Source organism: Thermobia domestica, chromosome 3 (assembly GCF_964235325.1).
Source record: "Thermobia domestica chromosome 3, izTheDome1.hap1.1, whole genome shotgun sequence".
NCBI classification, from domain to species: domain Eukaryota; kingdom Metazoa; phylum Arthropoda; class Insecta; order Zygentoma; family Lepismatidae; genus Thermobia; species Thermobia domestica.
In genome coordinates this window covers 336,722,283-336,794,371 of record NC_137456.1, presented here as the reverse complement: position 1 = coordinate 336,794,371, position 72,089 = coordinate 336,722,283, and the positions used below count along the sequence as shown (strand labels likewise).

At 36.1% G+C, this 72,089-nt stretch overlaps 1 protein-coding gene across 1 annotated transcript; it reads right to left on the bottom strand.

Moving 5' to 3' along the window:
* Positions 1-19,503: 19,503 nt before the first annotated feature.
* On the bottom strand, positions 19,504-65,477 carry LOC145682333 (putative cytochrome P450 301a1, mitochondrial). The gene is made up of 11 exons (XM_081753908.1): positions 65,451-65,477; positions 61,865-62,096; positions 60,169-60,415; positions 56,296-56,505; positions 54,897-54,973; positions 52,393-52,594; positions 49,388-49,550; positions 45,790-45,959; positions 37,794-37,872; positions 24,426-24,650; positions 19,504-19,671 (listed from the first exon to the last, which is right to left on the bottom strand). Exons 1-11 carry the CDS (start codon positions 65,475-65,477, stop codon positions 19,504-19,506), a joined length of 1,800 nt encoding a protein of 599 aa, XP_081610034.1.
* Between the last annotated feature and the right edge of the window lie 6,612 nt (positions 65,478-72,089).

The following is a 72,089-nucleotide window of genomic DNA, read 5'->3' as shown; positions in this document are numbered from 1 at the left end:
AAGACAATTCATAGATTTACTAGTAGAGATATATATTTGCATTCGCTGATAATGCAAATAAATAATTTTCAGTTAATAGACATCGACGTTTTCTCACTGCAACTTTGAAAATATCATCCCATGTTATCTAGAAATCAACACCAATCTTGCATGAGATTTTTTCCGAACGATAGAAGAACCAAAATCGACAATAGAGTAACTAACTAGTACACAAATAACCCATAATTCCGGCATTTTAATTATTTGATCGGAGTATTATAGCACTAGGTTTATAGCTAGAAGTTAAGCCGAATCCCACAATTTGATGAAGAATTCCTGCTAAACGGTAACACCCCCGAACTCGAAATTAGAAAAATAATTAGGCCATAAATAGCCCATAATTCCGGCGTTTGAGTTTTATTGGACCGGAGCATCGGTACCGCATGGGGGGGTTCTAGCTTGATATCAAACTGGACTCGCCCACTTTGATTCCGATTTCCCGCTAAACAGTGGGAGCCCAAAAATTAGGAGTAGAGCAAATAATTAGCCCATAAAAAGCCCATAGTTCTGGCGTTTGAATTTTTTCGATCGGACCATTGTAACCATATGAGGGGATCTAGCTTGATATGAAGCTAGACTCGCCCATTTTGAATCCATTTCCCGCTAAACGGTAGGAGCCCAAAAATTGGGATTAAAACAACTAAGCCTATAAATAGCCCAGAATTCTGGCGTTTGAATTTCTTCGATCGGACCATTGTAACCATATGGGGGGTTCTAGCTTGATATCAAGCTAGACTCGCCCATTTTGAATCTGATTTCCCGCTAAACGGTAGGAGCCGAAAAATTGGGATTAGAGCAGCTAATTAGCCCATGAATAGCTAATAATTCTGGCGTTTGAATTTTTCGACCGGACTAAAGTAACCATATGGGGGTTCTAGCTTGATATAAGGCTAGACTTGCCCATTTTGAATCCGATTTCCCACTAAACGGTAGGAGAACAAAAATTGGGATTAGAGCAGCTAATTAGCCCATGAATAGCTCATAATTCTGGCGTTTGAATTTTTTCGACCGGACGAAAGTAACCATATGGGGGGTTCTAGCTTCATATGAGGCTAGACTCGCCCATTTTGAATCCGATTTCCCACTAAACAGTAGGAGCCCAAAAATTGGGATTAGAGCAACTAATTAGCCCATAAATAGCCCATAATTCTGGCGTTTGAATTTTTTTGATCGGACCATTGTACCCATATTCGCCCATTTTCATTTCCATTTCCCATTGGCTAGATTCGCCCATTTTAATTCCCATTTCCCAGTAAACAGTAGGAGCCCAAAAATTGGGATTAGAGCAAATAATTATCCTATAAATAGCCCATAATTCTTGCCTTTGAATTTTTTGTTGGGGGCCATTGTAACCGTAACCATATGGGGGGTTCTAGTTTGATATCAGGTTAGACTCGCCCATTTTGAATCCGATTTCCCGTCCATAATTCTGCCGTTTGAATGTTTTTCATCGGACCATTGTAACCGTAACCATATGGGGGGTTCTAGCTTGATATCAAGCTAGACTCGCCCATTTTGAACCTGATTTCCCGCTAAACAGTAGGAGCCCAAAAATTGGAATTAGAGCAACTAAATAGTCCGTAAGCAGCCCATAATTCTTGCGTTCGAATTTTTTGATTGGACCATTGTAATCTTAACTATATGGAGGGTTCTAGCTTGATATGAAGCTAGACACGCCCACTTTGAATCCGATTTCCCACTAAACAGTAGGAGCCCAAAAATTGGGATTAGATCAACTAATTAGGCCATGAATAGCTCATAATTCTGGCGTTTGAATTTTTTCGATCGGACCATTGTAACCATATGGGGGGTTGTAGCTTGATATCAAGTTAGACTCGCCCATTTTGAATCCGGTTTCCCACTAAATAGTAGGTGCCCAAAATTAGGGTTAGAGCAACTAATTAGCCGATAAATAGCCCATAATTCTGGCGTTTGAGTTTCTTCGATCGAACCATTGTAACCGTAACTATATGGGGGTTCTAGCTTGATATCAAGCTAGACTCGCCCACTTTGAACCCGATTTCCCGCCAAACGGTAGGAGCCCAAAAATTGGGATTAGAGCAAATAATTAGCCCATAATTCTTGCCTTTGAATTTTTTGTTGGGGCCATTGTAACCGTAACCATATGGGGGGTTCTAGTTTGATATCAGACTAGACTCGCCCATTTTGAATCCGATTTCCCGCTAAACGGTAGGAGCCCAAAAATTGGGATTAGAGCAACTAATTAGCCCATAAATAGCCTATATTCTGCCGTTTGAATGTTTTTCATCGGACCATTGTAACCGTAACCATATGGGGGGTTCTAGCTTGATATAAAGCTAGACTTGCCCATTTTGAATTTGATTTCCCGCTAAACAGTAGGAGCCCAAAAATTGGAATTAGAGCAACTAAATAGTCCGTAAGCAGCCCATAATTCTTGCGTTCGAATTTTTTGATTGGACCATTGTAATCTTAACTATATGGGGGGTTCTAGCTTGATATGAAGCTAGACACGCCCACTTTGAATCCGATTTCCCACTAAACAGTAGGAGCCCAAAAATTGGGATTAGATCAACTAATTAGGCCATGAATAGCTCATAATTCTGGCGTTTGAATTTTTTCGATCGGACCATTGTAACCATATGGGGGGTTCTAGCTTGATATCAAGCTAGAGTCGCCCATTTTGAATCCGATTTCCCACTAAATAGTAGGTGCCCAAAAATTAGGGTTAGAGCAACTAATTAGCCGATAAATAGCCCATAATTCTGGCGTTTGAGTTTTTTCGATCGAACCATTGTAACCGTAACTATATGGGGGTTCTAGCTTGATATCAAGCTAGACTCGCCCACTTTGAACCCGATTTCCCGCCAAACAGTAGGAGCCCAAAAATTGGGATTAGAGCAAATAATTAGCCCATAATTCTGGCGTTTGAATTTTTTCAACCGGACTATTGTAACCATATGAGGGTTCTAGCTTGACATCAAGCTAGACTCGGCCATTTTGAATCCGATTTCCCACTAAACAGTAGGAGCCCAAAAATTGATATTAGAGCAACTAATTAGCCCATAAATAGCCCATAATTCTGGCGTTTGAGTGTTTTCAATCTGACTATTGTAACCATATGGGGGGTTCCAGCTTGATATCAAGCTAGACTCGCCCATTTTGAATCGGATTTCCCGCTAAACAGTAGGAGCCCAAAAATTGGGGTTAGAGCAACTAATTAGCCCATAATTCTGAGATATGTTTCGGTCGTGTTAGTGTTGGTGGTTGGTCTAACTTGACACGCGTGTTTCCCGTTCCAAAGACGCGTACACGAGAGCCGTTACTATATATACACGAGAGAGCTCCTTCAGCCTTGTACCCCTGGAGATGCTTTTATATTGTGACCATAAACCAGTACATTGTAACCATTCTTAGTTGTTGTTCGTTTCGACATCCTAGGCCTTTACCCAATAATTCAGGCAAGTATACGTAATAATGTTCTGGATCATTTGTAATAGTTCCACAACCAGAAGCTATCTGTGAAGAATACAGATATTTGCGGAAAGGATCTCTGGAACAAGCAACAGATGCTAATCAAGCTGAATCATTCTTGATAGAACAAATTCCTAACAGTAAATAAATTTTACATGTTACAACTGTTTTACCAGTATTTTCCTTGCAAGCGAAGTGAAGCAACGACCAGTGGCGTAGGGAAGGGGAGCCCAGAGAGGCCGGGCCCCCCCAAAAGCGGTCCGATAATGTACTTTGATGTTTGTAATTTTTTATATATTTTTATGTTTATATTTTTTTGTTTGTAATTTTTCTATATGTACCTATAACAACACTTGCCCCCCCCCCCCAAACACAGATCCTGGCTACGCTACTGGCAACGACGTACATATTATGTATGTATGTGTGTGTTTGTGTGTGTAAAAGAGAGACCATACAGGGAATCAAATTTATCATGAGAGAAATTTGATTTCGATTCCTGAGAATGGATGCGTTAATTATCATACCGAGATGCATGTAGCTCATGGAGAGCTGAAGTTCACGCCACGGGGTTCTAACTCCAGGTTTCCAAATCTAAAATTTATTATTGTTTTCCGAAAAATAAAAGAGAAAGTAAGAGCGATAATGTTAACTAATATTTACTCTACTTTCTCCCAAAACGGTGTAACCAGGGCGCTAGGAAAAAGTAGGTGCGTAGTTATCATAAACTTTAGCTATAGAAATCGCAGGTTAATTTCGCAGAATATCCACATGCTGCAAAGCTGAAAGAGATATAACATACTAGTCTGGTATTCAAGAGACGGGCTGTGCTGACTATCTCACATGCAGCAAGTGAATTAAAAAAAAAAAAAAAAAAAACAATTGCTGAGTAAATTAAATGTCTTGTTTTTTTTAAAAAAAAAAGAAAAAAGAAATTAAATGAAGAAGAATAAATTAGATTGTTAAACCTGAAACGGTCAGCTCAGCTAGTCTCTCAATATGCTGGTGCTACAATAAAAAAATGATCTACCAAAGCTTGGAGAGGGTAGAATGTTAAAATGACAATGCAACAAATGACAACAGTTACATGAAATTTAGGTAACAGTGATAAAATTTATTTTTTAGAATTTAAAAATGAATTCAAGAAAATCATAAATTAATTAACAAAATAACAATGACATGGATCTCTGAAAAAGAAATAAAAGATTTTTTTTTAAAGAATTAAACAAATGTTTTCAATCCCTTCAAATAAGAATATTTCAGTAACCTGATCCTTCTATGCTGATTATAATTTTATTCTGATGTTAAATTAGGTACTATTCACGAAATCTGAAGGATTTCCGCTTCCAGTTTGTAGTTTTACTATTTTCGTCATTCTTTTCATAACGTACTACAGAATCAGAGCACTTCTAGAAACAGAGCACTATATATACAGATTCAGCATTAAAAAGAAAATTAAATCACATCAGGACAAGATTTAATGATTTCAATTATTTCTATAATAATAATATACGGTATTATTATACACCTTGATACATACACAGAATATATATATTTATACAAATATTCATGCTGATAATTAGGGAGATTAAACAAGTATTTGGCCAAGTACGCCCTGGAATGTCGACATTTGAAATTTTTAGATACATTTAAAAATAATTATTTATTTCGTAGAAACGATAATTAGGCTGAATAATATTTGTTTTGCTACATATTTCTTTCTCGGGGATATGCCTAAGCCTAATATTCCTAATCTAAACTAATCTGAGTCACATACTAATTAACAATTTGATGCCGTGATATATTTCATTTTCCTTATCTATTCGTTATCACTTGGTCTAATAAAATGCGTTTGGACGTAGCAACTTCAAACTACATGTTCTTGTCCTTATAATGTGTTAGTCATCCAACACTACTCTTATTCATGGCTTATATAACCTATATATATATATTGTTGACAGATTTACCATATTTTTAGGAACAGTAGTGCTTAATATATTGAGCCTACAATTACATACTTCCGAAAATGGTGAGAACTTTTCTCTTTACAAGTAATGCACATTCAATAATTTAAATTTGATATTTTTGCAACACTGAATCATTAAAACGAATACAAGTACAATTGATAAATTTATGTTATATTAAAAGTGTTGCAATGCTGACTTGAGATATAAAACCCTGGTTATTTGGTAATCTATTTGGTAACTTCTTTACACTAAGATATAATTACATTTCTAAATATATGTCATTACGTTAATTGATCATGGCAGAAACTCCAAACATACTTTGCATGGTCATGATAATTAAAAAATGTAGAAAACTCATCTTAGCTATTAGTGGCTATCATATGTATTTTATTTTTTTAAATTAAAGTTTATAAATCGTTCATTCCGTCCGACAGAAAATTTGAATGATGATCATTATTCCGACTTGATGCTAAACAGATTTATAAATGAGCGGATGGGATCGGCCAAAGTACTCCGGCTTTGAATTGTAACAAGGGAGGAAAACTGTTTAAAACTTCTCTTACCTTTTCACCGTTTCCTTGCATCTTTAGATCGTCCACTATAGATGTATTTAACTCCTCATTGATGCGAATCCACCGCAGTACACTGCACGCGATGTCGCTTCTGCTATTCACTCCACCGTGGATCATGGAAGTCCTTCCTTCATAACCCGACGGCTGCATCTCTGGCAGATGAGTCTCTTCTGATCGTCAAGCTACCTCCTCTCGAGACGAGGATTCTTGGAAAGTTTTGCACCCCAATACTTGAATCTCCTACTGGCCATCTAGTCTTTCTTTCTTTTTTTTTAATTAATCAATTGAATTGCATTGCCCACCTTCACTGAGTTTCTCTGTCAGGCATTAATATAAGGTGCTTGTCTTACTACATGTAGTGGGAATGTAACTTTGCCACTACACTGCGTTATTGCTTACTACGTCGTTTTAAAAAAAAAGTTTCAAATAAATGTTTAGAAAAAAAATTGGGAACGATATAAATTTTGTATACGTATATAAATGTAGATTATATATATATAAAGGTTCTGGAGCGTGTGCGTATAATTTAAGGTGTCAGGGGGGTTACCGTTGCAAAGCACCACTATTTATCCACTTAGCCACGAATTCTTATTTTGCACTTGACGCACAAAAAAATATAAGTGAACGAAATGTGTGTGTGTCTTTGAAGAACTACGGTCTTGCACCAACTGACTTCCCCGAGTGCTTTTCAACGAGCTCCAAACAAAATTCTTTTTTTTCTTTTCTTTGAAAATTTAAAAATCAGAACCTCTCTGTGTTAGTGGCTGGTTTATTTTAAAAGAAAATCCGTTGTGAAGGATGGCGTAGTTTAGAGTAGATGACCAATGTCCAGTTTTCTGCTTTCTTTTAAAAAATACGTTTTTCAAAGGGTGGTGTGCTTCTCTCATAGCCAGAGTAGGAGGGAACGTTTCTAATACTTCTTCGGTGAAAGTGGGTGGTCGATGCAAGGCAAACGGTTCTCGGAGGTTTGGAGAAGGGATGTTTAATTTTTTTTTTTAAAAAAAAGAAAGAAACTTTGACTGCCAAAAATAAATGTTCTAATATAAATTAATTTTCAATGTTATATATTAAAAATATATAAGAATAATTGCTCATGGGAGCGAATGTCACATGTGTGGGTGTGTGTGTGTGACCCTTCTAACTACGAGACTTACGGAAGTGTCACTCATCGATTTGAATAAAACTTTGCACACTTGTAGAACATCGAAAAATAATCGATACGTATTTTTTTTTTTATATATCGGCAATGTTGAAGATTTAAGGGCGGAAACCATCCTTTGAACGTTGGGGGTGGTCTCTAAGCATAGACAGAAAACAACCATTTAATTTAGAGGAAAACATACTGCCATGGGGGGGGGGGGGTTAGGACAGTTGATTCAGAATCAGACGTCAAAATTACACAATTCAAAATGGCGGATCCTATATAGTAATTACAATTGTAAACTGTATTCTGGTTTGAAATTCTCTGCACTTAGCCAGGAACAGTTATAGTTGTCAGAGATTACTGCGAGGAGGTTGCAAACCAATTTGAAACCCCTTTCTGTACTCATTTTAATGGGATGCTTGATTAAAGTGAGTATCTGCAATTCTCATTATAGAGTTTACAGAGACACAAACAGTGGAAAGTGCGGCACAGTCAATAAATCTATGACTCACAGCCACACCATACAGCCCTTAATGTCTGAAAACGGTGTTCTGTTATCACCGTTGTTAATTATTTTACAGGAAAAGAATGGAATGTGGTCCTATAGTCCAAAATAACCTATTTTAATCTGAAAATGTTCTTGTGAAGGCACCAAATTCGGGAAAATTAACATCAGGTCTTGTGAGATCATGATTCCAAGAGGTTTTTCTCCGAGCGTCTAATGCAAAGTCCATTTTGTTATTAGATTCGTGAAGTGACCACAATTAATAAACTTTTCAACCTATTTTACGCACAAAAGAGTACCTCAAAATAGAAACCATTCGGCACTAACAAATGGTACGATTCAGCCTCTTGATGTGTTCGGCTTTAGACTGTGGAAAAACTTTCTGGTACATTTTACTGATATTTTCCTCTACAACTATAACATAATTTTACATCTCCGTAATAATATGATTTAGATCCAAATCAGTGATCATAAGCAGTTTTCTTCTCCTAGATTTGCAAATCTTATTAGATATGCGTGATACAAAATGTTATTCGGAAAAAGATTGTGTTGCATTTTGCGATTTGTCACAGTTATTGCTGTAATAAGGTGAGCTTGGCGTAAACAATGTTTATGCAACCTTATGCCAACTTTTTGTTTTTGCGAAATATTACTGTGAAGCGTTTTTTCAATAAATTCATGCTTGCAATCCAATGTAGAACTGCTCGCATCAACAGGTCCAACGGTGTTAAAAGGTGGAACCACCGACCAGGCACGTAGCAAAGGGGAAGTGGGTCCGGGGGGTCCGGACCCCCCCCCTTCGAGACCATTAATGAAAAAAAAATAAGGAGGGATAAAACGAAATGAAATGCGAAAAAGAAGAATCGGCATTAAAAATTAAAAACAACTACAGAAAGCTTTTGGTTACTCTTTCGTTCTTGCAATACATGGTGGCGAGGTGAATGAGATATCCTGGAAGAGTCAGGAAATTTGAAATTTCCGGAAGTTACGCAATTCTTAGAATTTCTGCTACTAGTCAGGGAGATTTCAAGCTTCTGAAAGCATAATGCCGGTTGTGTAACAGCGTGGACATTTTTGATCATAATTTTTCGTCATCGCATCCTTGCAGTATCAAACATGTTATTCAAAAACAAAACTCCTTTAACCTGTCATTTGAAACAGACAGTAGTTGAAGGAATAATAAAAACAAAAACTTATATGAAAAGAAAGATCTGTTAACATTTGATTCAATAGAGAAAGGAACAAAGATATTGTAAAATATTTTACAAGACATTATTGAGTTTGTACATTCATGTCCAAAATTATTGTTCCATGTCTATAAATATGTTGTTTTAGGAGTATAATTTGATAACGAATTCGCCGATATTTCTTATAATGTTAGTATGTGTATAATCGGCAAAGACATGTAAGTGGCAAATTTTGTCAAAAGAGCAGTAAATAAGAACAATAAAACAAAAGTAAAACTTTCTTGTCCATTTAGCAACATTTCGTTTTACTCACTTTAATTTTCGTATTTATAATTCTTTTCCTATGAAATTTACCACAAATAGGGTCTATACAATTCCCGATTATACACGTGGTATCAGTATTAAAAGCACCCTGCAAAATCATTATCAAATTATATTCTTACAAGAAGACAGTCATAGACATGCGACAATCATTTTAGACATGAATGTACTTTTTATAATAGTGAATATGTACTTCTCATAATAGTTGAGGTCGTAATGAAAGGAAAATTGTTATATTTGAATGAACAGAGGAAGAACATAAATGTTGTAAAATTATTTTCAATATTTTCTTTTTTTAATTTTACTCGAGATTTCTTCGTAGTTTGTTATTAAAATACTTACCAACATATCATCATTTTATTGCCTTAACAAACCAATATATGTTGATAGTAAAGTAGTTTAGATTGATTGGGCCTTCAGTGTTTCATGTCACGTCTTCCTTCCCTCACGATATCCTTGCTAAACGAACCAATATATGTTCCAGTAAAATAGTTTAGAATGATCAAGCCCCTGGTGTGAAGACCACAGTATTTCATGTCACGGACCCCCCTCCCTTCGCGAAATCCTGGCTACGTGCCTGCACCGACTCACTTCATTAATTGGTGAGTCAAATCGTAATGTTTACTGTTTGATGAAGTGTCTAAAAGATGAAGTTGTATATAACGACAAACTTTAAAACTTGCCTGGAAATATACGTGACGCCAATACATAAGATTACACAAAAGAATGGAGAATGCATTAACTGAAAACCTCAAAGGATGTTATGAAATGTTCTTGAGGGGAAATCTCCTAATTCAAAGACTAGAGTAATTTCTGTTTGTTCTAGAATATTGTTTTGATAATTATACTTGTAAATAGTGTCCATTTGTCTACTGTATTTTATATTATTTTTTATTTCTAAAATATATTGCAAAGTCTATCGTTTTGTATTCATTACAACAGGTATTTCTATTACTGGAATATTTCATTTCCTTGTAAAGGACTGGCTGTATTATTACTTTTTAGCACTGGCGCAAATCCCGGGGAAATGAGAGGGACATGTCCCCTCCAATCTTGGAACTTGGGGGGGACTGTCCTCCCAATAATCCGATGTGAAATGTGTTTTTTTGGAGAGAAATGTGATTTGTTTCCGATTGTCACAAAGGAAAGTGAGATGAAATTGATGTTCCCCAGGATAAGCCTCAAATGTGTCGGCTTCCCAATGTTGAAGATAACTATGCTTCCCTGATCCTCTACACTGTTGTTTTTCAACTTCATAAATATTTTGAACATCCCTAAAAAAAATTTAAAAAAAAAAAACAAACGGAAACGGTCTTACCCGTCCCCTCCCCCCAATGTTAATATTAATGACAGATTTGCACCGCTGCTATTTAGTATGATTATTGTACTGTATTCATTATTAGCTATATAGAATATTTTGTTTAAATTTCATACATTGTATTTTGTGTGAAAATTTCACTTATTTTCTCTAATATAGTGACTGAACTCACTTTAAAAAGCATGTAAGTAAATTACAAATTTATTGGAGTAAAATTTGACTTTGTTTCTTATACTTGATAGGGCCTGATTTTTGTGTAACAGTTGAGACTGTGTATTATTATATCTTTCCTCTAACTGAGTGGTTACCAAACTTACGAAGCGTCTGAGCTATTGTACCATTTTTAAATCGTTCTGTGAGCTACCAACAAGAGAATAAAAAACTATCATTAAAAAAAATCTTGCATTTGTTTCTTGCTTATAAACTTACATTTCTAGTAAATATGAAATCAAACTATCCAAGTTAACAAATGTCTAACATACACAAGGCAAACGTAACGTGTACAACTAGGGATGGCCAGAACCGATTTCTGGTGGAACCGGTTTTCGGGTCTGAACGGGTTCGGTTCTAGAATATCCGGTTCTGGAACCGGTTTTTCGGATTCAGGTATGGAACCGGTTCTTTTGATCCAGTTCTGGAACCGGTTCTTCGGATCAGGTTAGGAACCGGTTCTTCGGATCAAGGTTTGGAACCGGTTCTCAAGATCCGGTTCTGGAACCGGGTTTTTGGATCCAGGTCTGGAACCGAAACTTTGTGACAAACCCTACTCTAAACCCGAACTGCTGGCAGGCTGTGAACAGTGTGCTAAATGAAAGGGTGGAAGCGACAGGCAGGCGCCCAGTCTGCGGCCGCTTGTCTCATTTGGCTAAATAAACTGGGTAACTGGCAAACTCAGTGGCTAAACAGGTAAACTGGCCAACTCATTTGGTTAAACACCCACTGGTGGACCAAAATTTATTTTCTGGGGGCACAAGCGGGTCTGGGCGGGCAGGGCACAAGCGCATGGTCCTCTTTGCAGTGTTTTGAAGGTGAACTTTGTGCCTCGTTTACGGGTCTTTGGGGGCTTTCGGATCCAGGTCTGGAACCGGTACCTAAGATCCAGTTCTGGAACCGGGTTTTCAGATCCAAATCTGGAACCGGTTCCTAAGATCCGGTTATGTAACCGGGTTTTCGGATCCAGGTCTGGAACCGGTTCTGAAAACCAGATCTCCGAGAACTGGAACTTTGTGGCCATCCCTATGTACAACCCCACGCATATACATTCAACTGTGAGATGAAGCTGCCAATGGCAGTTGCGCGGAAGAAACAAGCAGTTGTTGTCGTCACTGCCCCGTTTCGTTACTGTCAGTTCAGTGGAGTACTAGTAGATCGCGATCGACGGTTTGGCGGTCACTGCTCTAGCTGAATGCTCGAAAAATGTATACCTATCCTTTCAACTTTGCAAATGAGTTATTTCGAACAGTACCGCAAATGGCTCAGTACCGTAAATGACTATACTGCAGTTCCTTTTTAGCCAGAGTCTCAATCAATTTTTCTTTCTCATTTTCCTACCAATGTCTCAATGCGTATCTCTTTTTCTTTCTAATTCTCAGTCAGTATCTCAATCAGTTTCTCTTTACATTTTTTAATTCTCAGCAAACATCTCCATCATTTTTTTCTCTAATTGCATCTAACATTGTGCTTTTCGACATACTGTTTCTAATACATTCTCATTCGTTTTGCTTTCCACCAAAACATTATTCTCAATACTTTCTCGCAACTTCGGAAGTCTCTAATTCGTTTTCTCTCTCTTTTGCTAAGAACTGTAGTTTCTAGCCCGTTGATTACAAGGTTCTACACGAAATATTTGGTGAGTCTTTCTCAATTAAGAAACTCATATTTTTCATTTTAAATATGTTTTCCCTCCAATTCTCAATCATCACCTTATTTTACATTTGTATTTTATGTCTTCACTATTAATATTTAATACTTACGTAAGTACCGAAAATTATTAACCAGTTTAATTTTTACCCTCCTATTTCTAAAGTTGAATAATGAGCTTGATTCCAAATACCATTTCTTTTTACTATCTACGAGTAACTTTTATTTTTATTCCACATTCTTAACAGATTTCTTTTCAAGTTTTCTAACAAAATACTTACTTTTTTCCTTCCAATTCCGCAGCTGAACGCCTAAAATTATAAAGTAGGTCAAATATAATTTGACTCGCCAATCTTCATTAGCTTTTAGTAATCAAGTCTTTCCAATAAGCTCTACAAATATCAAACATCTATCTATTGAAAGAGAATTTGATAGTCATACTGTGTTCAAATTAACGGAGGAGAATTCCTCTCTCGTAAAAAGTTTTCCCCAGTTCGTATAAGAGAAATAACATATGACTCTTGCCTGGGATAAATATTTCTCTCTTGCATATATATACCAACATTATATGAACATTTCCCCTCTCGTCCGGAAGATTAATTCGAACACTGGTCATACTTATTATATATTATCATTGTGAAAAAACGTAACACCTAAAAAGAAAATTACGAAGACATATCATAAGAATTCTATGTACTATTTAAATATTCTTTACTATTGAACGTAGTATTACTGATCTTCCATAACAACGTCGAAAATGGACGTCTTCCAAGTCCTATATATCGTTCTCCTATTTCTGAAACTCTGTTGTTGGGGCTTTATTCGAGTTCCCTCGCGGTTAAACGGTTAACGTACGTATCTTTTCTGTGGGGGGCCCGGTTTCGTCTCCCGGTGGGATTTCACGTTAAATTCTAGGTCCACGTCTCATATAGCTTCGCAGCTGAAAGGGACGTTAAACCCAAAATCAAATCAAATTAAGCTTTCTTAACGGTTTCAATATGCTGACTGTTTCTTGAGGAGAACTTCCTCTAGGCTATATGGTTAACGCAAACGCATTCGGTATGGGAGACCCGGGTTCGTTTCCCGGGGCAAGCTCGTGTGGTTCGGATCTCACGTTCAGCTGCAGGACGTACTATACTGTATGTTTTCGATGCTCAACGGGATGCTATCCTAAGCTCCAAATCAACTAATTAGGAACTAACTATCATTTTCAAGGAAGCCTAATCACTTGTGTAGTGGTTAGAGCGTGCGATTTTGGTGCATGTGGTCTCCGTTTAGATTCTTGGTGGAAGAGCATTGAAATTTAAACGCATTACAGGTTGGTAGGGTTCCACCATAAACTGTTTGGCCACGCCACTCTTAGCCTCTGTGCTGAGAAGATACACTCAACTTCAATAAACAACAATATGTCCAGAAGCAAGAATCCTGTCTTTTTTAACATTATAACTACTGCTGTGTTATGTCCATGTCTGCTTCTCTGATTTTAAAAAAAAAAGCTACTGACACGGTTCGAAATCTAGCAGATTTTAACTAAACATTCGATCACTCTTAACTAGTGGCTCAATGTTGGACTTAGAAGAAGTTGGTCAAGTGCTATGTATGTATCATTGGACTGTATGGTTCAGAGACTTGGACATTACGGAAGTTAGAGAAGAAATATTTAGAGAGCTTGAAAATGTGGTGTTGGAGGAAAATGGAGAAGAAAAAATGGACAGAGAGAACAACAAACGAAGATGTTTTAAAACGAATAGGAGAAGAGGACACTTCTAGTCACCAATCTTCATAGAAAGGCCAATTGGATTGGACACATCTTGAGAAGAAATTGTCTTCTTCACACCGCCATAGAAGGAAAGCGAGGAATAGGAAGAAAAAGAACACAGCTGATCGATGATTTGAAAGATAGGAGAAAATATTGGATGTTAAAAGAGGAAGCTGAACATCGACAAAAGTGGAAGAAACTAAAATTAAAAAAAAAAAAATCCTCATTAGTCCCAGGACCCGCCAAAAGGCAGAATTACTACTACTACTACTACTACTACTACTACTACTACTAATAATAATAATAATAATAATAATAATAATAATAGTAATAATAATAATAATAATATAACATTCAGCGTACAAGTACAAAAAGTTTCAAAGTCAAAATTCCATCAGTAATATATTATCGTGGAAGAAAAGGATATGAAGTGAACAATTTTATTTGCAAGTGGTAATAATAATATTTGGAAATGAATTTAAATAAATGGAGTATTGTGACGTAGGAAAGGAAAGGGTTGAAGAAAAGATGGGACAGAAAACGACAAGGTTTTACCATATTCCGGTCTTATTCACTAATTTTTATGTGAAGCAGGACTATCGAAAATTATGTAATTGAGATAAAGTAATACGGTATTTATAGTCAATAGGGATATATAACACTAAATCTAGAGATAAGACAGTTTTGAAATCAATAAAACTGTATATATATCATCCATTTGAAAGTATAATTAGAACCTTCGATTTTTGATAGGATTTATTCTGCATTTTCTACTCAGTAAGGGTGCGAAATCCTGAAGAGGATAAGGGGAATTCTCCCTATTTAATATTTATGGAAGAAATGTCTCCCTTACTGAAAAACTTACTGCAGGTAAGAATAAAATGATATTATTATCAGTAGCTTGCAAATTAAGTACAGTAATTCATATATAAGGCTCATTAACATACATTTGACATGTAGGCATAATCAATTGTTAATTAGTGCTTATCAATGTCCATAATATAGCATAGTTTAATAATTATGTGAATTTTTCACGTCGAAACACTTCAGTATAAAGTTTTGTAACACCTCTGACTCCTCCTTGACTTTGACTGTTATAATTTCTCACCCTGTTCAGCCCTGATGGCCAAAGAGCCGAATTCAACCTTGCTTTCAATTCGATTTACAAGTTCTTATAATTGTTAAACATGGCGAGGCAAAATAGAATGGGTGTCAAACAATTAGGAATTTATAAAGTATCGGTGGTCAGACTGATGCTAGGTCCTTCCGTTGTCTCTCTTTTATTTGTCCTCTTTGGTGGCTCGTCTTCCTTCGGATACTGTCGTGTGGTCCGTCTCCTTTCGGTTTCCTTCCAGTCTGCTTTTGTAAATAATGACACATGTCGTTGTACATGTGCTTTTGTTGTGATCTGGGGATCCTTACAATATATATAGGGTGGTCCAAAAATGTGGAAACACCCAAATAAAACTCAAACCCTTCAAAACTGAAAAAAATTATAACAGACGAAAGGGGAGGATAGACCATTGGCCGCCATGTTGAAATGGCGGGATTTTTTAAATGGGAAATCTATCGTGTGATACATCAGATAAGACTTATTTTTTTCAGGAATCCAATTTTGCCAAGATCTTGAAAATATCCAAGCGGAAACTATTCAATCGGATGGGTACATTCAATTTTGAACGAAAATTTGGGCATGAGGAGAGTGTAAGTGAAATTTGACTCAGGCTTTCAGCGCCAAACAGAATATTCCTCTGTATCGTTAGGCTCCGTAGTCACCCAACATTGCTTCATGTGACTTTTGGTTATTCCTCAAGCTGAAAATGCCACTAAAAGGGACCCGATTTGAGTCAAAAGAAGACATCATGCGGAATGCGACGGCATGGTTGCTCACCATTCCAGAAATGTTTCCAACAATGGCAAGAGCGCTGGGAGAAATGTGTGCATTACCAAGGAGACTACTTTGAAGGGGATTAGTGTTTCGGATTCCCAAATCAATAAAGGCATTTTTGTCAACCAAAGATTCGATAGTTTTTGAACGCACCTCGAATGTATATCTTGCAATTCATCAGCATTCAAATGCTGCTATGTGTTATTAAACAATTCTTATTATTTCTATTATAAGTTAAAAAGAAAGATGCATCAGTCTGTGAGTAATGTCAATATGTAACCTTCCAAACATTGAAGAATTACGGGTTGCATAGACATCTAGGCGGAAATATTTAGAAATTCTTAATCCTTAAAATAAACAGATGACACAGATGCTATAGTTCAAAGTCAGGCTAATAGATGTCATTAGCTACTCTTCCTCTTACCTGACTCGAAGAGATGTCGCTAGTATGCAGGGAATAAAAGACTTGGGGAACAAAAGAACAACAACAAAAATATTAAATTTATAACAATGATTTATTTTAAAGTTCAATACTTATATTTTGTTCGATTTTCTGTCGAGGAATCGGAATTTCAACGGTTTGTCTGGAGTGTTCACAAAACTGGTTAGGAATTCGAGTTGTCCATAGTGGTATTCCACACGATAAGCCTTGAGTAACTGTAAACATGAGAAATAATATAATAACGATTTTGATCATTACGTAAATAATTTCATAATAAGAACAAAACTACGAGCTCGATTCAGAAAGTAATGCCTCCAAGATCACTACTTAACCAATAGTACTGCAAACATTCTGAACATCCCTATCTACCTTAATATTTAAACAATAAGGACTATAGGCAGGAGGAGGCAGAATATCAAGAACACTTTGCCAGCAGATGGGACAATTTTGAAATTTTTTGACGGAGGAGCGGACGTGTGGCAGTACTGCATCGAGTGACGCTTTGTTTCGGGGTCATAATAGTAGTGTATCCATAACTTGTCACCGGCGATGAATGTTCCCGGGCGCACAACCTTCCGCAGTCAGAAATTCAATGACAGCCCGCTGTTTCAACCGGACGTCACCACTCGATGTCATGGATTGCTCCATTATTTTGGAACAAGAAGAGATAGAAAGGTGAAACAAGTGACAATGTTCAAGCTAAAGAATGTCAATGTTTAAGCTATAGAATGTCACTTGTTTCACCTTTCTATCTCTTCTTGTTCCAAAATAATGGAGCAATCCATGACATCGAGTGGTGACGTCCGGTTGAAACAGCGGGCTGTCATTGAATTTCTGACTGCGGAAGGTTGTGCGCCCGGGAACATTCATCGCCGGTGACAAGTTATGGATACACTACTATTATGACCCCGAAACAAAGCGTCACTCGATGCAGTACTGCCACACGTCCGCTCCTCCGTCAAAAAATTTCAAAATTGTCCCATCTGCTGGCAAAGTGTTCTTGATATTCTGCCTCCTCCTGCCTATAGTCCTTATTGTTTAAATATTAAGGTACATAGGGATCTCTTGCCTGTCAGATGTCAATTAACAGATTAATAATTTTCTACTACAACAAGCAACACTTTATTTTACATGAATTAAAGACCAAAATACAAATCCAATTTGTGCTCTTTCTCAGGAGACCAATTCGACAAGCTTGGAGCCTTATATAAATGACAGCGTTTTTGGTACTAATGAAAAATACAACTTACGGTGTAAATGTTAATTTTCCACCCATGTTGTGCAGATGCTGGTTGGTTGCCGAGATGACACTTGGACTTCTCCCTTACCTTTTTATGTGGTATAAATTTCGTCAGTCAGACCCTGAGGTTCTCCATAACAGCCTTGTTTGTTCACTTAATTACTTTTTACGCTACGTGACTGCCGGAGAACCTCATTAGTCCACGATAAGTGTGACTGTTCATCCAAAATTCTTTTGTAACCTAATTTAAGTACACATACATTTTTTTACATATAATTACTAGAAAACAATGTTAGTCATTTGACAAAAAGCTTTTTGATATATTCCTTTCTGCAATATGTTGAGCTAACTCTTTTTTTTTCTCGACTCATGTCATAGTTTCATTACATTATCTTGCGACCTGCGTCTCTTGGCTCTTCTCCAAACTTAAGGATCACCAAGGACCAACGCTAGAGTTGTAATGCAGAGGTGGAAGCAACAATTCGGCAATAGTGTTGCGAGCAGCTACCACAATTCTTCGCCTACGGCATTAGAAACTTTGTTTCGTGTTGGCACAGGTGCGTTGCCCATAATGGGAACTATGTTGAAAAATAATGCCAATATTTCTAGCTTGATATTGCAAGCCTTCCACTGATACCTGTGTCAGTGCTATTTGTCAAACACAAATACCTAGGACGCATTACTTTCTGAATCACCATTGTACATACTAAATTATGACACATGAATACAAATTATTCGAACTTCCTGGTAATTAGGTAACACGAATAAACAAACATGTATCAGTCATGAGTTCAAGCGTTGCTTATTACATAAGTAGGCATATATTATAACTCATTTCGTACTAACAAATAAATGTCTTTAGCATAGATCACTACGGTGAACAGATGTACAGATGGAGAGAGATATACTGTTGATATCAGCGTTGAGTCTGCTTAGGGAAAATAATACAGATGCTGGCTCTTGCTGCCAGATTATCTTTTCGGTTCCACTAGCTAAGTGAAAATATTAAGCTAAGTGCATTCAACCTACAATGAAACTAGTATATTGTTGAAACACAAGTTTTACTCAATTACAGTGCTCATCTTTCACTATATAGTATATTTACAATTTCAGATTTCAACTTGTAAAGCGACGAATATTTAGAGCCAAGTAATTTTCTTTTAGATATCTGTATTATCTGTCCTCTTCTATTTTTATTATGCCTAATGTAGGGTTGCACTCATCCTCCATGTTGGGGACTTACTTCATTCCGATTTTCGTAAAATAAAATATAGTTTTCTATGCGTCTTTTCCTACTTGGTGCATTTATTTGAAAGGTTGAAAGCAGTTAGTTACCGACAGCTTTATTATTAAGTAATCTCAATCTTATGTAACTTGTAAGTTTTCTTATTTTCACATACTAATTAAACAAGCTGATATAAATTTATAATTAAATATCGATAGTCTGTCGCAATTTTAAGAATGATACAGAGTATTGGGTTGTGCGACTAAAGTCTCGTGATTTTACATTATAGTCCACGTCACCCGAATAATCATTCACAATTGTCCACAAATATGAATAAAATCAATTCTGAATGATTAAATTCCTCTCTGAAGCTTTAGTAACAGGACATTGCGAGCTTATGGGCTAATGCCACTTGCTAATTCGGGTGACGCGAACTGTAGTGTAACCAATAGATAAACCGAAGTTATGCGTATGCTACAACTTCAAAATTCCGTACATGTTCAGAAAACAGGATAGAGTGTCCAGTCAGTCAGAAAGCTGTGCGTCGCACAGTGGTCGGTAACTGAGAAAAAGCGGTCAAAAATCTTTATTCCGAAACAATGGAAGTTGACGGACGTCTGTCTACGGCTCTATACGTAATTATCCTTTCTGAATCGACTGCAACTACTATGAAAGTGATTAGATGAACCCCTACTGCAATACGTGCAGTTACATATACAGAATGGTCCAAAAGCCCTCGCATAAATGTCAAAAACTGCAAAATATAACCAAAGGAACAACGTAGAGGAGTAATAAAGATGAGGAGACATTGGGGAGGACATAGAACAATGAAAACCGCCATCTTGAAATCCACCATCGTGAATCATACATACAGTTTATAAATTGAAAACATAACATGTTGACGCCTTATGTGAATTGGACATCGCTAGCCAGTACGAAGTTATGACAGTTGTTAATATGCATTCGAGAAGCGGTTACAGGTTCAATGTACTCCCCCTCTAATTGTATGTGCAGCTAGTGTGTTTGGCCTTAGGATACAAAATTAAAGTTCGCGGTTTTGCATTTGCACCATCTTCGAAGAAACACTAATGCTTACTAGAATATAATTTAGTTCAGGATTACGTTGCTTCGGCAAGGTTAAAAGACTCAATATAAAATTTTCTTATATAGTATTGCATTGACGTGTAATATACAGCAGCTCCACATGATTGATAGTTTATCACTGCACTACGTATGAGACTTTCACTACAACATTGATTCAGGGACGAAGGACAATCCAAATTATGTACAAGACGCACGCCCTTTCTCTTTGTAAGGCTCAGGTAGCAGATCTCGATTGCGATCACTACAACATTACTCATCATGCATTTGCAGTTAGATGAGGCTGAATTTTCCAGGAGCACTTGGGTGTAGCTAGTTCCAATGCTCAACCTTTGTACTACTCATGAACAACTCAATAAACCCTATTTTACAGATAAGCAAGGATAATCTTAGCCTGTAGAGCTAGTAACATCAGCGTATATACTCCTTGTAGGTAACACTAACAAATCTATCAGATATGACAATACATAACAAATAAAACTCTTCACTAAACACAAGTATTTGAGTTCGATGTACTATCCAACCGCTTTCGTCGACCTCAGAAATGATAAAAATGATTAAAATATATCATACTGTTTGGTTAATATTTTACTGATTTTTCGGCACTTTTATTTGTTCATGTTTACATGCATTTTATAGACAGCGAAAATATACCTATGTCCTGAAACTCCGGATTTGGAAGCAGGAGATATAATCAAATATCAATACCGATTTAATAGCAAGCGAAGTAGACAAAATCGATTTTTAACCGCTTTTTCTCAGATTCCGACCACTGTGCGTCGGTGAGAATGGCCATCCGGAAGTGCACTATGAAGAACATACCATTGCCAGTGATATACTTCTATGAGGTGAAACTGAGACGTTCTGTTTTTAAGTAAGAAGACTAAAATGACACACAATCTTTAAATCTTTATGTTGACGAATCCGTTAGATCACATAGCTACTTTATCGATTATACTAATTGACATAGAAATTCATCACTAATATTACAGTGAAACCTGTCAACTTGGCCATCTCTCTAAGTTGGCCACTGCTTATCTTGGCCTAGTTCGTCTTGAACCTGCATTTTCCTATAAGACATTCGTTACTTCCTACACTGTAAGTTGGCCACCTGTCTATCTTGGAAGTTGGCCACACTGAAGCAATGTTTACCTTATGATAATAATGATAAATTTACCTGCATATCCTGGCCATGCAAAACACCGTTTTGTTATTTTTCTTAACTCTTTCGTATTTCCGTATGAGAGCTAAATGTTCTGTATTTGTTACTGGAGACAGAGAAGCATAGATTCCCACGATTTTTTCTTGGAGGTCAATGGCCAGAACACTACCGTCATAAAGGAGTGGTGAAGGAAGATGTGAATAAGAGAAAGCACATACAGGAATTCAGGAAATGGTTGTACGAATTTGTTTATCCTGTCTGTTTTGGTAAAATCATTAGCTATATCAACTTCTCTCATCAGTGGGGAGCTTTAGTAATTCTGGAAAATTCTCAAGGTTAAAACTAACCATCTCAATTGTCAACTATTGGCACCTGTCGGCATGTCAAAAGATAGCGGAGTTTTTGAGATATGAATTCCCTCAAGATTTGCTCAAAACATATTTTGCTCCGAGGGAAACACTTCTAGCTCATTAACAAGAGGTAGTTAACTACAATATTAGAATGTGCATATCTGCCAAAAAGAATAAAACAAATACGTCTAGAATGAACCACCATTCAGTAACAACTGAAAAGAAATCATATAAATTGCATATGAATTTCTCAATTTATAACTTAGCTTTTCTTGTTTTCAATCTGAATAACTCGGTGTACTATAATATCAATTTCAATAAACTGCGAACATACACTTCTATTTCATGGTTGTTTGTGTTATTGTGTTTTCAATCCGAATAATCCAATGTACCAGACTAGTTTTCAGGAAGAGAAAGGTATGCACATATATTAAACATACTATAGTAATACTTTCTAGTGCTGTATATTTTTATGATTACCCTATATACATTACTTATAAGTAGCTATCGTCCCACTGCTTATTAAAATTTTACAATCAAGTAATACTGGAAATCCTATTCTAAAAATACACAAATCACACTGATTTTTTGTAAGTTAGCCACTTTTCGTTAAAAATAAAGCAAACCACTGTCACAAGTTCTGGTTTCATGAAAGCAATATGATATTTAAAAATGATCAAACATTGTTTATTTAAATGTACGTATGTTTCGAATTACGGTCCAATGTAATTTCACAATGGTGTGTTGCTAACTCGTTTTCCAGTATTTTGTTTGCAGTATTTTTTTTTTGAGGACACTTAAAATGTGTCAATCATTGGCGGATTCGAAGTTCTGTTTCTTAACGGTTGAAACAGAACTTTATACGAAAATGATACTAATTAAATTTCTTGCTTCTAAAAAGCCACAAGTTGTCAGTTGATCATTGTATAAATTTTTCGGCAGAGAATCTCCCAACTCCCTGAGGCTTCATTGAGTGTAAGTATCAAAATAAAAATGTTAGAGTTTGCTCTGTCTATATAATTAAAATTGTGTCCTTCAGTATACGGAAACCAATTCCAGACCCGGAAGGACTCAATGCTCTTTAAATTTCACGTTTAGCAATCTGATGTTCCAAACTCCGTGTTGAGAAAAATGTTAAAATTTCAAACCTGTTTGATAGCTTTCGTGTTTAAATAGTGAGGAAGATCCAAGTTCGATTCGAATTATGACTAAGTATACGTCGAATCCGTCTTTAAACTGCAAATTTACGGTTCATTTACTCTCGGTGTAGAAAATCAAGGGCGTCTTTCGGGGATTGGGCAACACTGACAATTACTTCCTTCTCCGCATGACTTTAGTGAAGGTATACATACACATATCAGTGAATAACATGCTAATATACTGTCGAAAGATATGAAACTCACCAGGAAAGAATACTGCCTCTTTCCCTACGTGAAATACGAAATGATATTTCCACTGAAAGTGGAGGTCATAATCCAAATAACCAACTCGAAAGAAAAAACCTACATCTCTAGGAAGATAATGCAATGAGAACGACAATTTTGACTTATTTGTTCCGTATTGTTATTATTGGTCTTGTGTGAATGAAATGTCCGCTTCATGTGCATCATTTTCAAAGCTCAAACATAATAAAAACTACAGTACTTGGTTAATCGAATACTGGCCGTCTATACGCTCAATCCAACTATTGGATTCTTGGCCAAGTAATTCTGGTGTCTACAATGGGAAGAAGTCCTCAACTACGTGATCGAGATGACGGAAGAGGTGGTAGTAGAGAGAGATAGGTCAGTAGCATATGACGGTTGAGGAAAGGCTTCGTAGTATAATTTATGAAGAGATTGCGCCGTCCTCTCAGCAACATATGGACATTGATGGTCGTGTAATAGGTGAACACTATGTTTGTGTAGCATTGATATATGTTTGCAGACAAGTTTGGGCTACATTTCATGGAGTTCAGAACTGTAACAATCTCAAGTGTTGGTTTTAATTTCACAGAGAAACACATGATAGATCACACATTTCATAACGGTAACAATATTTTCTGATGTTAGAGGGGTAGTTTCGAATCTTATTCTGGACGTTAATCATGAACCATGTACTGTTCTGACCGCGATAGGAGATTCATATTTCGTCCAAGGTGCCAATATTCCAAGGTATTTCACAAACTCAGCGAACCTCATACCTCCAGACTCATTCTGTTTGGCTGATATCTACTCAACAGTTTCACAGAGCCACTGGACAACACTGCTACGGTGTTCCCCTGATTCGTTTGAAGTGGCATTAAAACTTTTCCAATGGTCTGCTTCCACGGTGTTCCCGAAAAGCTCATTCGAACATGGTGTTAGTCGGTGCCCACGGGGGCTTATTTCACAATACTGTGTGAACAGAATTACATTTGATAAATCTATGGCAAATTGTTCGTTCATTTGCCATTCCTGGACCAAATGCATTATTATTGTTACTTGAAGCTTGCTGCGCAGAACCCTAACTTTGAGTTCGTAAAGAAAGTTACTCGCAATTATGTGTGCTGCAAGTGCACCTTCACATGTCCCTGTTCAACAACCGATTGCCTTCTGAAAATCCGGATGCCGGAGCCTGTTTGTTGGATGTGTTCTAAATTTGTGTTATTAGGCGTGTTGCCTTAGTCTATTCCTGTGTTTTCTTGCGTAAGATTCCTACCAGACATCAATGCTCGTAGTTCGTTTGCACTTATCTAATACAATATGAAAACATTGTTGTGTAAATTTTCTGTTTATTGCATAAAAATCATATAGGACACAAGTATTTCAAAATTAAATGGATTGAAAGAATTTTAATTATTTTTTACCAGCAATATCAGAAGATCACACAACACAAGGTACACATTTTCAAAATCAAATGGTAGACCTACTTTACCTGTATGAGTACAATCTGCAACTCAAGCTCAGCAAACCGTCTTCCGATACACATTCTTGGTGCATGACTAAAAGGCAAAGAAGAGAACCTGGGTGGCTGAGTAAATTTGGAAAACTCTGGGTCTTCTTGGTGACGTGTTAACCATCGCTCTGGTATATATTTATCCGGCTCAGGAAATAAATCAGGTCTTCTGCTAATCACATGATTCACAATCGCCACGAATGCCTACTGAAATAAGAGAAAACATCATTTATATGAATATTGATGAGTCAAGTAATAAATGTGTAAACAAACATATATGAAGATAATGACTGAGATGGAAATTTATGTATTGAACGAAAGTTAGTAGTAATAAACTAACATATTCTGTGTACGCATGTTCTGTATGAAAACGCTTTCTCTAGTAACTGTACATTATAAACAGACCTTTATAGTCCTGAGTGTCCCATTTACCGTACAATGCAACCCGGAGTGGGGTTTGTATAAATTTTGAACCGGTAAGTGGTGCAATACTAAATTAAGCCTTACTCATGCTGATATTTGAAAACCTACAAACAGGGAATGGAGTTCATTTGTGTACATGTAGTTTCCGAATATCATACGAAATGTAGAACGTTTTAATTATTATTTACAAAGCATGTAAAATGACATATAACACACATGTATGAACCTGTAATTAGTGATATAAAATATTTGTGTTTTAATTTCAGCCAGGTAAATACCATGAATAAATGAGCATTTTAGGAGTATTTTTATTTCAAATGATCAACAGACATTTTTTTGCAGTATTTTAAAATTGAATTTGATATACAAGTATATTAAGTGACATAGTACTGAACGCGTATCTATCTACATTTACCATCATTAGCTTTTTTCACTAACTCTACATATTTCTATTACATCTAATGGGAAGAAACTGGCCATTCTACTCTTATTCCAATAGAAGACCAAACAAACATTCTGGTTGTTTACTCTATAAATATACACATATATAGAGTTTGACATGGATATTGATATGTAGACCGTTTTTTCAAAACCAGTTGATAGTTTTAAGAAGTGCAATCTGTCTTGATGAACAAATGCAATTTCCATCATGTTTGTCTACTAGCGTACAAAATGCAGGGTGGTCCGAAAGTATGGAAACACCTGATAAAAGGTAAACGCTGCAAAATGTAGCTAAAGTAACAAGTAGGTGGGGAACAGGATAGGGGGAAATGTTTGAAGACATCCCACAATGGCGTCCGCTTTTAAATTTTACGCAATTGTCTTAAAATGGAAATCATAGCTTGTGACATGTCATTTTAATAGCAAATTTTCGTAAGCGTTGAGGGCACTGTTATATTTGCTCAAACATTAACCTTAATATTTCTTTCTTGTGTTCCCAACAAAAGTGGTCAGTCATATGGCAAGGGCCCGTACTCTTACAGAACGTCTTTCAAACTCCAGTTACATCAAATCTTGCGGAAAGTGTCGTCTCGAAATGCTTAAACTCATCAACAATTCATTCCTTGAGATGCTGAACATTCCTAATTTTCATCGTATACACAACACACTTCACATTGTTCCACAGGCAGTATTCCAGTAACGTTAGATCAGGGGGAGCGAGGAGGCCACTTTGTCGATCAGTCCATGCATTAGAAAACTGCTGATCAAGGCACTCACGAACAAAGGTACTGTGATTGGATGGGGCACCATTGCGTCGGAAAAAAACTTGCGGAATAAATCATCCTCCCACAGCAGCGATAATAATATGCCATCTTCTAACATGCATCGATAACTTATCACCGTTAGGGTCCATTCAATGAGAACGGAACCACAACGCATGTCCCTGACACGTTATATCTCACTATCATCTTACTGGGAACATCTGTTGCTCCATCAAACCAATGCGGGTTAATATTCGACCCATACCGCACCTTCTGTTTGTTAACCTTGTGCTTCCGGTACGTAAAAGTGTGCTTCATCGGTAAACAATACGTCAGAGAGGAATGTGGGTTTCTGTTAGCTGCTTTGTGGTCCATTAAGCAAATTCTAGACTACATTCTAGGAGTAGTAGGCCCCGGCGTATGGCTCGCCGAGTCAGCAAAAATTTTCTCGATTCTGATTGGCTGAGAGAGGTCACGTGACGTTAGGCCCCGCCCACGCGGGAAATTCAAATTTTCAGGTCACGTGGTATGACGTCATGAGTCACCCTGCGGGGAAATCCCTCACCAGAGATTTTTGAAATTTGTTCCCTTTTACGGGTAAGATGAGTACTTTGATACTTGATTCTGATTGGTTGACAAATGTCACGTGATCTTAGACCCCGGGATATTTGAAATTCGTTCCCTTTTACGTGTAAGATGAGTGCTTTGGTACCTCGATTCTGATTGGCCGGCAGAGGTCACATGATCTTAGACCCGCCACACGGTGAACAGATTACATGGTATAACGTGGGAAAACCCCTCACTCATTTGTTTCCATTTTACGGGTAAGATGATTGCTTTGGTACCACGATGTTGATAGGTTGATAGAAATCGCATAATCTTACACCCCCACCCCAATGCTAGACATTCAGAGTGCTATGACGGCGATCCACCCTAGACCTGGATTTTAGAATTTTGTTCCCTTTTATGGTTATCCTTAAAGTTCCCATGGAGGGTTCAACCTCCTCTTAAATAACCTTTTTGGTATCATGATATTGTACTGAAGTTTACATTAAATATTATCATTCTCTTTGGCAGATAAGATGATTACCAGCTTTCTTACCTTGATGGAGATCCTGTCCTTGAATTAGTAGCCTATGTCTCTGGAAGTAACAATGGTGAAAGAGGGGTCCATCGTTGTCGCTTGTAGATTTCTTATAACACATTGTTGTGAGTTTAAGCGATTTTTTAAACGCTCAGTAAGCGCTTCATTAATGGAAACAGTGTTGCCAGATTTTTTCTTACCTAAACTGCTCCGATTCTTTTCGAAACTGTTCCGCAGAGTGCAAGAAATTTTAAACTAAAATTTTTTCGAACTAAAAAAAATTAAAAATTAAAAATTTTCGAACCAAAAAAGTTTGTTACTAAATATTTCAAACCAAAGTTTCAAACAAAAAATTTTGAAACAAAAATTTCAAACAAAAATTTCGAAACAAAAATTACAAAAAAATTTCGAAACAAAAATTACAAAAAAATTTCAAACTAAAAAATTAAACAAAAATTTTTCGAACGAAAAAAAATTTAAACAAAAAATTTTCGAACCAATTTTTAAAAACAAGTTTCGAACTAAAGTTGTAAACCACATTTGAAAGTTTTCAAATCAATTTTTTGAACTAAATTTAAAACCAAATTTTGGACACTAAAAAAATTCTTTAATTAATTTTTCGAACAAAATCATGTAAACCAAATCTTGGATATATTTTCCACCTTAAATTTTCAAGATTACCATTATTTGAAAACAAGTGTTCAGGGTTTCAAGAAATAATAAAACATATTTTTTTCAACTTGTATTTAACGAAAGGTATGTGCTCTTCTCATACAATTTTATTAACATAATAAATACAGGATCTAGTTAATGAATATTTTGGACGCGTCATCATCTTCGAATCTTGTAGACGTATCCTGTAAAGAAAAAGAAGAAACGACGGATTACTTTAAGAATTTCTTTTTTTTCTGAAACAATAAAAACGAGTAAATATTGATAAGAGAGAAATAAAACTTACTTGTAAAAGATGTATCTGTTTAGGCTCATCTTCCTCCTCGGGTACAAGATGACATCATTTTATCCACTGATGATTGTGTTGTTGGTTTATGAACTCTTCTGGGTACTGCATTTTTCTTGGTGTTGCTCCTTTATGGTCAAGGTCCCTCCTTGGATACGAGATGACCGCATTTCTTCCACTGATGGTGGTGTTGATGGTTTATGAACTCTTGTGGGTACTGCGTTTTTTTCTTCTTGGTGTTACTGCTTTGTGGTTAAGGAGGGAAAAAAGGAAAAGGAAAACAGAAATAGCGGCCTCATTGGGTGTTTACAGTTTTTTCTTTATCTTCTTCTTTTTCCAGTTCCAGCTTCTGTTTTTTAACGTACCCGTACGGAACCGTATCATAGGAATTGAGTTCTTTAAATCGACGTTTTGTGTACTGGATACTGTACATTTTTTCTTCTTTGCGTGTGACGATGGTATGGTCTTTGGTCCTGCATATTTTATGGGGGATAGTGATGGTGACTTGTCCACGGCATTGATTTGTAATCATTTCTTTTAGCGTGTTGAAATTTAATTGCTGTCCTGCATTGTAGTTTAATGTAAATCCTCTAACTTTACATATGTAGCTGGTGACGTTGGTATCTGGATTGTATATTTCTAAGCTGTAATTTTTTGGTCCTCCACTAACAAATGTCTTGATGTACGCTCGTTGGCCATAAGACTCCATCTCATCCGATAAGCATCCCAAGTACGTTGAAGGTTCAATGGTTGGCTCTCCAGGCTTTTCTGTAAATATCACAGAATCCGTGTCGAAATATAAAACACGTTCCTGCAACATTTCCAGGTACTTGTACAGTTCCAGACGTGCCTGACATGTTGTAAATGCACCTAACACGACATTGGTGTTTCGGTTTTGAACAGGCACATGTTCATTGTACCCCCAGAACGCATATAACATCGTATCATTGATGGGTACAATTTGATGGAGTTTGATGTCGGGGGAAGTGAGTTTTTCATAAAATTCTTCCGGCCGATCAATAATTGTGGTCTGGCTAAAGTTTGAACGTTGCGAAAGTTTTCCCCATAATGCGTTAACACAAAGCTTAGATAAACTTCTTCGTACAGGATTATTTTCAATTTTGGACGGATTCAATGCAATACCTTCACGCTCCAGGACGGTTTGTATGAATTTTGATTTCTCTTCTTCTGTGACACAGGAACTGGGCCAGCCAGAAGCTTCCATTTTCGATTTCAAAAATGTATTGATATATTCCGTGAACAAGCCACCTGTTTTCGTGATGGGGTCATATTGTTCAATGTCATAATCCCAAATTTCAAAGATTTCCACCGGTTGATATCCTAATTCTATTGCCTTCTGTATTTCATATGATACCCATGTTCCAGTGAGGCACCGCTCCTGATCGTTGTGTGTACACGGTGCTGTAGGGTCTGGGTTCATTTCTTCGGCACACGCAGCACACAGTGGAAACAATAGTTTCTTGTTGCATCGGTAAGGCAGGAGACCATGATAAAGATGGCGACTTGGTAATATCGTCATTTTGATCAGACCATTGACTTTATTTATTGGTGGTATATTTTCATCACCCTGTAGATAAATTCTAGGATGGCCTACAGGGTATTTAGCACATTTATTCACATAAGGATGAAGCGAGACAATATCGAAATATTTTATTACTTCTCCTGCTTTTTCGTCGACTTGGTGGTGCAATTTCACACAATTGGTCCTTCCTCCAAAAAAGCTATCTCTTGGATTCGGTTCATGTACGGGTGATTCTTCAGATACGTCGCCATTGTTGGATTTTGTTTCAAGAACTGATTAAATTCGCACTCCCACATTTCATGTACAATGTACCCCAATTCACGCAGTCTTGCATTTTTTCTTTGCGTTCGTTCATAACGGAACTCCATGGTGTCTTCTGGATTGCTGTAGATGGGCTGATTACGGCCTGTAGTAATACATACTTTACACCCGTGATAAAAACAGCCAGCATGCTCGTAGATGTGCTCCTCTAACGTCTCAGGATCTTGGTAGTAGCCATCAACATGGAATCCCGCAATAAACACTTCTTTTTGTCGGGCCGCATGTAAGATTTTTTTTCCTTCGGTTTTTTCAATGTAGGCTAGCCATTGCATTGCAGCGATCGATTGGGTACTTCTCCATCGATAGCCATGTGCCGGTAGAATTCCAATGGTGTTGGGTTTGAGGAAATTCCGACGGAATACTAAATTGGAAGCACTTGCAATCGTGATCGTCTCCAAGAAGGGATTCACTTTGGTTTCTGCTTCAAATGACGTCATAAACGAAACGCATGCTTGTCGCAGTACATTGACATCTTGAATACAATAGTTGATAATTTCTTTCTGGAAATCAAACGTGTCATTACGATGATCGTTGTACCAATGCATGAACTTGTTCCTGTCTTTGACGGCCATTTCATTTGCACCATAATACTTCGTTTCTGGAAGTGGTCCAATATACGATTGATTTTCTTTGGTGTTGAAGAAATGCGGGAAGTATCCTTTGGTTGCGGGTAAATTGAACGCTTTTGACAATTTACTTAATGCCATAGGCAGGAAGTTCAAAGAGTCAATGAACGTCAGATTATTCAAGGTTAAACTCAGTATCTTGGTCCCATTTAATATGACGTCAGGTCTCCATTGGCATTGTTCGACCATGGTCTTTAATATAAAATGCCCATCGTAGCCCTTCGAGTTGTGAGCGAGACAGAAAATCCTATTTATATTGGGACGACGTTCCCGCAAGTACTGGAGAAAATCATAAACTGGATCCTCTCCTTGGAAAATATGCTGGCGCTGACCACACGTACTGCAAGACTGTTGGATATTATCGTTTTCAACACATGCGTAACATACTTGTTGTGCAACCAATAAATTCGGAACGTGTACATACGTATTATCGTCAATATTTTTGTCCTGCATAGATTCTATATCATAGAATATCAATAAGGCTTTCTTTGCGTGCATGAGCGAAGGAACACCAGGTTTCAAGCATTGTCGATCAGGAAGCATAAAACATTGATGTGATCCCGGAACAATCTTCTTACATCCATTGCAAAAGATCTCATTACAATCATGAATGCGTTGTCCACTTCGCACAAAAGAATAAACTCTGTAGCATTTACTACATTGCTTCACCATTTTGCATACAGGTTCTCCTTGATGATATACAATATTACGATGATTATTAAAACATTCTTCGCCGTAAAATTGACGATTGCACTCGTTGCACAGCACTAGCGTTTGATTATTGTCGCATAGTGGTCTCTGTAAACATTTGGAGCATGTTACAGGACAATTTTTCACATGTTCATTACGTTTACTATACTTTTTATGGCACGCTTCACAGTAGAAATTGGTTGCAAAACAAGCAGTTAAAGATTGAATGATGTCAAAATGTCCAGCCAAACAAATCAAATTTATGGGAGTGCGATTTTTATCGTTGGGCCCCTCGTACATGATATCATGGCCTGTGAAACTAGTATACACTGTAATTTTATATTCTTTGAGGTATGACTGGAATTGTCGTATTTCATTTACACTGGCACCATGATCCAAATTCACTCCTGCATTTGCACATAATGCATTCACTTCATCGTCCACAACACATTTTCTCTGATTTTTATATTGCTTATGTCGTTTCATATCTGTATTCTTGTATTTTTTCAGGCCAATAGCAATAACAAGGGCGTACGCCAGACACCTTGAATCTTGATTTCTTACGCGTACAATCCCTCGCTTGCTTCGTAACAATTCTTCGTTTTGAAGTATTCCTTGGCGCAAACCACCACCGTAGCCACGTGGAATATCCACACGATGGAAATGAACGGTAAATGGTTCGTGAAGAAGAAATGAATTGTTACTTTGTAAAACTCTTTCGAACGAGGCCCACATTGTTTCCAGTGTTAGGTTTCGTGCTTGGCGAAAACTCACCCAAAACGGCTTATTCGTGCTGCGTGGTGATATTACCGATAAACCAACCATCGCCTCATCGTCGACATTGGATAATAAATGGTCCAGCATTGATTGGAAACTATTATGCACATATTGGATAATATCGGTTCCTATGGGTGGTGCGTTGAATTGAATTTCGAGCATTCTGCCCTCAATGTTAAATCGTCTATAATGACGAGTGATTTCATTACGAACAGTAAAACCCGATTCGGCCATGGTTAAAAATGAAAACAAACAAACAGGTACAATTGCGATAAATGTGTAAGGGAAAAAAGGAATTGACCAGCGTGAATTTACTACAAAAGAAAAGAAGAAAGAAAAATCTTAATCACCTGATAAACAGGAAATCATAACATTCATGATAAATTCTTAACTAAGCAATTCATGTAAAGGTCCTGAGTTTGATTCCCTGGCGGTGGCGTTCAGAATCCCATTATGAAAGCACGTGTACTAGAAATCAAAGTTTTTTAAAAATAATTATGTTACTGAAATGAGTGTTTTATTGCTGTCATACTGGAGACCATTGCATCAGCATGTAACTGACCTATCATTCTATAGTGCTAAAAAAGAATGCATGAATGAATGTTTCAACAGTACTGAGATGTGATAAAGCACGCGTAAGCATTTTTTCTACTCACAACGACCTTTAAATGATGCGTTTGCAAGTTGAAGAGATACACCAACCATTAACGTTACACATACGTAATTGTCAAAACAAAATCTGTATAGCGTAAAACTTTTAACCAAATATTCATGCACTCTTTTTATTTAAGCGGTTAGCGTACATGCTTCTAACGTGGAAGGCCCTGGTTCAATCCTCGGTGGGGTTTGCTTTTCCACGTCGGATCGCTGTCAAGCCTTTTCTGAAATTTAATATTCTCACGCGTTATCATACATTCTTTTCAAAACTAAGCTAAATGGTTGACGTACACACCTCTGGCCCAGGTTCAATCTCGGGTGGTTGTTCGAATATCACGTTAAGCTGAAGGGACGCTAAACTAAAACAATGGTTTCAAAGGGTATCGAACAATATTATTCTCAGGCATAGTTTCTGAAATTTTGTAATGCATTCTTTTCAAAACTAAGCGCACACATCTTTGACCATGGTTCAATTCCCGACGGGAGTTCACATTCAACATTAACCTGAAGGGACGCTAAACCATATCATTTATCGTGCTTACTTCTAATGTGTGGGGGGTTCCTGATTCGTACTCCCACTTTTCCATTCCACTAATTTCTTCATAGTCTAAATATTTCGTACTAAAAGTAAAACAGTGTATTCGTGATCCGCCCACAAATATGAAATAAAAATGATTTTCGAATCTTGTGTGAAAAATAAAATCTCACTGAACTTACCTCAAATTCAATGAACAAAAAGTCGGTGCAATGAAGCTTAAATGAAGACACTTTTAAAAAACAGACCTTCTCATTCGATAGTTGAGAGCGGTGTAGGATTTGAAAAATGAAATTTAGATTTTTATTTAGGTCGCTGTGAAAACGACGTCACCGTCAACCAATCAGAAACGAGGAAATTCATAAAATGACATCACAACGAACCAATCAAAACGTTCGCTGCTTTTGTCATGAATCACGAACCAAAACGATGTGTAACAATCGATCGTGACGTCACTCATGTTTCTCAATAGTTACAACATCTAGTATCGCAGTTCTGATCATGACATCATCCCAAATGCCTTCTGTCAGGATCATGTCACTACCTGTCGTAACTGTGACGACATTTCATTTTCCTCATAGTCCGTAAGAAAATGTCAATGTTTGCTTTTTTCATGAATCATGCTGACACGTTCGTAGTAAAACAAAAGTAATACAACATCCGCTGACGTTTGCATTTCAATCATATGTACTTCTATGTCAACACACAAAGAAGTCTATCAGCATTTTATTTTAATCCATGAACGGAAGCGTTACACTGTCAGATTTATTTTCTTAAAGTATATGTGTATCCTTTTCAAGAAACATGGTTCGAAACCTACCAAGCATGATTAAATCCGATCTCATTTAAGCGGTTAGCATACACATCTTTGGTTTGAAAGACCTGAGTTCGATTCCTGGAGAAACATTTTTTAGGATTTTTCTAAAACTTGGTTTAAATTTCTAGTTCGAAAATTTTAAAGTTTAGTTCGATAAAAAAGTTTGATTTGAAAATTTTTAGATGTGATTTACATCTTTAGTTCGAAACTTTTGTTTTTAAAAAAATGTTTTAGTTCAACAAAATTTTGTTTCAATTTTTAGGTCGAAAAATTTTGATTTGAAAATTTAGTTCGAAAGTTTTTAGTTTAAAATATTTTTTCGTTCGAAAAATTTTTAATTTTTTTAGTTCGAATTTTTTTTGGGTTCGAAAATTTTAAAAAAAATAGTTCGAAAATTTTTTTGATTTGAAAATTTAGTTCGAAAGTTTTGTTTAAATTTTTTTTTTCGAAAAATTTGTTTAATTTTTTTAGTTCGAAATTTTTTTTGAAATTTTTGTTTCAAAATATTTAGTTCGAAAATTTTTTGTTTGAAATTTTTGTTACATTTTTTAGTTCGAAAAAAATTTAGTTTAAAATTTCTTGCACTCTGCGGAACAGTTTCGAAAAGAATCGGAGCAGTTTAGGTAAGAAAAAATCTGGCAACACTGTTTCCATTAATGAAGCGCTTACTGAGCGTTTAAAAAATCGCTTAAACTCACAACAATGTGTTATAAGAAATCTACAAGCGACAACGATGGACCCCTCTTTCACCATTGTTACTTCCAGAGACATAGGCTACTAATTCAAGGACAGGATCTCCATCAAGGTAAGAAAGCTGGTAATCATCTTATCTGCCAAAGAGAATGATAATATTTAATGTAAACTTCAGTACAATATCATGATACCAAAAAGGTTATTTAAGAGGAGGTTGAACCCTCCATGGGAACTTCAAGGATAACCATAAAAGGGAACAAAATTCTAAAATCCAGGTCTAGGGTGGATCGCCGTCATAGCACTCTGAATGTGTAGCATTGGGGTGGGGGTGTAAGATTATGCGATTTCTATCAACCTATCAACATCGTGGTACCAAAGCAATCATCTTACCCGTAAAATGGAAACAAATGAGTGAGGGGTTTTCCCACGTTATACCATGTAATCTGTTCACCGTGTGGCGGGTCTAAGATCATGTGACCTCTGTCGGCCAATCAGAATCGAGGTACCAAAGCACTCATCTTACACGTAAAAGGGAACGAATTTCAAATATCCCGGGGTCTAAGATCACGTGACATTTGTCAACCAATCAGAATCAAGTATCAAAGTACTCATCTTACCCGTAAAAGGGAACAAATTTCAAAAATCTCTGGTGAGGGATTTCCCCGCAGGGTGACTCATGACGTCATACCACGTGACCTGAAAATTTGAATTTCCCGCGTGGGCGGGGCCTAACGTTACGACGTGACCTCTCTCAGCCAATCAGAATCGAGAAAATTTTTGCTGACTCGGCGAGCCATACGCCGGGGCCTACTACTCTAGGTCTTTTAACACAAAGCATTAGTTGCATTGCAGTTAATAAGGTTATCATTTATTCAGTGAAATAATACGCATGATCGAGGTGCGAGTAACAATACTTTCTCGGGATACACTATGCGTGCTTCTCTTTACTGACTGATGCGAACACTGTCACCGTTGTTACCTTGCCTGTTGCTGTGCGTGGTCTACAAGTTTTGGGTTGATCTGCCTCAGGTCCTTTTTCTTGGCATTTACTCAGCACCCTAAACATAGTGCCATTACTAATGGAAAGTTCTTTCCAGATGACGGCCATTAAAATTGTTGCCAATGAATGTGTGCTTCGTTTTTCAGAGATTAGCTCGATCTCAATGTGCTTTGCATGCGCCTAGACAATTTTCTGTTAGAAAATTACTTACAATGATACAAGCAAAGAAACAGTCTTAACTTCGCAGTGGTTGGCGTTAGAGCAAAAGTAACAGTACCATTCAATTATTTCTATTTACACTTTTCGTTATCTCATGTACACTAATGAGCTCCATTTGGTATCTCTAAGTTTTAAAAAAAATTACTTGGACAAGATTTAAATTTGGCACATCGCTTAGACATGTACCACTTCCAGTTTTCACTTTATACCGTCCAACTTCCTCCCTCGCCAACTCTGGATTGTGTTGTAAATGGAACACCTTGTACGCAATACAGTGAACACATATCAAACAAGTTAACAAGAGATCACGTTGCACTTTATTTTACAAACAAACAATATGAAACAGCATTACAACAGGTGCTCAACATGTCTTCCACTTCTAGTCATCTTTTTGCACGCCAAATCACATTCTAAATTTGGCATTGAGCATGTAACATCCACTTGAACTTTTATAATAAAATTCTGAATAGTAATCTTCATAGATGTACTGACATCTTGGAATTGTTCTTGAACAATTTTAGTTACGAGCTCCAGTCAAGTTGTGACTGGACGGAAATAGGGGGATATGCTATTAAAAAACCTTTAGACCACAGATAGGGTTATTTCAATTCTCAGAAGTCAAGAGCCACTCCATCCTACCAAAATATCCTGGTTATCACAATGAAACCAACTCGAAACTAGCTATACCTCAACAAAACATATTGTTTCTTTCACTGAATATATCATTGTCGAAGAAAAACACACGATCACTACCAGAAACGGTCAGAAGTCAGCATTTACTAACCTGGGCGGTATCCTGGAATCATTAAACTGAATTATTCGTAGCACAATCGGAGCACGAACACTAACAATGTAAAAGAACAGACAAAATAAATACTTATGTCCGATTGGGACGGTTGTACGTGAAACACCAAGTACTAATATGTACAGATAAGGATTCAAATTTATTAAGGTAAAATAGGTCCAAAACATGTAAAGGTGATAATTTTGTCTTCCTTTTCTCCAGGATTTATTCATACCTTGATGATATGAGGAGTGATTCGGGGCGAAATTCCAACGAAGTGTTTTTCCAATCGTGCTCAACGTAGATTGACAGTATTTTTGCAGTACATTTACTTCCATTTATTCAACGTCCCCTAACCCATTGATTCAAAGTTTTCCTTATCTAGAGAGAGACCATGGGCAAACTTTGTACTCAGTCGGAATATTATCTGTGTAGATGTTGAAAAATTCGACAACATTGGGGTTCTCCTGAATGCTAACCTTAAGCTTTTCTTTCATAAAACCATTCAATTCTTTCAAAATGTTCTTTTTCAAAGGATTGTCCAAGTTTCTAATGGATGCCGTTACATATTCGTAACTGTAGGTACAAAACAGTTCTATCTGCAAATCATTAATCTTATCTGGCTGAAAAAGTTGATGTGTTTGGAAGTTGCATCTGTATCGTTTGGTTCCAGAGGAAACACCAACAGTTTGTTCTCAAACAAGAAACAGCAAACTGAATCCACAACGACCGGGGAATTTTGAAAGTATCAGTAAAAGAAGAGGAAAGCGTAGAAAAGAGATTAAAGATAGCTTACGAGAATAAAGAGATAAAGAACCCCGCCCAAAATTTGGTAAATTATCTCTGCTGAAACCAACATTTGACATATTTGATATCGTCTTGGCTGCAAATGAGAAAAGTGGCCACGTAAAACTTCTAAACGTACCTATAAATAACTTGAGAATACGAAACTTTTAAGATCAAATACCTTTCAAGAACTGCGATAGTTAAATGTTTGTATAACTAAAATGATACTTACTCCTTTCGGTACATGATAACCAGATAAGACTACATCCGTTGGAACAATTCTTGCTACAACACTTATGACAGGTAGAAGCCTACAGTACAAAAAGAGAATAGTTTTAATATTTTAGTTTCTTTAAGTCTATACAATTATATAAACATTATAGTGAGTTGCTTATCAAACTACTACCGCTAGAATATATAATTATCAATAGTGTTGTGCACGGGAGTATTTCTGGTCTCGTCTTGTCAACTTTGAAGAAGAGTCGTCTCGATTGTCGAAAAAGTCTTTCTAGTCTCGCCTTTGTCCTGTAAATTTATGAAGTCTACAAAATTTATGTCGAGATTGTCTTCTTAATTCCATTTAGAAGCTATCAGAATCCTTTGTCATTATGAGAAGTCCACAAAGTGTGTGGTATAAAAATATTTAACAAATATTATATTGATTGAGCTGAGCGAGCGAAGCTCTTATACTCCGGTTAGCCGTTTGGTTGTCCGCGAACTCCTCCTAGACCGTTTGGGCGATCTCAACCAAACTTACCACGCTGATAGAGTATGTCGTGCTGAGTAACAACATAGGTCGAAATAAAAAATCCGATGTACCATCGAGGAATAATCACCGAAAAACGCTTAAACCTAGACCGTTTGGCCGATCTCAACCAAACTTACCACGCTGATAGAGTATGTCGTGCTGAGTGACAACATAGGTCGAAATAAAAAATCCGATGTACCATCGAGGAATAATCACCGAAAAACGCTTAATCCTAGACCGTTTGGCCGATCTCAACCAAACTTACCACGCTGATAGAGTATGTCGTGCTGAGTGACAACATAGGTCGAAATCAAAAATCCGATGTACCATCGAGGAATAATCACCGAAAAACGATATTTAAAATAAAGTTAAGTATAATTTTTAATTTTATTTTTTTTCATACAGAAAGGCGCCAAAAAAAGATTTCTTGAACAATCATAACAAAATAACAAAATTTGTAGACATGTCTCAAATAGTGAAATACATTCCTATTTTACCAATAAAACCATATACTATACCATCTAAAAGTAAATTAAAGTCTACGGATGTCAAGAAGGTCGCTCAAGAATTTGCGAACAATTAACCAAAATTAGGCAACAATTTCTTTGGTGAAAAATTATTGACTATATCATCACATGGACGCACCGACATTCCAAAGATTCAACAAAAAAAGAAACTAATAAAACAAAGAGTTCTCGAGACTAAAACTATTCCTGAAACGCCAGTGACTGAATTCGCAACATTTCAATTGCCGCAAACGATCAAAGACAAATGTTTTAAAAAGTCACAATAAACTGATTACGTAGCTTAAGCTCGCTCAGCTCATTTCATTGCAATCGAGTATATCCATTGCATTCCTAGTTATTGAAGTGCATTCTGTTATGACTTGCATGCCCTTAAACGCTGATAAATGTAATAATTATGTTCGTAGAGTCACTTCTTAAATTTATACTTGCATACTATGTATTATGCACAACTAAAACAATGTTTAAGATCTGAGACTTGGGTGAATTAGTATTGCCCACGAGACATGTAAAATTTCGTGTCTGGTCTGGTTTCGAATTATACATATCGTCTCGTTTACTTCCCTACTCATCAAATTACTACAGATCTACTATATCTAGATACTTAAAAGTAGGACAGAAAACCCATTTTATCAAGGAAGCTAAGGTTAAGAAAGGATTTTTTGAAATAAGTATCCGTTGCGGAGAGGGATAAGGATGATTTCATTTTTGTAGCTAAGAAATAAGTATCTCACGATTCCCTGAAGTTAGGGAAATGAGACTCAGAATATAAAATTTTCGTTCCAAACCAGTGAAAATGTGTTTCATCGTAATCAAACATTCTGCTTCTGAAGACGGAAACGGTGTCAAACGCTTAACTAATTAAATATCTGATTTTATATTCATGAAATTCAGAATATGAGAGTTCGGTTCAGTTAGAATTGTAAAATTCTGTATAAAAACTCTATTAAAAATACGGGAACACATCTTTCAGAGTTTTTACGCTCCTCAAGGAGAATTGGACAATTTACATAATTCAAGTAATATTTAGAACATTCAATTTTCCGGTTTTGTATTTACTAACCTTATTCTTTTCGTGCGACGGACGAACGGTTCTGGCAGTTATTACATATAGTAATTACTTGAGTTGAGTTGTTGATTTTTGTTTAGCGTCCCGTTCAGCAGCGAGGCTATATGAGACGTGGACCTACTGATTAACGTGGAATCCGAACCACATGAGCTCCCGCCGGGAATCGAACCCGGGTCTCCCACGCCAAAGTAATTACTTGATATTGTAGTAGTATGGAATAGGTAATTATCTTCAAATATATTTTTTGCTACGACAAGTTGCATGTGACGTGCAATTATAAGTTTTATTCCCTATATGCAAGGGCGGATCCAAGGGGGGGCTACGGGGCTATAGCCCCCCCTTGACGCTCAGGTTTACACTGGATAAAATGGGCTTCAATTCTGCTTTGCACTGGATAAAACGGCAAATTATGGTTTAGCCCCTCCCTTGATCATATCCTGGATCCGCCACTGCCTATATGCTTTTAATACTAACTGAAATAAGGGTAAGCAAGCTTCTAAATTCAACTCAAGAGATTTATGAGTAGGTCTATTCGTTCCTCAATAAGTTCACAAGACTTATCTACTTATAAGAGAACTTAACAATTTAATGACAAAAAATTGTTTCCCCCAGGCTAAGAAAATAAACCTTAAATTTAGATTTGAAATTCGTCATGTATAAAAGGATGTACGATAAACCCTACATGTATAAGATGTGACCAAAATAATTTTCCAATTTAACTCTTGTAAAAAAAAGTTATTACATTCTGATACAATATAATGTATAATTTCTTTGAAAATTACCGATTATCTTGTTTATTAGGATTGAAATAGGGCGCTGATAAGAACGGTAAAAATATTTAAATTCACCTCGAGCTTTAATGTTTCCGCAAACTCTTGTAGAAAAAAAAATATTTGATTTGGGTGCAATATAACTTATTTTCTCATTAGAAGATCATTCTCTTGCTTGGTGTTGAAATTGGTGGAGAAAAAGAAATGAATGTACCATCGAACTTATTTACCATCTCACGATACATTTAATAAAAAGATCTCTAATTCGAACGCAACACATTGTTTGTCCTGTTTGGAGCTGAAATAATAGGTAGGGGTGAGATTTCATCGTATTGTAACATAATCGAAAAATTACAGAAGGAAGTATATTTGGCCGAATGCGATATCTTGGCCCCGTGCACGGTATGAACTCGCCCGACTATGATCAAGCATGTGTGTCAGTGTAATGTGTTTGTATTTTCTTTTGGGTCAGAAATCACGCCCAAATTCAACTGTTTATGGGGGACTGAGTTGCACAACTTTTCAAGGTGTTTGCAGTTTCTAGCCGCGCGGAGAATGCCCCAAAACGTAGTCATTTTTGCGAGGGTTATGTTGTAGCCCTTTATAACAAAAAGCTCAGTGTTTCAATGTTCATAAAAGTGAGGGTTAAAAGAAGGTTTCCCAAGAGGGTTTGTGGTGGTTGGCGGCTTCTGTCACTCTGAAGATTTACAAGGTGAAGAAGAACTGCAAAATTAACTTAAATTACTGTTATGAGGGCATCCTGAGATTGATTTACGAGCAGGAGCTAAAGAATTTATGGAAACGAGATCAACATGGGCTGCACCTATTAAGGCAAAGCTTCATCACACACCTCAAGATCAATCGTAGCATTCGACCAGGATATGGAGAAGGCTACTAGAATACAGGCAATGTCTTTCAACAAGATACCTACGAAATCTCTACATGGAAATCTTCAATGCCCCTTTTGTGGATATTGACAGCGCATGTGACTTGAAAGGGATTTACGCAAGAGGCATGTGCCAACTGTTAGTGTACTCTGGAAGCTGTGAAAGAGGAATGGATCAAGCGTCCCGCAATAGTTCTCCAACGGAGCCTTTTGGAATGAAAATCATTATTCGGCCAGGCCATTATTCGGAATCAGGGGAGACATCAAGCACTTATGCACCTGATGCTAAGGGCGCCGATCTTGGGGAGGCCAGGGGAGCCCGGGCCCCCCAAATGCTTATGTGCGTCCCATGCATTTTTATGAATATATATTTTTATATGCGTATTTTATTGTTCTATGTATTCTTTATGAATAGGGAAACCCATAGTTACAGAGAAATTGGTGCTATTGTGTGGTGCCATGGATTTTTGAGCTATCTGGTAAGCAAAATTGGGTCATATACACGTGGAACAGCTTCTGTCTTCTTCTTCTTCTTCTTCTTCTTCTTATTATTATTATTATTATTATTATTATTATTATTATTATTATTATTATTATTATTATTATTATTAAGTGAATATGTGGACTCACTAAGATTGTATCGCTCCTGGCTACGATACTTGGCAGTGCTGCCTCTACTGGCGAGTGTTTACACTGTCATATACAAAATTTCCGATCTTCAAATCTAGATACATACAAGCTCACGCTAAATTGTATAAAACAAAATGATATAAAGTTATGAAGATAAAAAGAGGATGTTAACAAATTTAAGTTATAATTTAAAATGTAATCTTATTGCAACTCAGAAATAAGTTAAGTCTATCTTTAACAACAAACCTTACCATTGAAATTCTTCAATACAATCGTCCCTTTCTCTATCTAAAATTCCACACACTAAATAACTGTTAATTAGCAGAAATAATGGCTTTCTAAACTAAATCATATACCTCTCATTTATCTGAACTTAGAATGTACTTTCAGTAGGTAACACATAAAAATAGGTCTACAAAAATGAATTATATAATGAAATTACGAACCTTAAATATATAGTTGGATACAACCAATCTGTATAATTGATTCTCATATACATGTATATAACAGCGGCGTAGCGTAAGGGAAATCCGGCATCCCCTGTTAATAAGAAAAAGTACGTATTTCATTATATAAATTGTTTGCTTGTAATTATCACAATTATTTTCACTGCAATCTTCTGGCGCGCTCTCTCGACTTACTTTGACAAGAGGAACCTACGCATGCGCGTCGCTCAGATGCACATTTTCTGTCTTTCCTCCTGTCGTATGCTATTTTCCTCGGGCTTCCAGGCCTACTGAAAGTATCGAGGTTTTCGTCTGCTTTCTGTTGAATGCGCATGCGCAATACTTCTCTTCTCACTCCTTTTCGTCCCTTGCAACCCTACATTTGCTTTAGATATACGCTGGCATATTCAAGTATTTCCAACTGTATATACTTTGAACTAAGCTATAGTTTCTGAAAAGAACGTACGAGCCCTAATATAAAGGAAATAGAACAAAACGGAAATGGTTAGTTCAACGCATTTTTGAAGCATGCCGGTTATGTAAATAATAGTATTAAAATAGTTATGCCTTAATCGTAACTAAATGCATCGTAATTGTAATCTTCATCGTAAAGGAGCTCACAGACACAGGCATAAATTTAAAACATTCTGTAGAATTACGGTCACCGATCTGGTAGAACAAGAGAGCCACCACTCCCCGTCACTCGCAAAGATTGTGCCAGGGCCCTTCAGTCACTGGCACAAATCTCGGGGACATAAGGGGAACATGTTCCCTACAATCTTGTCCCCCTCCAATAATCCCATTTGAGATTGTGATGATGATGATTTCTATCCGACTGCCACAAAGGAAACTGATGTCCTTTGACTTGTTTCATTTTTAAAAAAGAATCGTATTCTTTAATATTTCATTGTCATTAATTATTAGTAGTCTATTTTCAACTATTTGTTTAATTCCTGTAACAATTCCTATAATGCTATTGTGGTAATCATAATTTTGCTCAGATAAGAGTATTGTTGCGCCAAATATAGGCCTGATTGATTTTCTTTCATAGTTTTGGGGAAGTCATTATTTGTATTGTTATAAAACAAATGTCCTAAAATTTTAATGTGGATCATTGTGGATGCGTAAGTAGAAACATGTCAATTATTATTATGCATATATTCAAATTTCAGAATGTGCTCACGGCACTGAGTTGTAATAATGATATGTACCACTATTTCATCTACATCATTTGGTATATAATATACGAGGACAACAGGTTTACCTCAGAAATCTGATTCATCTACTGTAATATGAGTCTCTTCCCCCTCCCCCCACAATAAGCCTTAAAATGTGCCCTCCTGCCGATGTTATAGACAGCTCTGCTCCCCTAATCCTCCACAGCATTTTTTTCAACTTCATAAATATTTTGAACATCGTTAAAAAAAGGAAAGGATTATGGGAACAGTCTTACCCATCCCACGAACGTTGAAGACAGATTTGCGCCCTTAACTTCAGTATCTGGATACAGAAACAGGCCCCCAGAGTTGGTTTAAGTGCTTTGTATTTACATCTTCAAATGATACATACACTCAGGCCCATATTCACGTTCCGTCTGAGTTCCGGACCCAAGATGACAAATTTCTAGAGACGATATATATATATATATATATATATATATATATATATATATATATATATATATTTGAAAGAACGAGATTGACGTGTGGTATGTGGAGGAAAAAGCCGCCCATGAGAAAGAAATGAAGGGAGCGATACTGGAAACAATGTTCATACAAAAGTGGAGCCTAGTTTTCTCGTCACAACGGTAGTGGCAAGAAGGAGCTAAGACAATTGGTTATTAAATTCCAACGTAATCCACGCATTCGCTTCTCTATGCCCCACTAGACCTCCAATTAGGGGGGCTTCCTCCTAAATTTTGTATAACCCTATAATTCCATTCGGAATAGCTATATATTGCTGCTTGCAGTAGTACTATATCGCACAAATGACTAACTTTGGCATCCCCTTTCGGAATATCACGCTACGCTACTGGTATATATTGCATTGGTAAGTAGAGAAGAAAGCAATATATGGCATTATAGTTCTCTGAGATCCGCTAGTGTTTGTGTAAGGTCATTTGATATTCTGTTAGCAAACTGGTATTGTCATACTTACATATATTATCAGTTCTTTATAATTTATTCTTCGCTACAGAATATCTTATGCATAATAATCGTACCATTACCTTACTACTAAATGTATGATCGCCAATACGTTACAACATCTTATCTTCAATTATATCTTTCCTAAAACTATACACATTCATAAGACATGGAGAACTGAGCGGCTCACGTGAACATAATGATATCATAGTTTCTAATTATCGAGTAGACTGGAGAAGACGGTTGACGATTTCCATGCAATTCAATGAAATGGAACATACCAAATGATATCCCCCTACCATCCGCAGGCACATTTCCGAAATAAAACTACCTACATTCTGTTTTGTGGTTAGATTCCAACCCATTCCACCTAATACTTCAATTTCACCAGAAATGCGCTTACCATTATGTTCGCCTGGGCCATTCAACTCTTTCTTTAAGAGGCCTCATCCCGGCGAAATTAAAATACCGCTAATTTTACAATAAATATGTGATATCTTCAAATAGATAAAAGATAATCGAAATGTGGAACAAAAGCGCCTTAGACAATATCATTTTACATGAGATACAACTCACTTATCTGCTTTTGACTTGGAGTCATTTTGAAAATCGGCATTTATTTTCGCGTTTTTAAACGGCTGACAACGGAAAGCCACTAGGGACTTGTGATAACGGTACCTCACGCAAAATAATATTGTTTAGGGCGCTCTTGTTCCACATTTAAATTATCTTTTATCTATTTGAAGATATCATATGATTACTGTAAAATTAGAGGTATTTTAATTTCGCCGGAATGAGGTCTCTTAAGCTTTCAGAATGAGCTCAAAGCAGTCAGCGGCAAACGAATTGATTCATTTGCAAATTTAGGAATATATTTCGTTATTTATTTACTTATTTATTATTTTTGGATGTTTCCAATATCTCACGCTTTCAGATTCCAACACCAACTAATAACAGTAATTATTAATTGTCGAAGACAACTTATGTCATGTTTCGTTGGAAATGTCTCACCGCATTGATTCTTTTATGCATGCCTTAAGGTATTTCAGTTGATCTAGAGCGTCTACTATCGTCTTCGGATCACCATGAGGTATCATATCTTGAATCTCGTCGTACAGTTTCTGTTGCTTCTCTTGGTTTGCTGCAAGGTGATACAAAACGAAGGCCAACGAGTGCGAGGTCTACACAGGAAGAGATAAACAAACAAAAAACAATAATTTAAAGTTCATTTGGAATTAGTAAATGTTAAGTAATTACGGTCGATGGCATATGAAAACCTGAAAATTCAATGTCATATTTCGAGCTCCTTCGTGGCTAAGCGGTTAGCGTACGCGCCTTTGGCGTGGGAGACCCAGGTTCAATTCCCGGCGGGAGCTCATGTGGTTCGGATTCCACGTTAATCAGTAGGTTCACGTCTCATATAGCCTCGCTGCTGAACGGGACGCTAAACTAAAATCAACTCAACTCAATACAATGTCATATTTACAAATTTTCTCTATTGACCTCTGTCCTTAGCCAACTGGAGTTAGTTTCTACTATGTATTCCTATTTCTGCGAGATCTATCCCAATATCGTTCTTCCATCTGCGCCTGGATCTTCTTAATTGACCTTTTTTACTGATTGGGTTTGAAAATGTTCCTACTTTTCCCATTTTGGTTACATGACCTGCTCACTGAAGTCTCCTACACTTAACGACAACAACAATGTAGTGTAAACGTTAAAAAACGTACACTTTCTCGTTATGATGTTCCTTCCATTCTCCATTTCTGTTCCTTTTTGGGCCGGAATATTCGCCTCAGGATTTTGTTTTCAAATACTTTCAGTCTGTATTCTTCTCTCAAAGTAAAAGACCATGTATCGTATATAAAGCAGAACAGGCGTAACTATTCTTTTATTTATTTTAAGCTTCAAATTCTGCAGAATTTGTGAAGAAAAAGTGTGAATTGAATAGTAACACTAATAGTAAATGTGAAAAAAGGGTAAAATTAATAAATTGAATACATAATGTTCCACAATAGCGTAGAAAAGACAATGAAACAACATGTTGTAATTATAATATGTTTAACACTGAAACACTCACGATTTTCAATAACATTAAACGCCCACGGGTGGACAATTTTTACTTAATAATTTTCTATGTTTTATCGTTAAATAAACGTTGAGGAAAAATTATAATTCATTTCTCTGATGTCTATAATCTCTCATCCATACTGGTGAAGCAATGTCATAACAATAAGGGGGGGAGGGGTTAAGCCAGCTCGAGAGTTCAGAGTAAAAGATGACTGTGTACACTTCGTACTTATTTAATTAAATTTCGATTAATGTTAAACAAGTTGTCCTTTCATTTCAATATTGCAAACCAAATTTGCACACGAGTTGCAATTTTTTTTTAACTTTTCACACCATTTTGCTATTTGATACCATTTGCTCTTTGAGATTTGCTGCGCTATGATAACATGTGGGTTGAGTTCATCCTGATTTGCTTCATATAATGAACACGAAGACCAGTCAATTTCTGAATACACACTTTTCTCTTGATATACTTCATCCTATGCCAGATGAGTAGAAGATAGTTGTATCGGTACTATTGTCTACTATCTGGATTTGAGGCAACGAACCGGGTCTTGCTCGAGAAGGCCTATTTTTATCGATGGTTACATACGTTTCTCGTTTGAGAAACTCTTGACAGATTTAAAAGAATTTACCCTATGTCTCAGTAGATAACGTAAACTATTCATTCTAACAAACATCATTATCTCAATAAAACATTTAGAAGGTGTTGTTTCCTTAGAAAATTGTGCACTACAAATACAATATCATATCTATGAATATTCATATTCTTACAGTGATACATTTCATATGCGTATATTATTGCAATACATGTTTGAGTTCACTTATTTTGATTGACTACTCTTCGTTCTTGAGAAGAGATTGTTTTAGCTTTCTATTTTAAAACGCGATTACAATGGTACCAATCCGCAATAACATTGGTTCATAATTACCACACTGTACACTGTAATACAGTATCGAGTTCCTGGTACGGAGTTAGTCCCATTTTCTCTTCCTGAAAAATGTGAAATTACGTTCAACACGCCTTCCCAAATTCGTTACGTAGATATTTCCTCCAGATTAACTTTATCCTGGTCTTCTATTCTTTCAAGCCGTCTTCTCTTAAACTGTATCTGTTGATGTCTCAAGCAATACCGTATTGACCTTCAACCTGAAAGCCTAACTCAGCTTTTGTACTTTACTTGCAGTCATCCCCTACCTTACACGACCTCCATACATATCTACGAAAGGATCGAACTCCAAGCACAAACATAAACATCAGATTTTGAATTAATTAAAATAAATATTTACTTCGCATATCCGTGACTATTTTAATTTATACTTCGAAACCTGAAGATCGTACCACACCTGAACAAAACTTGTTTCAAGGGAATGGTTACGAGCATGCATTCCTACTCGTAATAATGACATAGCAAGACAAGATGACTGTACCAGTTTTATTTTAGCTTTGTTGCGCCACGTGAAATGCACATGAGGATCTGCGCAGTGGGAAAGCGGTATCTATATTTGCTATTCGCTTTGGCGTGTTTCAACTTAAAAATAAGTAAAATGAAGTAACACTACGATTTAAATAATATGATAGTTTGATTCAATTCATTTCAGTAATTCATAATATTTTCTCTCTAAAACACAGGAGAATGACTCATTCTCTTCATTCCATTGAGTAACCTCCACGCTACCTTCACAGCCACTGCCACTTAGCCGCTAAATAAATTGTCCACGTAAGACGAGAGGAGAGAGGAAACATTGAAAATAAATCTATTATGAAATGTCACGTAACGCGTAGCAGGAAGATGGAAAAGCAAAAATGGATAAAGTTCGATATATCCCACTTTCATAGCACTAAAAGGCACTGTTCAAGGATAAAGTGATAAAATATAAGCAAGGATCAGAAAAATTACCTTTTATCGATCATGTTGCGAGATTGAGTACACGAAAAGGTAAGCGTCTCTGGATGGATTTATGTGTTAAAGATATTTCAGAAACCAAAAACGTGTCCAAGTATCTTGAATTACCAGTGCCACAGCAAGCACTATATCATGTATTAGTAGATAATGCCAAAGTTGTTAGGTTTGCTGACACGAATTGTGCGAGTACTGCTAATATTTGCACTTTGTGTGTAGACGATGTTACCAAGTGTGCGCTGAGAGAATATTCGTAAATTTGTACCTACAAAAATTACGTATATACTGTACTATTGTTGTTATTGTAAATATTAATTCTATGCATAGTTGTTCAAAGTGTATATTATTTCTGAATCATACAAAATACGTGCGGAAGAAGAGCTGTTCCTCGACCTACTCACCTCAATCCATGTATGTACTAAGTTTACCTCAATATTTTGGATGAAGCAGGTAATTCGCTATATTTCAGTTTCATTATTAGTATTATCATCTACTTTATACTCGAAGCTTGAAAGTTCACAGTTTCCATTAAGTTTCAAATATATACGTAAATTAGGACTTTACTATAAATTCCTTGAAACCACTTACTTTACCCCGAATTACACTATTTAAAAGAAATTAAAAAATCTCATTACCGTGTCAATGCCAGCCATCAACATATCCAAGGCCATAACTATAGCGTCATGTGGATCTTTGTCCTTGGAAAGAAATTTTTGAAGCAATGTTTGTTCGTCTTCATTGTCTTTTGGTATATTCTCCATCTTTTTCAGGGCTTCCTGAATATACTCATTTGCTATCCTTAAAACAACAAGAAAATTATATATTATACAGACAATATAATAATAATATAAAAATATTATTTTAAGTCCTTAAAGCAGCTTTACGAAATGGTCAAGCAAGAAATATTTCTTTAAGGATCTTCTTCACTAATGATTATTATTATTACTGTTTACATACACAACTTTTTTTTTTACTTTAGTTTTCTGCAAAAGGGTACATCGTTTGCGTAAATAGTGGAAGCTGATTTATACAACAATATTTTGTTTAGTTTATATGATTTCCACAATTTACAACAGATCCGGTACGTCCGTTCGTGGTTTTAATGCCTCTCTGTTGCTATTCTTCTTTAATAGCATGCTCACATACGCAGAAGGTTACGATCTCTGTTCGGTTAAGAGATTTTCAAAATTTATTGTGTGATTATGAAGGTAGATATTCAAATATATTTCTTTTGTTTAAAATTCTGGTTATAATGTTCTTGCTCACGAGCACGGAGACAGAATGCAATTCCACTTAGTGTAATATCCACTTAGTGTAAGCAAAGGTAGGGGGTATATGGAAAGAAGAAAAAAAAGAGATATATTCCGAAAACTATTAGATGCACTAAATGGAAAATTGCCTTTTCAGTAAGAGTGTATGTTTATTCTTATAACGCGAAGTAGTATACCTTGTGTGAAATCACTCGAGACTATGAAGTAGGTTGGTTCCTGAAAGTTTCTACTCTAAAGGTCAAGAATTGGTGCTGTTAACGATACAGAAAGGAACCATTTTGTAATTGTTAGGTTTTTGGAAGGAAGACCGGGGATCAATATTAAAACAAGAAGTAGTAACAGGTCTCTTTACATCTACTGCTTCTCTATTTATTACCATTTGTTCTCTATAATGATCGGCGTGAAAACCGGAAATGGTTGATTCCCACCAATTTCGATGAATCGCTCACCTCCGCCAATAAACAAGATCCATAACATTTGACAATCTACATTCTGTATATGTTCCATCAAATAGTTCTGAAGATTTTGTGTCTCTCGGACAGAGAAAGTACGTATATACATAAAGAAGTTTTTCGCAAACCGAACGCCTTAAACGTATAGGGCATTGAAGCCATGTTGATAGTATCAAAAGCAAGACAAGAAGTAAAGGAACTTTAGATGAATATGTTATGATTTCTAAAATATATGTTATATACCGGACTTTTGATTATGTAATATTGCTTAGGATCATTTTATCTTTATATTTTTGAAAGAACTTTAAGCTAAACCAGAATCCTACGTGTATGTTGTAGTCTTTTAACATTTTTTACTTCAGCAACACGACTTGTGCAATTCCACCTACCATATATATATTGAAGACTATCATCTTGTATTTCCGCTCTATTGAGTGTAGTGTTGTATGGATGTGAATTATAGACACTAGGAAAAGAAGATCGAAGAAAAGAGATCTTCAAAATGTGGTGCTATAGAAGGATGCTGAGCATTAGATAGATAAATACGATTTCAAGTATAAGTATTCGAAATGATCGGCAAAGCAAAAAGGAGAATACTGAAGATTACTTCAAAAAGAAAAGTTAAGGTCATTGGACACATTGTGAGACGGAGGAATCACGTTATTAATTATAGTAGAAGGAGGAAAAATATAATAGAAAGGCCACTATTAAAATATGCCTAGCAAGTAATGTAAAATATAAGGAAGAAAAGAGATATGAAATAAAAATACCGGCTTAGGATAGGAAAGGATAAAAATCAAACCAATCAAAAGATTGCGCTCCGATAAGAAGGCTTTTACATTTTTTCCCGTAGTGGAAAAATATATATCTTTCTTATACTTAAAGACAGAAAAATCTAATTGTAGGAATTACTAGTATTAAGTTAGTTATTGAGTTATATTCACTCAATTAGAAACCATTAAATTCTAAGCGCCAATGAGCCGACAACTGGTCCAACTCGAACCTTCAAAAATAAGGTGGTACGATCTACAAGTGGCTTAAATCGAAGTAGAAAATAACCTATGATGAACCTATTGCAACAAACGTGGACATAGCCTGTAGTGTCATTAGCCCTTCCCATAATCCAGTAAAGTGTTAGGAGGATAAATAAGTTATTATGGTGGAAATACCGAGAATGATTATAATGGCGACTAATCACACAAAATTCTTAAAGCATATTTCCATTACGTTCATTTTAAGAATATTTTATAGCTCGACTAATAATATAATGGAGTCTGGATTACTCTTACTTAAGTAGTGTCTATCACTTTTCCAATATTTAGTAGTATTACCTAAATAAATATGGCTCTGAATATTGCTATGGTGAGGGCATGCTAATTAGCATGTGTGTAAACCGTTTTGAAAGCAATGAGATTAAATAGATGCTATCTGATGCATTAAATGTCATGTTTATTTTATAGTTCCTCATTCAACGTAATTAATATTATATAAAATAAATCTGTATAATATAAAAGATGGCTGGTACTTATAAGCAGGAATTAAAGATTTGCTATCCAAACAGTTGCAATAACGATTATGAAGTTTATACTTCCTTGCTATTTTTCCTGTGGTACTTGAACTATCCAATACCCTGTTGCAATTACATTTCGCCTTAATTTCTCAATATTTAATCGACTAAGACTCTTGAAAATAAGGCACGTTCGTTGGTCGTGAATGTAAAATAAATTAAGGACGGTTTTTGTTCACGAACATTTAGATTTCCTTATTCACTGTTTGTACGTGAATAAAATGGGTACAACGTTATGATAATTTGACAAACACATGGAAAATACTCTACGTAAGACTATGCAGACCAAAATTGTAATTAGAAAAAGACAAACTATAACCTGTTCATATTTAGATGGAAGAAAGTCTTACCTCATGAAAAACTTCTCACTTTTCTCTAATTTTCTAAGTGTTGGTGTTTTGACCACTTTCCAAAATTTGTAGCCAAATTCTAAAACACCAAGAGCATCCACCATGTCTTTGGTTGCATTGATCATCATTTGTGATTTGGAGTTCGATGACAGATTAGGATCTAAGCAGCCGAGTCTTGTATCTAATGCAACAGTTCCTATTGCTGCAATAAAGGAAATGTCATAACTTGAGTTATATATGCTTTAAAACTGCAGGTAGGAACACTGGAGTTAATTCGTAATAGAAATAGTAGAAAACAGGGTAATAGATGTTTTGTCGTTTAAAGTCTTAAACAATACAGTATAAATAGGAGGTTCCATAGTCCAAAGGAACTCTTAGTAAAAGTGACTTACACAGTAGACTTTCAAACTATGCCAACTCAATATTGACTGGATGTAGTAGGTCTATAACTTCCACTTCTAAGGTCACAGGTGGAACCTATTGTAGGGACGTTGAATTTATTAAGAAAAAATTGGTGCTACTTTTTAGTGTTTTTAATTTCTGGAGATCTATACTTAAATCGGAAGCAGTGTAGTTATACTGCTTCTGGTTTTAGCAGGGAGGTACGAGTGAAAATAAAATCTTTCTTTCACACAATGAATCGACTGCAAAAGTTAACTTGCCGCTGTTCATAACTGTATTTGTTGTATGGTGACAACATTGAAACCAGAAATTGTTAATTTGTATCGCTTCTGGTTTGAACAGAAGGTTAACGTATTCTATGAAATATGCTTACTCTTTATAGAATGCTGAGTCGATTGCAAAAGACTACTTTTCGCTATCTCTAGCCCTTTGTACTCTAAGGTAAACTGGAAATGGTTACTTTCTAACATTTTCGGTTTACGTAGGCGGTTAGAGTAAAGGGAACCTGTTGCTGAGACTCTGAATTCATTCCGGAAAACTGCTTGTCGCTATCTAACCATTTATGTTCTCTGCAGATTCTCTATGGAAGTCTAGAAAATGGAACTCAAGAAATGAATACGAATGAAATCCTTTTCTTTTGAAGTCTGTCTGTATTAATCATCTTATGAAGACATCCATCTTGAGTTGACGTACTTTTAAGTGATATGTAGTGTGAAATTATACATTTTCACGGAAAATCACTGCTATTACTTTTTTTTATCTTTCTATGTTACGATAATACAAATAACATTTTAGATAATGTTTAGATAATGGTAAAGAACTTGACGAGATTTTTCTTCTATAACACACAATAAGACGGAAGTAGAGACATCCTAGGCGGCTGACAACCACTTTGATTATGTTCATGAAGAATGTTTTGAATCCAGTTTGGATAAATATAAATTCTTGGATGTCATGGCTAATACCAGTAAATTTGGGAGTGGTAGCAACATTATCTACAGATTTTACTTTGTTACTCAAAATCGTTAAATACCCAAAGGATATTGTTGTCAAGCTGTCCGATGTTTATTTTGGAACAAATATGATGACTACAGATAATCTATGTATTCTTAGATGTGCTTATAAGGAAGAAATGTTGTCAGTTGATTTATTTGTTCTAATAAATATGTGGATGTATTTAATATAATGTAATTTTATAACCAATCAGGAAATAATAAACTATCTAATAGTTAAGATCAGATATTAGAAATTTGAATGTAATATTTTAAAATAATTAAATAAATTTTAACCCTTGTACTTATGACTTTTTAATGTAATTATCCAGTATCTGAGATATCTCCTTTTATATTATATGAGCGACTCAAGAGGAAAAAAATATGAGATTTTCTAAATGTCGAGTAAACTGAAACAAAGTTCTATATTCTCACACAATTTAATGTAATGACACATATCAAACAAGCTTCCTCTCTTATATGCTGATATGCCTATCTACATACTGTTCTGTGGTTTGATCGTAACACTTTCTATTTATACTGTATTTCACCGGAGTGATGACTACCAAAGTCTGCCCCTGAGAACTTATAGCTCTGCTGTCTTCTAGAATTCTGCTGGACCACAGTAAAGACAATTCACAGAAGAGACCAGTGCCAATTCTAGCAAAATATGTATTCTAGTCGGCCATCAATGTCAAGATACGTCATAGGCTTGATATCAACCCAAACACACAGACACACACACACAACAAAAACACAGTTGGATCTATACAATTCTAAAATCCGTGAATTTTTTGATCAAGTATGAGATAGTGTTTGTTACCTATAAGACAAGATAGACTTCTAGTGTCAGGATGCGAAGTAAAATGGAGCTCTTGAAATAAAAAACGGATATGCTAGACATAATTTTCATAATAAGTTTTTGAGACGATACATCCTGAAATGTGAAATATCGTCTCATGGACAACAAATGTATCCTTATCTAAGTTTGTGTCATCAGTATTTACTTCAATAACCACAATAACGAGATTAATAAGTGTAAAAATATTTACTTTATAACTACTTTACACAAGTTTACACTACACTCAGTTATAATAATAATAAACTTACACTCCAGTGCCCACTTGTAAATTTCATTCACAAAATCTTCCGGTACCTCTTTGTTACTATCCCTTATGTAGTTAATCCTGCAAGAAAAATTAGAAACAACTATATCAATAGTGTTATAGATAAAGGACACATGTTGTTTGACAGAAGATAAGCAACATACTATTACATACAAAGGGTTTGTCATACACAATTTCTGTGTTGTTCCTAAATTGTTAGATGTAATGTGTCAATGAAAATAGAGAATACTTAACTTTAAGTTGAAAGATTGTGTGGGAGAAATGACATCATTAAGCCGGATTATGGGGACGAAATGCATTCTTGATACGCTTAGTTGATTTCAGGAAACTACTTCTCTTACTAGCTATGCTAGATATTACGTCTTTCCTCTACATTGATTAATATTAGAACTGGAAATGATTGATTTCTACTACCCTCGGTGGATGGAACACCTCCATTAACGGACTTGATTCTTAACCTTTGACCATTATCATCATTGCCGAAATTAATGTGATCAATCAAATAGTTCTTCAGATATTATTTTTCGCAAAAAAAATGGACACATGACAGTGCGGGTTTATCTACCAGGCGGATAAACACATGAACAGAGGTGATGAATATATTAACGTAAAGGAGGTTTGGTAAACTAAACTACTTAATAATTGCCGCCGTAGGCCGTGGTAAATCTTAAAAATACAAACAGTTTTTCATTGTACTGTATAAACCGAAATTTATCTTACATTCGTACTAATACTGAAGTTAACTCATAGCCAGTGATACGAAGAGCAACCTTTTCACTATGAACCTTAATTTAGAACAGGAATTTAATATTATTAATACTATTGACTAAGTCAATCTCTTAACCCTTTGATATTAATATCCACGTATATAAGATATACAGAACTACAATGATCAAAATATAATATACATTATTATAATGCAACTAGAAATAAAGTTTCTTTTCTCCAACTCTCGTTTACCAAGCACTCTCGTATATCAAGTTTTCTCATAATATCCGACAATTATCATGAAGAAGGTGCATTAACTAAGGCCACACACATACGTATTAAGAACACGACAGAGAAAAACATAAGAACCACTTTTTAAAATTTTATTTCAATATTAATGTTCACAGAACGGTATAGCCAAGAACAGTGAGACTTGCAAATCAGCAAGAAGAGTTTATTTTAATCTGCAGACCCTAATGACAACTGAGATCTACTGACAGTGTCAAAATTTTACTTGTTAGGATTCCTATTAAAAACAGTATATTTTAACTATTACACGAATAATAATGGACTAATTTATTTTGGAGAAAAATCGGGTCATTTGAAATTTTGTACTTTTTCTTTGCGGGGGGAATGATATAACACTGTATCAATAGACATGTCATGATACCTACGTGAAACCAAATGCTTTAAACATTGAAGACTTACGGTCACAGGAACTAGATTTTATAGTGATATTAATACCGGCATACAATATGTTAATTTGCCTTTTCACAAAATCCTCAGCAACATCTATCATTGGCGCAGAATACTGTTTTGCCGACAGCGGTCTCATCATTGGCTGCTGAACTTTTGACCTCATGTCATGCCACTTCTTGTCTTGCCTGCAAATAATAATACCAAAATACATGAAGTTTGTTAAGATGCTTTCTTCGCCTTTACATCTTTCATTTCTGTGAGCGGTATCATCGAAAGGTTAGCAGAAATAGTGCTCACTGGGTAAAATAGTAACTGAGAAAGACAGACAGAGCGAGAGCGAGAAAGAGAGAGAGACAGAGAAAGAGAGAGAGATGAACTTCTGTAGCTTTCTTAACGTAAACAGATACATCTTTTGATCGAATCCTGCTTACCGGGAGTACCTATGTAATAGTGATGGAAGGGTCACGGGTTACCTGTGTCACTTTCATCACGAATTTAATCCGGGTAAGGATCTCACTTTGCATCCGGCCTGATGTGGTGATTCCGGTCCGACACGGTGACGGGGAAGCAGCAAAAATTTCATCTCTACACTATCGCTGCGCAATGTTATAGTGGATTAAGGAAGGATCACGCGAAACATTTTCATGTATGGGATATGGATAGCCACCTTCAGTCATCGTTACCCGTTAAGATGTTAAAGAAATTGAGCCCATTAACGGAATCGACCAAGATAATCGCTCTACCTATATATTGTAATAATATCTATCTATCTATCTATCTATCTATATATATATATATATATATATATATATATATATATATATATATATATATATATATATATATATAAAATCCCTAACATGTATGTTATATGACCTACTAGTGTTGCTCACAAGGCGAGAACTATCATAAAATAATTATCGTTTTGTCTCGATCTCAATTTTTCCAAAAATTTTGTTAATATTTTTAATCAAATAATTCTCTGTAGACTAGATACAAAACGGAAATGCTACTTTGTATTTCGAAGCTCATCAAATGTCCAAGACATTAACACGACTGCTCATACATGGACTGCCGTAAACAAAATTTAAAAACATACGTATCAAAATGTAACAAAAATACTGCTGTAAAAGAGAAATAAAAATGTACAAGAAGAGATAAAATAATAAATATGTAAGTATAACAAATATATAACAACAACAATAAATCAATAACAACAAATAGTAATAATAATAGAGAAAATATATAACAATAACAATAAACACTAATAACAGTACTGTAAAGAAAATATATAAGAATAACAATAGTAAAAACAATAAAACGTCAGGAATCAAAGTTTGTGGCGAACCTTTCCACGTGGGAAAAGTATCATCCACTCTGTATCCATTACGTCGTCTTCCACCATAATTGCAGGTGGCTTACGGACAGGTGGAGATTTAGTTCTTTTCGAAAAAAAAAAGACCCTGTCATTTAGTTGACGTATATGTTGGCTAAATTTTAGTCCGACAATATAAGATGAGCGGCGAAGAGTTGGGGATCGCCGAAGACCAACACTAAGAGAAACACGTGAGGTTTCGAGGGGTTTACTAATCGATGCGACTGCGGTCTGAATTTCTGGACTTGTCGGGTAGAAGATCCGTTTGGGTGGAAACGTCAGACGTTTGGGTTGCTATACCCTGGCCGGCGAACGATGATTTCTGACAGCTCAGCTTGCGAAGCACGACTGAGGAATGCGGTGTTGCCATGTGCTTCTTGCGCAAGGGAAGAATCGTCTGCTTCCTCGTTGAGGGTGAGAGGGGGTGAGTGAAAGTTTGGCAATATGCGGTGGTTACCATGGAGACGTGACAGGTTCTCAGCCTAAGGTTGGTTGATCTGCTGTCTTCTGCTCGCTCGCCGTGGCCTTGTGCAAAGCTGTCAGAAATAATCGTTCACCGGCCAGGGTATACAGGCTATTTTTTGTAAATCTGTATTCCATAAACCAGTAAATGCGTACGGAAGACGGATATCAAATTCCGTGTGGAAGGCTATGGGCATGCTTGATTCTTACTCCTATTAGCCTATTTGGAATGAACCATAATTTTCGCTCTGTGGGGATATAACATTGAAATAAAAGGTAACTGAATCTACGTCTTCAGATCCCAATTGAAGGATGTGGACAGACATGGAATCTACTTCGGGGACGCTGAGTACAAACCTAACAAAACATTTCGCACTACCGAATACAATTTCCGTTCTACAGAAGTGGTTACTAAATTTTTTGACTGGCAATACATTTTGCTTTACAATGAATACGGCATCACGACACGATTAATTCATTTTTGTAGTAGTAATAATAATAATATAAATTCTAGTGGTGTAAGACTAAATTTCTATGAAATAGTGGCTCAATGAAGTTTTTAAGCATTGATTCTACCGGTGGAGACGTTGACTGGTAATCTATATTTATAATATTGATGTTAACTGATTATTGAATGCTTCATGATTTTTAAATTCTAAAATTTGACGATACACTCCATGCAATTGTACGACGCAAGAGTGTGTCGCGACCCACCGGTTAGGAATGGCCGCTCCATTGGAATCCAGTGCTGAAATTGGAGATGGTTAAATCTGCCATTTTTTTGTTTTTCAACAGAAAGATATAAGGTGGAAATATGCAAACTCATCTAGGAACAATGAATCTATGAACATCAAACAAGAATTCGTTCTGTGGGAGACCCGGGTTCGATTCCCGGCGCCAGTTCATGTGTTCTAATTAATTAGTAGGTCAACGTCTCATGTAGTCTCGCGGCTAAACGGACGATAAACTCAAAATCAACTCAATTGAACTCAATATTTCGTTCTGTACATCTAATGACTTCTTCTCTATAAGAATCAAATAACAAAACCGGAAGTTGCTAAATCTATCACTTCCGGCTTTAATAGAGATCTAAAAACGAAGATAAAGTCTATTTGACCTAAGTCGTTTCAAAAACTGAAAAAGGATCGTAATTTTTGAAAATCAATTTTGCGCACGGAACCGTGTCATATTTTTTTTGTTGATAAAAACGGTTTCGAAATCGGTACCAAAATGAACTTATAGAGGAAATCATTTCCAGGGCCGGAACTCATACTGATTTTCAGGAAAAAAAAGTCATTGACTCTAGAACCCAACCGATACTGAAATGGAAGCAAAATAACAGAAAAAAGAGAAATATATTGCAATAAACTGCTGTAGGTAATTCACTCGAGTTGCCATATCGCAGTCCCTTAACATTGCGCTTGTGACGATCTTGTGGTAAGGATGTCTGCAAATGATGTCAAAATGTATTTCACTTGTTATCTCAAAATACAATGACCTAGCGCAATATGGTTAGCGTACGCGCTGTTGGTGTGGGAGAACCCAGATTCCATTCTCGATTGCGAATGTCATGTGGTTTGAAACCTATTAATCTGTACGTCTCCTATAGCTTAGATACTGAACGAGACGCTAAATTTAAAATCAAACAACCATTGAACCACACTGAATCAATATTGTATTGGTTATGAATTTATCGTCCGTTTCAGCAGCGAGGCTGTATGAGACGTTATTCTATGCGATCCAAAGTACATGAGTTTCGGTCTCGATACGCTGAATTAAAGCTTTCAATTTTATGAACAGAACGAGTATGTCGAAATGTATTTTGCTACTATTCTCGAAGCATGCCGAAATACTATAAAACATTTATTTAGGTTTCGAGAGCTGGAACCTGAAATATTTTCAGATCCGTTACAATTAATGACCCCCTGAAACTTTACTTAAACGTCGATTCCTCCAAGGGAAGATTTGAAAACACCCATAGATTATTAATTAACTTAAAACACGTACTTACTCAATAAGAAGTCCAGCATTATGACGGAAGAAGTCGGAATTAGTGACTTTTCTGTCGTAGGCTAAAGAATCAAAACCAGGTCTTTTAGGCCAAGGTCCTTCATTTCTGAATACTGTTTCCGCATCTTTCGGATTAAATATGATAACGATGTCAGGATCCAATGGTAGATCTCTGATAACTACAATGTCACCATACGTGTTGTATAAATGCCAATTCAACAAATGTGCCTTGTCCTTTCCATATTTCACTGAAATTAGAAAACATAATCATTACAGCTGAAACTTCTATGACTCAAAAACTTTGAAAATATGTATTCATTCATGCCCTAAAAATGATAAAATATGTTCTAAAGGAACACGCAACCGTATATACTATAATACGTGGCTTCAGGAATGTTGAAACCATTTTCGTTGAACCCAGATTCTCTAACAGAAAGAAAGAAAGGAAGAAACTCCAACATATTTTTGGATCAAAAGATCCAATATATTTCAGGCAAAAAATTTCTTGTAGGCCTTATATCTGGAGAAACTCATACAGTGTAGCCAAATCCAAACGATTACTTAACTCAAACGATTATCCTTATCCCGCAAAACTATGAAAACTCGATTGAGGGGCTGTTCAAAACTTTTGAGGCCCCTGATCCCAAAATTCCAATATATTTCAATCATTTTTTCCTGTACGCCTTATATTTGGAGAACTGCATATAGCGTAGCCAAACCCAAACTCAGATGTGTTTATTCCGTAAATAAAAAAAAGCTTGATTTAGGGCCATTAAAAATGTTGAGACCCTGGTCAAAAACTAATTATTGGCCAAGATCATAATCTTTTGATCCATTTTCTTTTGATCATTCCTAAGATTTTTGTTTTAAATTTTCTTCGTACTCGATAAATATATCGTACGCAATATATACATACGCTCAGCGTAAAGAGAAAGAAGAAACGGGTCTCACCATAAGATTCAGAGATGATTTCAGGAGATGGTCCAGGAAAAATAATCTTCCGGGTTGATATCTCTGATAGTGATCAATATGGATTACGAGTAATATTGCGCAGAAATAATGTTTTCTTATCTTATATCATAAATGTGATAGAAATCTCGTCTTGATTCTGGAACAATTCATTATCGCCTCAATTGTAGAAAAACATATCTCGTCTCGTCTCGAAAAACTCTAGTCTGGATTGTAAATTTATGTACAAAATTTATGCCCCGATTTCTTTCTTAATTTCATCTAAAAGTGACTAGAATCCTGCGTATTACGAGAAGCCCAGGACGGGTGTGTTCTAACAACATTTAAGCCAAATTTGGAAGGACCTGCCGGAAATCGGGTCCAAGACCACGCTACGCCTACAAAATTATAGTTAAGTACTTATAACTGTCTACAGAGTATTAATTGTCAATATCTAACTTTCTATATCTAATAGTTCCATAATTTAATTTTTATCGTGTACTCTAACCTGTATTACAGGTTCTATAAACATATAGCTATTAACCCTGGAAACATAACTTTCAAAACAAACTGTTTTAAGGATTTTTCACTAATGTTACTTCTGTGTAGTTGCTTTGAGAAGGACTGTAGACTTTATGTAGTAAAGATGAAGTTGACAGAAAATCTTTCAATTTTTCGATTAATTGCTATCATACTGAGCATACCACTTTCTTATAGCAAATAAATAACAACGTGAAAAATATACTCACATGTAAGTGGTAACATACTAAGAAGAGTTCCAACAACAGGTAGACTTCTGGGACCAGGTATATCCTTATAAGGTTTAGCACTTAGTAACTCATCTTGTGACGTCTTGGAGCCCGCAGAGACAGTCGTCGCATATCTCACTACCGTTGACAAGTTGCAATGTGATATAAAATCTAATTTGCTGATGTTTGTTACTAATCGACAGAGGCAATTTGTATTCATGTTGCATTCCTTCTGTAATTAGAGACAATACTGTGGTTATAACACTGGCAATCCACATAAATATTTCAAAATGTCCAATTGACATTTACACCTCTAAATACATTGAATTATGTGTCTTATTTTTAAATATTTTAATAATTTTATTCTGACAAGGAAAGGCCATGAACCTGTCAACGGGACTTCCTAATCAACCCTAACCTATTCGATAAACATAACAAAGATATGTTCATGCACAAAAAGTTAGGTGTCATCAGTGGCGGCGATTGGACGTTAAAAGTGAGGGGGCAAGACATGATTTGAATATTTGTATATCAATGTTAATATACCAATTTCCCTGGTTGATACTATAAACATTAATAGGCCATTTCAGAAAAGAGGGGGTGCAACTGCCCCCCTTTGCCCCCCTAATCGCCGCCCATGGGTGTCATGGACAACGGAGTAAGTCCCTGGGGCCCATTAACCCTGTTAGTATAAAGAAAATTGTAGACTCGCAGTGAAAAAGCTATTGCATCAACACTGTTAATTGGAAAGTCATGTTTCATAGTTTATTCTCTTCAGCATGAAACAAGCTTTTCAGAGGTGCTATATTGGGGCCCCTAACGTACTTTTACAGGGAAAACTGGGAGGATGTCGGGAAAATTCCCTCCAGAAATCCCTCCCATCAACTTAGAACCCCTTTGGAGTGTACTCGGGTAAAAGAATACAATCCAAATGTATAGGGGAAATGTATCTTAAAAAATAGTATAAGGGATAGGAAATGTGTATACCAAGTTTTATATTGATAGACGGAACAGGTATGAGGGGAAATCCTATATTGGTATACAATCTTTTCCCTCATATTTATTCCGTCTATCAGGGACTTACTCCGTTGTCATGGCACCTAAGCTTTTGTGCATGAACATATCTTTCTTATGTTTATCGAATGGACTAGGTTTGATTAGGAAGTCCCGTAGACAGGTTCATGTTCTTTCGTTGTGAGTTTTTACATACTACGTTGGTGCCCTCTAGCCTAAATGTGATGATGAAAAATGCTTCTTAATAATGAAAGCAATATATATATATATATATATATATATATATATATATATATATATATATATATATATATATATATATATATAAACAGTTCATAACAACCATACCTTGAGAAGGATTCGAACTCAGGATATTCAAATAATGTGACACCATTAGTCCGCTCCATCATATAAACCTGCTGCTTCAAAATATAGCGGACCATCGTTTCACGAACTACTCTTCGCAATAGGGATGGGCATGAGCGAGTTTGAGCGACTCGACTCGACTCGACTTGAAACAGACAAATTTGAGCTCGACTCGAGAACTCGGTTCGAAAAATTTCCTCCAACTCCACTCGAATTTGGGTCGAGTTTCGAGTCGAGCCGAGCCAAATCGAGCAAAATTGTGTGTTGTTTCAAGTACTCCCTTCAAGTATTCTACATAGAAAAATTAATTATCAATATTACTACTACTACTACTTTATTATTATTATTATTATTATTATTATTATTATTATAACGTGTATAAACATGATAGATAGGCGGTTTGTATCTGAATACTAAAAGTTTGACTGCCGACCTCGGTGGTCGTGAAGTCTAGGAGGTAGGGCCATGTTTCACGAGGTTCCGGGTTTGAGTTCCGGAGAATGAAGTATTCAGGTTCGAGCCAAAAATTGTTAAAAGTTATAGGGCGCCGCCCAAACGTGTTCAAGACTGCTAGGACCGGATTTACGGTTGTCGACCCGGGTGAACCGAACTAAGCCGATGGTTCATCCCAACCGAGTCGGCTCTAGCCGATTCCTCACCCCAACCAAGCCAAACCGAGCTGATGGCTCACCTCAACCGAGCCCGTATAGAGCTGTTCACTCAGTTGAACTGAGCCGAGATAGATGACATCACTACCCGGATTGGGTTTCAGCTTGGGCTTAAAAATTCGACAGTGCAGGTCTCAGCCTTGATGGTAAGAACTACAGTATAAACTTATATTGATATTCACGACATTCGAAGCTATCTCGTTATCGAGACGATACGACATGCAAGCAGCGTCCCGTCTCGTGAGCAACACTAAAAGTATTCCATATTACTGCTTACATTTCTCATGGCTTTCGCTTTATAGTCTAATCAGGCCATGATTTCAAAACTAGTTAAAACGAGTTGAAGGAGCGAGCCATTTATCAAACTTGACTCGACTCGAGAAAATTACCTTTGACTCGATTTGTGCCCATCCTTGTGCCCTTCGCAAACAAATCGATTCACGATCTAGTTTGGTAACAAACTTTTCCCTCGGCCTACGAACGACATTTCCGGATACAAATGCACACGCATGTACACACAATTACGTGTAACTGCCAGATCTCGAGTTTGGAACAGTTTTCCACAACGCTATTATTGATAATTTATCTTATCTCATTATCAAGAAGATTGAAACATACTAATGCAGCAGTATATTGACAGACGAGCACTAGAATAATCATATTCTTCATATTTATTGTAAATAGTAGTAATGGACCCTTTATATCCGATTTGGCCGTCTACGTGATCTAGATCATTATTCCGACATGCTACATACGCCATTGACCCTGGTCACGTGGTATGACATCACAAGGTAATGACCTTAATCCTATGTTATGACATCACAAAGGCATGTTACTTCCTAATTTTGAAAGAAAAAAATGAAATGAAATCTTTGGGTTTTACGTCCTACGTTTATGCCGGTTAGGCTAAAGGAGACGGTGATGTTGAGAGATGAATGAAAATAGTGGAATGAAGAAAGTGGGAGGAAACGGGAGAACCCCGATAAAACCCACGCACACGGTGTTTGTCCACCACAAAATTCACTTGGCGGGAGCAGGGTTTGAACCCGGGACACCAAGCACCATAGGTGAACGCTCTACCACCGAGCCACCGCGGCCCTAATTTTGAAAGAGTCTACGGGTCCTAAATATGAACTTTTTGGGGTCGTAACTTATTATCCTGGATGAAAAAGTTGCAAAAATTTGCAAATTTCTATGTAGGGTTAGCTCACTCTTTCATGGATATTAACGACCAGTTTCGCACCCTTATGATGAGTGTTACTGGGCATCTTAGTTCGTTTACTTAGCTGGGCAAAAGAATTTTCAAAAATAGAAAATTTCGTGGTTTTGGCGATATTTGTCGTCTAAGATGAGCGTTTTTGATCCTATAGAGGGGTAGCTCACTCTTTTCTTTTTTTTATGGGTATTAAAAACCAGTTACATACTCCAACGTGTTTTGAGTAGGTGCAGGGTGGTACAACATTGGATCCCTCGTGATTTAAGATGGGTGTTTTTGCAGTCATTCTCTTTTTCATAACTGTTAAGGATCAGATACGTACCTGTGTGGCTTCTTTGAAGTTCTCCATTTCAAATATGGATGCAAAAAAAGAAATGTAATTATACTTCTACTACCGTTAAACTAACATCATACTCAAAGTACTTGCTCATAGCTTTAAAACCTTTTCAGAACCTACAGGGATTTCAAGAAAATCGTAGACCTTTAGGTTGGTAGCCCTAGCACCGCAGGGTTTGCCCAAGTGGACCCAACCCGAAAAGACCCACTTTGAAACCCACCTGGATTTTTGAGTTTTTTGTTAGTATATTATTGGTACAACATTGGTCACTAAGGTGACCACATTACAAGTGATTTTTATCAGATTTTGGACGTCCTATGGGCAAATTAGATGCTTTCGTGTTAAGATATACAAAATTCAACATAAGACCATTATAAAATTCTGAATGCACTGAATGAAGTATATATATATATATATATATATATATATATATATATATATATATATATATATATATATATATAAAACTTAGCTTGAGATAATTAAAGAACTAATTGATGTACGGATTATGCTTACAACCTATTTGAAGTAAAACATGCAATTTTATATTTTAGAAAATACTTTCTGTGAATAGTGTGCTCGAAATCTCGGCGACGCCGAGGGACATTATCCTTCATACTTTCGACGGATTTAAGGTCATAGCAGTAAATATTTAAATACATTAGTGAAACTATTAGTATTACTTCTTATCTTTGATGATAACAGAAGTTTCCTTCAGTAAAATTTGGTTTTCCAACAACAATAGTTAAGTTCAGTCATTTGTTGCTACTCTTCAAATAAGCATTCTGTAGAATCAACACCAGCAATAAGGTAAAAATTCTTGTCAAATTTAAGAAGCTTAATGCTCGGAGTTCCGAAGACTACGTAACGCTTACTATTTCAAGTGCTGAATCCAAACTTGCGTACTAGTGGAAACTTTGATGCACAGTAAAGAAAGCAGCATTTTCGGGAACAACACGTCGTGAAAGAAGTACTCGGGAAATTCCCGCAATTGAACACACAAAGCATCGAAAATGAATATTTGAACAATAAGACTATTTATTTTACGCTGGAAGATATTTAATTTCATTTTAAAACATTTTGAAACATTTACTTTATAAAATATGAATTACATCTTCGTTAATTGTTTTAAATTAATTTTCGGGAAAGAACAAATGCTCGGGAAATTCCCGTAATTGAACGCACAAAGCATCGGAAGTGAACTTCAAAAATAAAACCATTTATTTTACACTGGAAAATATTCATTTCATATTAGACATTTTGAAACATTTATTTTATAAAACATAAATTATATCTTTAAATTAATATATTTGGTATTCTTATTTGGCGAACGTCACATCTACATTCGTTCGTTTGTCTACCTGTACCACACACACACACACACTACAAGGTACAACTTTTGGTCTTTTACGGTTAAATTTTCAGGGTACAAACATGAACGAGATATTTTGGGGGAATCCAACGTAAAATTTCAAAATGGCGGCATTTTTTTCAAAATATCGGGTATTAACGTTACAGGGTGAAATTTTCGAATTTTGAAGTTGAAATATTGAGGGCAGAAACCCCAGACATTCTAAATTTGCTATACAAATTTTCTCGGCTATACAATGTAAAATTTCAAAATAGTGGCCATTTATTTTAAAACAGCAGTGAGTAGAAAATTGTTGGAATTTGTGACAATTCTAATCTTGAAATATAAACCACATTTTAACACTTTTACCCCAAAGACATCGAAATATTAAAAAAAAAAAACAATTAAACCCGATAATACCAGAAAAAGCCCATATGGGTTGGTTTTTTATTAAAAAATGCCAGGATTTTTTCAAACCCTTGTAGCACCCCTTCTAATTGTCACAGGTACATGGGCGATACCTTGTTGTAAAGGTTATAAAGCACACATTCCAATGAGGTAACATTTGTGCTCCCGTACCAAATCCGTAGAAGAATAATAATTAAAAAAAATAAATAGAATATTTTGTTTTTGGAAATTATCAGAGGCTGGCAACACTGTTACTTGTCGTACGCAGAAAAAGATATTTTGACGTATACGCCAGATATTGGGTTCAATCATGTAAGAAAATGAAGGGCCTATGCGAATAGCAATGGAGAAAAAAATTCGGAACATCGTACCTACGTGAATCATCCTGTATATTTTTCGAGGGACTGTTGTCTAGCCTGTCGTTGGTAGCCGTAGCGACGCCTCTAATTGTCACATAGACATGAGCCATACCTTATTAGAAAGCTCAAGAAACACAGTTGCTAATGAGATAACTTTTGGGGCTACAGTGCCTAACTTGTAATAGAAGAAAATAAACATTTTCAAAAAAAAAAAAAAAAAAAAAAAAAAGTTTTCAAAGTTTGTGGGAGTACGGCAACATTATTATTTGTTGTACTCACGAAAAAACGTTTCCACACACAAGGGCGCCGATTTCTCTGTAAATTTGGGGCGGCGGGGGGGGGGGCATTTATTTATTTATGACTTCTTTTACGTGGCGAAGTTAAGGCTCTGCAGCCTTCTCCGAGCATTTAACCACGTGCATACATTATGTATTTTTTTAAAAGCACCAATATATAGAAAATATTAACAATTACAATAAGAAAAGTACTGAACCACATAAAAAAAAGAATATACTACTTAAAATAAAAAAATGGTTAAACACTTCAAAAACAAAAATTGAAAATAATATACATTAGAGGAAACAAAAATAATATGGAGAAAACCTAAATTGCATATTGCCTATAGCGGCAAAAGAAGTATGAATATATAAGCTGTACAAATTAACATAGGTTACCTATCGGTTGTGTGGTCATATGTAGGTTATTAATAGTCTGGTAAAACGAAGATGCCTCAGGTGCTACCAGTATCCTTATCTTTACTTAAGTGAAGGGAATTTACAGATTTTTTAAATTTGGCAACTGTGGAAACGTTGTGTATTAATTGATGTAAACTGTTCCAGAGGCGTGTAGTACTTACTGTGAAGGATTTTGAGTATGAATCAGAATTGTGACTGGGTATGGAGAGCAAGAAATTATCGTGTGATCTTGTGCTTCTAGTATGAAAGTCAGATAAATATAAAAATCTACGGGCTAGATGCGATGGTTCTGACGTAGTCAGTATTTTGTATCCTCGTCGCCATAAGTGCCTTTACATCGCAGTGACGGGTATGTGACCGCGCAGTACTCCAAGGAAGGGATGGTTGTATAAGAATTTGTGATTAATTTTGAAGAGTTTTTATTTTGACTAGGGAATTAACATAGGTGAAGGGAGTAAAGACACAGATTTGAAGCATCAGTACACTGTTATTGAAGCATCAGTGCACGAAAAGATTCGTATTCTCAGTTTTTCTATTTATTGTTTTATATGTTAAGTTAAACACCACAATATGTATCACTGATATCGCAGATCGTATTATTTTTTAAAATCGTGTTTGTAACCTATTGTCAAAACATTCATCTCCAGACATGATGTAGAGAGAAGAGAAAGAGATACGACATCTGTAATATATGTATATGTGATTCACTAAGTAACTGTAGAAATTAGTTAAAGGACACATAAGAGAGCGAAAAGGAGCTCTAGAAGTCTGAACTTTTTAGGAACGTCCTAGATAGCTGAAAATATAGTTAAAAATTGCAAAAGGTATCATGTAAATTACCTCTCTTTTCTTATATTCTAGTATACTTTTCTATCACATCCAAACATCTCTATTCAGAATTACGAGATAAAGGTGAAGAGAGAAAGATTCCCATTTCAAGAATTATATCAGGAAAAAAATCTTTTGACTTAGACTAGATTCGAACTCGCAACCGTTGAATCCATGGCTCAGCGCTCTACCGATTGAGCTAACAACTACTGTCGAAAAAGCCAGATTTCTACAACTACCGGTTGCTGAATGGTGTGTATTAACCAAGTTTGCCGAGATAATTGCTTCATATAGCTATAATAATAATAATAATAATAATAATAATAATAATAATAATAATAATAATAATAATAATAATAATAATAATAATAATAATAATAATAATAATAAAGCAGAAGAAGAACAGAATCTAAAAAGTCACATATGTTAAAAGTTTGACGTGCAGAGTAAGTCCTAATATGAGATTTTATTAATTATATATAATAAATGTAAGCGTGGTTTATTCGTGCGTGCTACTCAAACTGCGCAACTCACTACCTAGTCCCATAAGGGTTGTACGCGTATGGTACAGTAGCCTTGCGTCCTCCAACCGTGAAGAATCTTTCTGTTTGAACCTATGCGTGTCCTAAGAGGAAGAAAAGTGGTCCTAAGAGGATTGAAAGAAAGAAAAGTGGTTTAGAAATTATGCAAACGTAGAATATCTCACGAGGTGAGGTGATATAGAGTGCAGCGTGTCTTTCAGCTACTACTCTATACAAGACGTACATCTACGACTTAACGTGGAACCCGAACCACACGACTCCTGACGGGAATCGAAACCCGTATCACCTCTAATTCTATCATGGGAGACACAGGGACATGTAAAAATAATCGAAAATGAACGATATTAATGTTAAATCCATAGCTTTTGAGTGAATGAATTATGTATGATACCCTCTATATCGTTCACATCAAATTCTAGCATTATCTGCATGGAGGTTTAATGGGAGGGGTGAAAATTAAAAATTCCTAATTGAAATATATGAGTGTCTATTCAATAGCTTTCGGGGACGCTGAAATGCATAATTACACTCCCGATACTATTAAAGCCCAAAGCTTTACTCTTTCGTTGGCAGGAAGTTTATTCATTTACTTAACTCAGGACACCTTAAAGTTAAGGCTATGAAACTCGATGCATATATTTCTAATTCAAAATTATTAGATACCTATTGTAGCTTAGGCTTCTAAGGAGGGGAAGGGACAATTTACGCAATGATTTCCTTCACATTCGAATAAAATACTGCCCCATTATATTGCAAAAACTTATTTCGAGTGGTGTCATTGCTAATAGTTTTCCGTATTAGTTTATATCCCTACTCATTTATAACATTATCTCACTTTTCCTGTGACGGGAGCAACACCTAAGCGAGCATTCAGTAAAGTAAATGCCATTAAAATCTATATTCATAGCACAGTGGTGCAAATAAAGTTGAGCTCTTTGGCAATCTTTAGCATGGGAAGCGAATAAAGCCACCACATTGGAAAAGGATCTAATGAATTCCTCTCCGAGAAAGATCACCCGCACATTTATTTTACAGGTGGTGGTTTATAGCTATACTTAAGTTTGTTGAAACTGCTCCAGTGAGGCGAGACACTGAAGTCATTCGTAATAAGGGGGAAGGGACATGTAAAAGTAGTCAAATATGAACAATATTAGTATCGAAATCATAGTTTTCGTGGTCGCAGATGAATAGTGACGCTGTCGATGTTGCTTAGGTAGAAGTTAAGCCTTGGTTGGCATGGAGGTCAGAGTGGGAGGGTGACAGGCAAAAAAAAAATAAAAATAAAAAATAAATAAAAATAAAAATAAAATAAAATAAAGTAAAATCGAAACATCCTATATTTGTGTCGAATATATATTTTTCGGTATCTCTGACATAAATAATAATATTCCAGATGTGGTATATGACCAAGGTCGGCCCCATTCGCATGCGGTTTCAGAGGAGAGAATCGGTGAAGATTTTAGAACAGTTCCTTTGACTTAAGTTTCAGTACACTGAGAGGGAAGAGTGGTAACACACAAATACTGGTGTCACATCCGGACCTATCAGAGGTATGATTTCTGGGGAACTGTCGTTGCTCCAGGGAGGCATTACCCCCTGATCAGTCCCTAACATTCTTACTGCTTTAAAGGGTCGTAGGCAGGAATTTATTTCAGTGATCGAAAGCATTTTTAGGGGTAAATTGTGCACCCTCCAGGAGCCCATGTAGCATCGTACGTTCAAAAGTACTTTTTCTGAGTCAAAACTTTGTCTCTCTCTCTCTCTCTCTCTCTGTATATATATATATATAACAGTAACAGGGTCGATTGTAGACATTTCGTAATAATATTTAGGCGCCCCGCATATATGATAATAAAAGAATTGAATGCTGTAATGGACAAAAATTCTTCAGATAATTGTTACAATTACAAATTTCTTCAATATATAATAATTCAGTCTTCCAGTGAGTATTAAAGGAAAATGGCAAAATTAAACCTAATTAACTGTGGATGAATCATGACCAAAGTTCCAGTTTTAATAATTTATATCTTTTTATTATTATTATTATTATTATTATTAAATAAGCACAGGAAACAACTAAAATGTATACCTAAGATGTATTTTGACAGATACAGTTGAAACATAAAAGTCGAAATAGAATAAAACTAGTGAGCTTCAAGTCTAACATTATCACAGGTTTGATTTTGACAAAGAGATATGCTCTTACACTTCATTAAAAGCATATTTAAATAGTGTTTTCTAGTGATACAAATATGGTAATTAGCTTAATTTCTCGTTTTCTTTGTTACTGTAAAGTTCATGTTATAAAGACACTTTTCTGGCTTTCAATTTGGCAAAATCTCTTATTATTGCATCCATATCAATTTCATTCAGAATGTCATCTTCAATGGCCATCAAAGCTAGTCCATTTAATCGTTCTTGAGATATACTTGATTTCAAAT

Coding starts and splice junctions, on each gene's coding strand:
- LOC145682333 (XM_081753908.1), bottom strand. CDS start 65,477: ATGGAGAACTTCAAAGAAGCCACACAG. Junction 54,974..56,295: donor TTTAAAGCATTTGGTTTCAC/GTAGGTATCATG, acceptor TTTTTCTTGCAG/GATTAACTACATAAGGGATA. Junction 19,672..24,425: donor TGCAGATTGTACTCATACAG/GTAAAGTAGGTC, acceptor TATATTTTGCAG/TTTTTGACATTTATGCGAGG.